Source organism: Taudactylus pleione, unplaced genomic scaffold, assembly GCF_031769625.1.
Source record: "Taudactylus pleione unplaced genomic scaffold, aTauple2 ptg001950l, whole genome shotgun sequence".
Lineage (NCBI taxonomy): Eukaryota > Metazoa > Chordata > Amphibia > Anura > Myobatrachidae > Taudactylus > Taudactylus pleione.
In genome coordinates this window covers 412-72,500 of record NW_028286346.1, presented here as the reverse complement: position 1 = coordinate 72,500, position 72,089 = coordinate 412, and positions in this window count along the sequence as shown.

Genomic DNA, 72,089 nt, shown 5'->3' with positions numbered 1-72,089 from the left:
TGTACTCGGATGATGTACTGAGTACACACACTGTCACTCCAGATGCAGAACTGGTACAGGAGGATGACACTTAGGAGATTGTACTCGGATGACGTACTGAGTACACACACTGTCGCTCCAGACGCAGAACTGGTACAGGAGGATGACACTTAGGAGATAGTACTCGTATGATGTACTGAGTACACACACTGTCACTCCAGATGCAGAACTGGTACAGGAGGATGACACTTAGGAGATAGTACTCGGATGACATACTGAGTACACACACTGTCACTCCAGATGCAGAACTGGTACAGGAGGATGACACTTAGGAGATAGTTCTCGGATGATGTACTGAGTACACACACTGTCACTCCAGATGCAGAACTGGTACAGGAGGATGACACTTAGGAGATAGTACTCGGATGACATACTGAGTACACACACTGTCACTCCAGATGCAGAACTGGTACAGGAGGATGACACTTAGGAGATTGTACTCGGATGATGTACTGAGTACACACACTGTCACTCCAGATGCAGAGCTGGCACAGGAGGATGACACTTAGGAGATTGTACTCGGATGACGTACTGAGTACACACACTGTCACTCCAGATGCAGAACTGGTACAGGAGGATGACACTTAGGAGATTGTACTCGGATGATGTACTGAGTACACACACTGTCACTCCAGATGCAGAACTGGTACAGGAGGATGACACTTAGGAGATAGTATTCGGATGACGTACTGAGTACACACACTGTCGCTCCAGACGCAGAACTGGTACAGGAGGATGACACTTAGGAGATTGTACTCAGATGATGTACTGAGTACACACACTGTCACTCCAGATGCAGAACTGGTACAGGAGGATGACACTTAGGAGATTGTACTCGGATGATGTACTGAGTACACACACTGTCACTCCAGATGCAGAACTGGTACAGGAGGATGACACTTAGGAGATTGTATTTGGATGATGTACTGAGTACACACACTGTCACTCCAGATGCAGAACTGGTACAGGAGGATGACACTTAGGAGATAGTACTCGGATGACGTACTGAGTACACACACTGTCGCTCCAGACGCAGAACTGGTACAGGAGGATGACACTTAGGAGATAGTACTCGTATGATGTACTGAGTACACACACTGTCACTCCAGATGCAGAACTGGTACAGGAGGATGACACTTAGGAGATTGTACTCGGATGATGTACTGAGTACACACACTGTCACTCCAGATGCAGAGCTGGTACAGGAGGATGACACTTAGGAGATAGTACTCGGATGACGTACTGAGTACACACACTGTCGCTCCAGATGCAGATCTGGTACAGGAGGATGACACTTAGGAGATTGTATTTGGATGAAGTACTGAGTACACACACTGTCACTCCAGATGCAGAACTGGTACAGGAGGATGACACTTTGGAGATTGTACTCGGATGATGTACTGAGTACACACACTGTTGCTCCAGACGCAGAACTGGTACAGGTGGATGACACTTTGGAGATAGTACTCGTATGATGTACTGAGTACACACACTGTCACTCCAGATGCAGAACTGGTACAGGAGGATGACACTTAGGAGATAGTACTCGGATGACGTACTGAGTACACACACTGTCACTCCAGATGCAGAACTGGTACAGGAGGATGACACTTAGGAGATAGTACTCGGATGACGTACTGAGTACACACACTGTCACTCCAGATGCAGAACTGGTACAGGAGGATGACACTTAGGAGATTGTACTCGGATGATGTACTGAGTACACACACTGTCACTCCAGATGCAGAGCTGGCACAGGAGGATGACACTTAGGAGATTGTACTCGGATGACGTACTGAGTACACACACTGTCACTCCAGATGCAGAACTGGTACAGGAGGATGACACTTAGGAGATTGTACTCGGATGATGTACTGAGTACACACACTGTCACTCCAGATGCAGAACTGGTACAGGAGGATGACACTTAGGAGATAGTACTCGGATGACGTACTGAGTACACACACTGTCGCTCCAGATGCAGAACTGGTACAGGAGGATGACACTTAGGAGATTGTATTTGGATGATGTACTGAGTACACACACTGTCACTCCAGATGCAGAACTGGTACAGGAGGATGACACTTAGGAGATAGTACTCGGATGATGTACTGAGTACACACACTGTCACTCCAGATGCAGAACTGGTACAGGAGGATGACACTTAGGATATTGTACTCGGATGACGTACTGAGTACACACACTGTCACTCCAGATGCAGAACTGGTACAGGAGGATGACACTTAGGAGATTGTACTCGGATGACGTACTGAGTACACACACTGTCACTCCAGATGCAGAACTGGTACAGGAGGATGACACTTAGGAGATAGATGGGCAACATCTCCAATTACTAAAAACTCTCACTTTAGTAAATATACGCCCATGAGAGAAGCACTTTGCCAATGCAGCATACACAGGTGTCTCATGGTAATGGGTTCTGCTTCTAATGACATAAATACCCGTCTATGCTCCTCTGACATGAAAGTGTTGTACAGATTACATGGTGACTACATGTATGAGTGTAAATATCCTCCTAGAACATGTGGAAATACAGGTGACTCTGCTCAATCTCACATAGAAGCCAGGGCATCAGCGTCACCTCAGCTACACAGTTACCTGTACAGCCTCCAGACGCTGTACTGTGATGTCATCGGCTGAGGGCGCTTCCTATAACTGCTGACCAGAACTCGCTGGTTCTGTCACCACAAAACAGAGACAGGGCAAATAACTATTCCCCGGGCCTGGTGCATCTGCAACCACTCCTACCCCTATTGCAGCTTCACTATCACATGCCCCCACAAACCTCTGACCTCCTTCAAGCTGCCCCTTATTTGGGAGATAATTACTGACCACAGTCATGGTGAAATGCCAACAATATGGACATGTAAATGTGTTAATGGATGTGATCATTAACAGAGAAATCACTGTCACCTGCGGACAGCAGTCAGTAGCCCGGGACGGTAATCGCTGTAATCAGGAAGATAAATATGGATCTGGAGCATCTGCTGGTTGCTGCATTAACCCATTGCTGACATGATTTGCGCTGCGCCGTCCGGCAGGACTCTGGCAGGAAGCAATCAGGCTGTGGAGCAGTACTGAGCTCTCTGCTGAGCGTCAGTGCAGATTGAGCTGGAGTAGATGTCACATCCAATTAACTTTCTCATTAGAGGTCTCTGAGTGGAATAATTTCATCATAGGAGCAATCGGGAGGAGGAAGAGGGAGATATTCTGTGGCCCGGGGAGAGGTTGGGATATTATACTTTTTCACCAACTAAGGGAAATCAGAAATAGACATTTAACCACACAAAAAGTCAAACTTTTGATGCCTACAAGAATTAGAGTCAATGGGCCTGATTCAGAGCCGCTCGTAAGAGGCCGCTCGTTCGTTCCGAGCGATGTTTGCCCAACTGCGCATGCGTACGGATCGTAATACGCATGGGCAAACCAGTCAGTGCGGCTGAAAATCGTTTGTTCGCTAAATAGCGAGTGCCTGCTATTTTGAGTGACAGAATGAGGCGTATGTGGGTGGTAACAGGGGAAGGTGCTTGAAAACGGGGAGTGGAGATCAGAACGCAGGCGTGCTAAAAGGTCAAAACGGGCGTTTTATGGGTGTGCATAATTAATACAGCAGCGTCATTAACCACGTCACTGGGTTATTTTATAGTCAGAACTGCTCGCAAGATTGTGGTAGGAAAAAGCAACCACAAGAATAGCGAGCAGTTCATACGCTGGTCGATGTACTCGATTAATCTAATAAATAGCGGACATGACGTAGGATGCGAGCGGCCAGGGGGCGTAGTTATCCAAAAAACGACCACAAGTTTTGTTCGCTCGTTCAGACATAGAGGCGTCAACAGACCGCAAAGAGCGAATGGTTCATTTGAATAGCCACCCCTATTTTCTGAACGAACGACCGCAAATAGCGTCCGGCTCTGAATGAGGTCCTATATGCGTCCTTATTATTCAACCCTGAGACAGCCCCTCCATCGTTACTGCACTATGGGCCTGATTCAGACCTGTTCGCTAGGCAGCATTCGCAAGTAGTCTGCCGATGTTTGCAATCTGCGCATGCATATAAGACGCAGTGCGCGTGCCCTGTGCATAGACGCCTCACTAGAATGAGTGACAGGACGAGCCTTTTGTGGGTGGTGACGGGGTGGTTGATGGTAACGGGGTGTGGTAGTGCGAATGCATGTGTGTCTGTGCGTCTGAACGCCGTTTCAGGGGCGTGCATAATGAAGACGCAGCATCAGCGAACACATCACATGGCTGATGCACGCGCAGTGCTTGTGGTACGGTATGGTCAGCCACGAGCTGTGTATGGGTCCGATGGTATCGATGTTACAGATTGTTACATACACTTCCTGGAGATAATGTGTGTTATGAAGGGAAAGTGGGCGTCTTGTGTCAGGCTTGTGGGCGCCTACATACATACTGCGATCGCAAGACATAATGGGCGTGCTAATGTCTTGCTAGCGATTGCGAGATTTGCATACTCATGCTGCTGACGCCTGCGTGCGAAAGCATCTAGCGAGCGGGTCTGAATCAGACCCTTAGACCGCAGGAAGCTTATGAGTGACTGAAACGAGCTAACACCCACCTCACTGCGCAGTTATCATACAGTCACGTTGCTGCCCGGCCGTCGTTACCCCCTATCATACTACACCTGCTTCCTTCCATTGATTTGAGGCATTTATACCCATCCATGTCTGAAATACCCTACCTCCTGATTGCCTACCTCATTACCCTACCTACCTCCTGAATGCCTACCTCTTTACCTTACCTACCTCCTGATTGCCTACCTCATTACCCTACATACCTCCTGAATGCCTACCTCATTACCCTACCTACCTCCTGAATGCCTACCTCTTTACCTTACCTACCTCCTGAATGCCTACCTCATTACCCTACCTACCTACTGATTGCCTACCTCATTACCCTACCTATCTCCTGATTGCCTACCTCATTACCCTACATACCTTTTGAATGCCTACCTCATTACTTTATCTACTGTACCTCCTGATTGCCTACCTCATAACCCTACCTACTGTACCTCCTTAATGCCTATCTCATTACCCTACCTACCTCCTGATTGCCTACCTCATTACCCTACCTACCTCCTGAATGCCTACCTCTTTACCTTACCTACCTCCTGATTGCCTACCTCATTACCCTACATACCTCCTGAATGCCTACCTCATTACCCTACCTACCTCCTGAATGCCTACCTCTTTACCTTACCTACCTCCTGATTGCCTATCTCATTACCCTACATACCCTCCTGATTGCCTACCTCATTACCCTTTCTACCTCCTGAATGCCTACCTCATTACCCTACATACCTCCTGAATGCCTACCTCATTACTTTATCTACTGTACCTCCTGATTGCCTACCTCATAACCCTACCTACTGTACCTCCTTAATGCCTATCTCATTACCCTACCTACCTCCTGATTGCCTACCTCATTACCCTACATTCCTCTTGAATGCCTACCTCATTACCCTACCCACCGGTGAGGTCCTCTGGGGCTCCTGCCCTGTGACCCTGGTCAGCTGCTCTATGCTGTACAGTGAGATGGTCGTACAGTATAGTATAGAGCAACTGGCCAGGGTCACAGTGCAGGAGCCCGGAGACCAGCTGACCAAAGCCCCAGAGGACCTCACTGGAGCAGCGATCACCGGTCCCTGGATGCAGGTAAGTGTTTGTTTGTTGTTTTAACTATTTTTTTTTAAGTGATCAGCTTGTTGGTCAATTCAGATCACAGGGACAGGGATCCGGGGGAAAGCCCAGATAATGCCATCTGAAGGTGGCGTTATTATCACAGGGTTTCCCCCGATATTGTTTTCACAGTATATTTTTTGTAAATCTGAGCAGATCACATTTCCCATTACAAGTATAGGAAATCTGCTTACTAGAAATATGCGAATTGAAGGGCTTGGGGTAGTTTATCATGAAAAGCCCTTTAATACATTAATGTGATACTAAAATAATGTGGAAAGGAAAACACACTTAGTAATAATAATATTGATAAATAGGGCCCTAGGCTCTTACGCCACCAGCTGCTGTGTCTATGAGAGGAGTCTATTCATTATGTTAATTATCAGGGTCCGAAAGGACTCCCCGCGAGCGCGGGAGCGACAGCTGATTTGAAAATCAGCTGTCTCTGCGAGAGGCTTCACTTCCTTTCAGAGCAAAGAGACAGGTGCACAAAAGCACCGATGTATGGCGGAAGGAGCCGGACAGGGGTGGAGAGGGAAGGAGCGGGTTGCGAGCCGGTAGCGGGAGCACTCACCTTCTGAAGATGGCGAATGCTCCCACAGTCAAGCTCCGAAAATATTGTATTTGTGGAGCTTGATTAATTCTGTTCCCATAGTAGTGTATGGGGGGAGCGGGCCATTCCGGAAAGCAGGAGATATCTGTTTGATTACTTTGGTGATTTCTAGGTCCTGTCTATGTAGAGTTTATATGTCCTTATCGTGTTTGCATAAATAAATACGTTTTCTCGCCTTTACTCTATCTGGGTTCTCTGAAATAAACAGACACAGAATGAAGCCGTCTGTAAATAACTATTTTATTACAGTCTAACTCTATACACAGACACAACAAGTTCTATAATTACACACACACACAGCCATTTCTATAATTACACACAGACACAGCCATTTCTATAATTACACACACACACAGCCATTTCTATAATTACACACAGACACAGCCATTTCTATAATTACCCACAGACACAGCCATTTCTATAATTACACACAGACACAGTCATTTCTATAATTACACACAGACACAGCCATTTCTATAATTACACACAGACACAGCCATTTCTGTAATTAAACACAGACACAACCATTTCTGTAATTACACACAGACACAGCCATTTCTGTAATCACACACAGACACAACAATTTCTATAATTACACACACACACAGCCATTTCTATAATTACACACAGACACAGTCATTTCTATAATTACACACACACACAACCATTTCTATAATTACACACAGACACAACCATTTCTATAATTACACACAGACACAGCCATTTCTATAATTACACACAGACACAGCCATTTCTATAATTACACACAGACACAGCCATTTCTATAATTACACACACACACAGCCATTTCTGTAATCACACACAGACACAACAATTTCTATAATTACACACACACACAGCCATTTCTATAATTACACACAGACACAGTCATTTCTATAATTACACACACACACAACCATTTCTATAATTACACACAGACACAACCATTTCTATAATTACACACAGACACAGCCATTTCTGTAATTACACACAGACACAGCCATTTCTATAAGTACACAGAGACACAACCATTTCTATAATTACACACACACACAGCCATTTCTATAATTACACACAGACACAGCCATTTCTATAATTACACACACACACACAGCCATTTCTGTAATTACACACAGACACAGCCATTTCTATAATTACACACAGACACAGCCATTTCTATAATTACACACAGACACAGTCATTTCTATAATTACACACAAACACAACAATTTCTATAATTACACAGAGACACAGCCATTTCTATAATTACACACAGACACAGCCATTTTTATAATTACACACACACACAACCATTTCTATAATTACACACAGACACAGTCATTTCTATAATTACACACAGACACAACAATTTCTATAATTACACACAGACACAACCATTTCTATAATTACACACAGACACAGCCATTTCTATAATTACACACAGACACAACCATTTCTATAAGTACACACACACACAACCATTTCTGTAATTACACACACACACAGCCATTTCTGTAATTACACACAGACACAACCATTTCTATAATTACACACACACACAGCCATTTCTAGAATTACACACACACACAGCCATTTCTGTAATTACACACAGACACAGCCATTTCTATAATTACACACACACACAGCCATTTCTATAATTACACAGAGACACAGCCATTTCTTTAATTACACACACACACACAAACACAACCATTTCTATAATTACACACAGACACAGCCATTTCTATAATTACAAACAGACACAACCATTTCTATAATTACACACAGACACAACCATTTCTGTAATTACACACAGACACAACCATTTCTATAATTACACACACACACAGCCATTTCCATAATTACACACACACACAGCCATTTCTATAATTACACACAGACACAGCCATTTTTATAATTACACACACACACAACCATTTCTATAATTACACACAGACACAGTCATTTCTATAATTACACACAGACACAACAATTTCTATAATTACACACAGACACAACCATTTCTATAATTACACACAGACACAGCCATTTCTATAATTACACAAAGACACAACCATTTCTATAAGTACACACACACACAACCATTTCTGTAATTACACACACACACAGCCATTTCTGTAATTACACACAGACACAACCATTTCTATAATTACACACACACACAGCCATTTCTATAATTACACAGAGACACAGCCATTTCTATAATTACACACACACACAGCCATTTCTATAATTACACAGAGACACAGCCATTTCTATAATTACACACACACACAACCATTTCTATAATTACACACACACACAACCATTTCTGTAATTACACACACACACAGCCATTTCTATAATTACACACACACACAGCCATTTCTATAATCACACACAGACACAGTCATTTCTGTAATTACACACAGACACAGCCATTTCTATAATCACACACAGACACAGTCATTTCTATAATCACACACAGACACAACAATTTCTATAATCACACACAGACACAGTCATTTCTATAATCACACACAGACACAACAATTTCTATAATCACACACAGACACAGCCATTTCTGTAATTACACACAGACACAACCATTTCTATAATCACACACAGACACAGCCATTTCTGTAATTACACACAGACACAACCATTTCTGTAATTACACACACACACAGCCATTTCTATAATTACACACACACAGCCATTTCTATAATTACACACAGACACAACCATTTCTATAATTACACACAGACACAACCATTTCTATAATTACACACACACACAACCATTTCTGTAATTACACAAACATACAGCCATTTCTATAATTACACACACACACAGTCATTTCTATAATTACACACACACACAACCATTTCTATAATTACACACAGACACAACCATTTCTATAATTACACACAGACACAGTCATTTCTATAAGTGCACACAGACACAGCCATTTCTATAATTACACACAGACACAGTCATTTCTATAATCACACACACACACAACCATTTCTATAATCACACACACACACAACCATTTCTATAAGTACACACACACAGCCATTTCTATAATTACACACAGACACAACCATTTCTGTAATTACACACACACACAGCCATTTCTATAATTACACACACACAGCCATTTCTGTAATTACACACAGACACAGCCATTTCTATAATTACACACAGACACAACCATTTCTGTAATTACACACAGACACAACCATTTATATAATTACACACAGACACAGTCATTTCTATAATTACACAGAGACACAGTCATTTCTATAATTACACAGAGACACAGCCCTTTCTGTAATTACACACAGACACAGCCATTTCTATAATTACACACAGACACAACCATTTCTATAATTACACACAGACACAACCATTTCTGTAATTACACACAGACACAACCATTTCTGTAATTACACACAGACACAACCATTTCTATAATTACACACAGACACAGTCATTTCTGTAATTACACACAGACACAACCATTTCTATAATTACACACAGACACAACCATTTCTATAATTACACAAAGACACAGCCATTTCTATAATTACACACACACAGTCATTTCTGTAATTACACACACACAGTCATTTCTATAATTACACACAGACAGCCATTTCTATAAGTACACACACACACAGCCATTTCTATAATTACACACACACAACCATTTCTGTAATTACACACAGACACAGCCATTTCTATAATTACACACAGACACAACCATTTCTGTAATTACACACAGACACAGTCTTTTCTGTAATTACACACAGACACAACCATTTCTTTAATTACACACAGACACAGTCATTTCAATAATTACACACACACAACCATTTCTAGAATTACACACAGACACAACCATTTCTGTAATTACACACAGACACAGCCATTTCTATAATTACACACACACACAACCATTTCTATAATTACATACAGACACAGTCATTTCTATAATTACACACAGACACAGCCATTTCTATAATTACACACAGACACAGCCATTTCTATAATTACACACAGACACAGTCATTTCTATAATTACACACACACACAACCATTTCTATAATTACATACAGACACAGCCATTTCTATAATTACACACAGACACAGTCATTTCTATAATTACACACAGACACAGCCATTTCTATAATTACACACACACACAGCCATTTCTATAATTACACATAGACGCAGCCATTTCTATAATTACACACAGACACAGCCATTTCTATAATTACACACAGACACAGCCATTTCTATATTTACACACAGACACAATTTCTATAATTACACACAGACACAACAATTTCTATAATAAGACACAGCCATTTCTATAATTACACACAGACACAACAATTTCTATAATAAGACACAGCCATTTCTATAATCACACACACACAACCATTTCTGTAATTACACACAGACACAGCCATTTCTGTAATTACACACAGACACAACCATTTCTATAATTACACACAGACACAGCCATTTCTATAATTACACACAGACACAGCCATTTCTATAAGTACACAGAGACACAACCATTTCTATAATTACACACAGACACAGTCATTTCTGTAATTACACACAGACACAACCATTTCTATTATTACACACAGCCACAGCCATTTCTATAATTACACACAGACACAGTCATTTCTATAATTACACACAGACACAATTTCTATAATTACACACAGACACAGCCATTTCTATAATTACACACACACACAATCATTTCTGTAAGTACACACAGACACAACCATTTCTATAATTACACACAGACACAGTCATTTCTATAAGTACACACAGACACAACCATTTCTATAATTACACACAGACACAACAATTTCTATAATTACACACATACACAACGATTTCTATAATTACACACAGACACAGTCATTTCTATAAGTACACACAGACACAACCATTTCTATAATCACACACAGACACAGTCATTTCTGTAATTACACACAGACACAACAATTTCTATAATTACACACAGACACAACCATTTCTATAATTACCCACAGACACAGCCATTTCTATAATTACACACAGACACAGCCATTTCTATAATTACACACACACACAACAATTTCTATAATTACACACAGACACAGCCATTTCTATAATTACACACAGACACAGCCATTTCCATAATTACACACAGACACAACCATTTCTATAAGTACACACAGACACAGCCATTTCTATAATTACACACACACACAGCCATTTCTATAATTACACACAGACACAACCATTTCTATAATTACACACAGAAACAACCATTTCTGTAATTACACACACACACAACCATTTCTATAATCACACACAGACACAGTCATTTCTGTAATTACACACAGACACACCAATTTCTATAATTACACACAGACACAACCATTTCTATAATTACACACAGACACAACCATTTCTATAACTACACACAGACACAGCCATTTCTATAATTACACACACACACACAGCCATTTCTATAATTACACACAGAAACAACCATTTCTGTAATTACACACAGACACAACCATTACACACAGACACAGTCATTTCTGTAATTACACATACACACAGCCATTTCTATAATTACACACAGACACAACCATTTCTATAATTACACACACACACACAGCCATTTCTATAATTACACACACACAGCCGTTTCTATAAGTACACAGAGACACAGCCATTTCTATAATTACACACAGACACAACCATTTCTATAATCACACACAGACACAACCATTTCTATAATCACACACAGACACAACCATTTCTATAATTACACACAGACACAGCCATTTCTATAAGTACACAGAGACACAGCCATTTCTATAATTACACACAGACGCAACCATTTCTATAATTACACACAGACGCAACCATTTGTATAATTAAACACAGACGCAACAATTCTATAAGTACACAGAGACACAACCATTTCTATAATTACACACACACACACACACAACCATTTCTATAATTACACACAGACACAACCATTTCTATAATTACACACACACAGCCATTTCTATAAGCATACACAGACATTGACTGACTAAGCATATAGGGGGTCATTCAGACCCGGTCGACTGGGTCGGTGGCCCCCCACAGAGCATGCGCACTAGTGATGTCAGTGGAGCCGAAAGCTCTCCGGGGCTTACGAGAAGGGAGACCCTACCCATTACACACAGACACAGTCATTTCTGTAATTACACATACACACAGCCATTTCTATAATTACACACAGACACAACCATTTCTATAATTACACACACACACACAGCCATTTCTATAATTACACACACACAGCCGTTTCTATAAGTACACAGAGACACAGCCATTTCTATAATTACACACAGACACAGCCATTTCTATAATTACACACACACACAGCCATTTCTATAATTACACACAGACACAGCCATTTCTATAATTACACACAGACACAACAATTTCTATAATTACACACACACACAGCCATTTCTATAATTACACACAGACACAGTCATTTCTATAATTACACACACACACAACCATTTCTATAATTACACACAGACACAACCATTTCTATAATAACACACAGACACAGCCATTTCTGTAATTACACACAGACACAGCCATTTCTATAATTACACACAGACACAGCCATTTCTATAATTACACACACACACACAGCCATTTCTGTAATTACACACAGACACAGCCATTTCTATAATTACACACAGACACAGCCATTTCTATAATTACACACAGACACAGTCATTTCTATAATTACACACAGACACAACAATTTCTATAATTGCACAGAGACACAGCCATTTCTATAATTACACACAGACACAGCCATTTTTATAATTACACACACACACAACCATTTCTATAATTACACACAGACACAGTCATTTCTATAATTACACACAGACACAACAATTTCTATAATTACACACAGACACAACAATTTCTATAATTACACACAGACACAACCATTTCTATAATTACACTCAGACACAGCCATTTCTATAATTACACACAGACACAACCATTTCTATAAGTACACACACACACAACCATTTCTGTAATTACACACACACACAGCCATTTCTGTAATTACACACAGACACAACCATTTCTATAATTACACACACACACAGCCATTTCTAGAATTACACACACACACAGCCATTTCTGTAATTACACACAGACACAGCCATTTCTATAATTACACACACACACAGCCATTTCTATAATTACACAGAGACACAGCCATTTCTTTAATTACACACACACACAACCATTTCTATAATTACACACAGACACAGCCATTTCTATAATTACACACAGACACAGCCATTTCTATAATTACACACACACACAGCCATTTCTATAATTACACAGAGACACAGCCATTTCTTTAATTACACACACACACAACCATTTCTATAATTACACACAGACACAACCATTTCTGTAATTACACACACACACAGCCATTTCTATAATTACACACACACAGCCATTTCCATAATTACACACACACACAAGCATTTCTATAATTACACACAGACACAGCCATTTTTATAATTACACACACACACAACCATTTCTATAATTACACACAGACACAGTCATTTCTATAATTACACACAGACACAACAATTTCTATAATTACACACAGACACAACCATTTCTATAATTACACACAGACACAGCCATTTCTATAATTACACACAGACACAACCATTTCTATAAGTACACACACACACACACAACCATTTCTGTAATTACACACACACACAGCCATTTCTGTAATTACACACAGACACAACCATTTCTATAATTACACACACACACAGCCATTTCTATAATTACACAGAGACACAGCCATTTCTATAATTACACACACACACAGCCATTTCTATAATTACACAGAGACACAGCCATTTCTATAATTACACACACACACACAACCATTTCTATAATTACACACACACACAACCATTTCTGTAATTACACACACACACAGCCATTTCTATAATTACACACACACACAGCCATTTCTATAATCACACACAGACACAGTCATTTCTGTAATTACACACAGACACAGCCATTTCTATAATCACACACAGACACAGTCATTTCTATAATCACACACAGACACAACAATTTCTATAATCACACACAGACACAGTCATTTCTATAATCACACACAGACACAACAATTTCTATAATCAAACACAGACACAGCCATTTCTGTAATTACACACAGACACAACCATTTCTGTAATTACACACACACACAGCCATTTCTCTAATTACACACACACAGCCATTTCTATAATTACACACAGACACAACCATTTCTATAATTACACACAGACACAACCATTTCTATAATTACACACACAACCATTTCTGTAATTACACACACACACAGCCATTTCTATAATTACACACACACACAGTCATTTCTATAATTACACACACACACAACCATTTCTATAATTACACACAGACACAACCATTTCTATAATTACACACAGACACAGTCATTTCTATAAGTATACACAGACACAGCCATTTCTATAATTACACACAGACACAGTCATTTCTATAATCACACACACACATAACCTTTTCTATAATCACACACACACACAACCATTTCTATAAGTACACACACACACAGCCATTTCTATAATTACACACAGACACAACCATTTCTGTAATTTCACACACACACAGCCATTTCTATAATTACACACACACAGCCATTTCTGTAATTACACACAGACACAGCCATTTCTATAATTACACACAGACACAACCATTTCTGTAATTACACACAGACACAACCATTTCTATAATTACACACAGACACAGTCATTTCTATAATTACACAGAGACACAGTCATTTCTATAATTACACAGAGACACAGCCCTTTCTGTAATTACACACAGACACAGCCAGTTCTATAATTACACACAGACACAACCATTTCTATAATTACACACAGACACAACCATTTCTGTAATTACACACAGACACAACCATTTCTGTAATTACACACAGAGACAACCATTTCTATAATTACACACAGACACAGTCAATTCTGTAATTACACACAGACACAACCATTTCTATAATTACACACAGACACAACCATTTCTATAATTACACACAGACACAGCCATTTCTATAATTACACACACACAGTCATTTCTGTAATTACACACACACAGTCATTTCTATAATTACACACTGACAGCCATTTCTATAAGTACACACACACACAGCCATTTCTATAATTACACACACACAACCATTTCTGTAATTACACACAGACACAGCCATTTCTATAATTACACACAGACACAACCATTTCTGTAATTACACACACACACAACCATTTCTATAATTACACACAGACACAACCATTTCTATAATTACACACAGACACAGCCATTTCTGTAATTACACACAGACACAGCCATTTCTATAAGTACACAGAGACACAACCATTTCTATAATTACACACACACACAGCCATTTCTATAATTACACACAGACACAGCCATTTCTATAATTACACACACACACACAGCCATTTCTGTAATTACACACAGACACAGCCATTTCTATAATTACACACAGACACAGCCATTTCTATAATTACACACAGACACAGTCATTTCTATAATTACACACAAACACAACAATTTCTATAATTACACAGAGACACAGCCATTTCTATAATTACACACAGACACAGCCATTTTTATAATTACACACACACACAACCATTTCTATAATTACACACAGACACAGTCATTTCTATAATTACACACAGACACAACAATTTCTATAATTACACACAGACACAACCATTTCTATAATTACACACAGACACAGCCATTTCTATAATTACACACAGACACAACCATTTCTATAAGTACACACACACACAACCATTTCTGTAATTACACACACACACAGCCATTTCTGTAATTACACACAGACACAACCATTTCTATAATTACACACACACACACAGCCATTTCTAGAATTACACACACACACAGCCATTTCTGTAATTACACACAGACACAGCCATTTCTATAATTACACACACACACAGCCATTTCTATAATTACACAGAGACACAGCCATTTCTTTAATTACACACACACACACAAACACAACCATTTCTATAATTACACACAGACACAGCCATTTCTATAATTACAAACAGACACAACCATTTCTATAATTACACACAGACACAACCATTTCTGTAATTACACACAGACACAACCATTTCTATAATTACACACACACACAGCCATTTCCATAATTACACACACACACAGCCATTTCTATAATTACACACAGACACAGCCATTTTTATAATTACACACACACACAACCATTTCTATAATTACACACAGACACAGTCATTTCTATAATTACACACAGACACAACAATTTCTATAATTACACACAGACACAACCATTTCTATAATTACACACAGACACAGCCATTTCTATAATTACACACAGACACAACCATTTCTATAAGTACACACACACACAACCATTTCTGTAATTACACACACACACAGCCATTTCTGTAATTACACACAGACACAACCATTTCTATAATTACACACACACACAGCCATTTCTATAATTACACAGAGACACAGCCATTTCTATAATTACACACACACACAGCCATTTCTATAATTACACAGAGACACAGCCATTTCTATAATTACACACACACACAACCATTTCTATAATTACACACACACACAACCATTTCTGTAATTACACACACACACAGCCATTTCTATAATTACACACACACACAGCCATTTCTATAATCACACACAGACACAGTCATTTCTGTAATTACACACAGACACAGCCATTTCTATAATCACACACAGACACAGTCATTTCTATAATCACACACGGACACAACAATTTCTATAATCACACACAGACACAGTCATTTCTATAATCACACACAGACACAACAATTTCTATAATCACACACAGACACAGCCATTTCTGTAATTACACACAGACACAACCATTTCTATAATCACACACAGACACAGCCATTTCTGTAATTACACACAGACACAACCATTTCTGTAATTACACACACACACAGCCATTTCTATAATTAAACACACACAGCCATTTCTATAATTACACACAGACACAACCATTTCTATAATTACACACAGACACAACCATTTCTATAATTACACACACACACAACCATTTCTGTAATTACACAAACATACAGCCATTTCTATAATTACACACACACACAGTCATTTCTATAATTACACACACACACAACCATTTCTATAATTACACACAGACACAACCATTTCTATAATAACACACAGACACAGTCTTTTCTATAAGTACACACAGACACAGCCATTTCTATAATTACACACAGACACAGTCATTTCTATAATCACACACACACACAACCATTTCTATAATCACACACACACACAACCATTTCTATAAGTACACACACACACAGCCATTTCTATAATTACACACAGACACAACCATTTCTGTAATTACACACACACACAGCCATTTCTATAATTACACACACACAGCCATTTCTGTAATTACACACAGACACAGCCATTTCTATAATTACACACAGACACAACCATTTCTGTAATTACACACAGACACAACCATTTATATAATTACACACAGACACAGTCATTTCTATAATTACACAGAGACACAGTCATTTCTATAATTACACAGAGACACAGCCCTTTCTGTAATTACACACAGACACAGCCATTTCTATAATTACACACAGACACAACCATTTCTATAATTACACACAGACACAACCATTTCTGTAATTACACACAGACACAACCATTTCTGTAATTACACACAGACACAACCATTTCTATAATTACACACAGACACAGTCATTTCTGTAATTACACACAGACACAACCATTTCTATAATTACACACAGACACAACCATTTCTATAATTACACAAAGACACAGCCATTTCTATAATTACACACACACAGTCATTTCTGTAATTACACACACACAGTCATTTCTATAATTACACACAGACAGCCATTTCTATAAGTACACACACACACAGCCATTTCTATAATTACACACACACAACCATTTCTGTAATTACACACAGACACAGCCATTTCTATAATTACACACAGACACAACCATTTCTGTAATTACACACAGACACAGTCTTTTCTGTAATTACACACAGACACAACCATTTCTTTAATTACACACAGACACAGTCATTTCAATAATTACACACACACAACCATTTCTAGAATTACACACAGACACAACCATTTCTGTAATTACACACAGACACAGCCATTTCTATAATTACACACACACACAACCATTTCTATAATTACATACAGACAGTCATTTCTATAATTACACACAGACACAGCCATTTCTATAATTACACACAGACACAGCCATTTCTATAATTACACACAGACACAGTCATTTCTATAATTACACACACACACAACCATTTCTATAATTACATACAGACACAGCCATTTCTATAATTACACACAGACACAGTCATTTCTATAATTACACACAGACACAGCCATTTCTATAATTACACACACACACAGCCATTTCTATAATTACACATAGACGCAGCCATTTCTATAATTACACACAGACACAGCCATTTCTATAATTACACACAGACACAGCCATTTCTATATTTACACACAGACACAATTTCTATAATTACACACAGACACAACAATTTCTATAATAAGACACAGCCATTTCTATAATTACACACAGACACAACAATTTCTATAATAAGACACAGCCATTTCTATAATCACACACACACAACCATTTCTGTAATTACACACAGACACAGCCATTTCTGTAATTACACACAGACACAACCATTTCTATAATTACACACAGACACAGCCATTTCTATAATTACACACAGACACAGCCATTTCTATAAGTACACAGAGACACAACCATTTCTATAATTACACACAGACACAGTCATTTCTGTAATTACACACAGACACAACCATTTCTATTATTACACACAGCCACAGCCATTTCTATAATTACACACAGACACAGTCATTTCTATAATTACACACAGACACAATTTCTATAATTACACACAGACACAGCCATTTCTATAATTACACACACACACAATCATTTCTGTAAGTACACACAGACACAACCATTTCTATAATTACACACAGACACAGTCATTTCTATAAGTACACACAGACACAACCATTTCTATAATTACACACAGACACAACAATTTCTATAATTACACACATACACAACGATTTCTATAATTACACACAGACACAGTCATTTCTATAAGTACACACAGACACAACCATTTCTATAATCACACACAGACACAGTCATTTCTGTAATTACACACAGACACAACAATTTCTATAATTACACACAGACACAACCATTTCTATAATTACCCACAGACACAGCCATTTCTATAATTACACACAGACACAGCCATTTCTATAATTACACACACACACAACAATTTCTATAATTACACACAGACACAGCCATTTCTATAATTACACACAGACACAGCCATTTCCATAATTACACACAGACACAACCATTTCTATAAGTACACACAGACACAGCCATTTCTATAATTACACACACACACACACAGCCATTTCTATAATTACACACAGACACAACCATTTCTATAATTACACACAGAAACAACCATTTCTGTAATTACACACACACACAACCATTTCTATAATCACACACAGACACAGTCATTTCTGTAATTACACACAGACACACCAATTTCTATAATTACACACAGACACAACCATTTCTATAATTACACACAGACACAACCATTTCTATAACTACACACAGACACAGCCATTTCTATAATTACACACACACACACAGCCATTTCTATAATTACACACAGAAACAACCATTTCTGTAATTACACACAGACACAACCATTACACACAGACACAGTCATTTCTGTAATTACACATACACACAGCCATTTCTATAATTACACACAGACACAACCATTTCTATAATTACACACACACACAATCATTTCTGTAAGTACACACAGACACAACCATTTCTATAATTACACACAGACACAGTCATTTCTATAAGTACACACAGACACAACCATTTCTATAATTACACACAGACACAACAATTTCTATAATTACACACATACACAACGATTTCTATAATTACACACAGACACAGTCATTTCTATAAGTACACACAGACACAACCATTTCTATAATCACACACAGACACAGTCATTTCTGTAATTACACACAGACACAACAATTTCTATAATTACACACAGACACAACCATTTCTATAATTACCCACAGACACAGCCATTTCTATAATTACACACAGACACAGCCATTTCTATAATTACACACACACACAACAATTTCTATAATTACACACAGACACAGCCATTTCTATAATTACACACAGACACAGCCATTTCCATAATTACACACAGACACAACCATTTCTATAAGTACACACAGACACAGCCATTTCTATAATTACACACACACACACACAGCCATTTCTATAATTACACACAGACACAACCATTTCTATAATTACACACAGAAACAACCATTTCTGTAATTACACACACACACAACCATTTCTATAATCACACACAGACACAGTCATTTCTGTAATTACACACAGACACACCAATTTCTATAATTACACACAGACACAACCATTTCTATAATTACACACAGACACAACCATTTCTATAACTACACACAGACACAGCCATTTCTATAATTACACACACACACACAGCCATTTCTATAATTACACACAGAAACAACCATTTCTGTAATTACACACAGACACAACCATTACACACAGACACAGTCATTTCTGTAATTACACATACACACAGCCATTTCTATAATTACACACAGACACAACCATTTCTATAATTACACACACACACACAGCCATTTCTATAATTACACACACACAGCCGTTTCTATAAGTACACAGAGACACAGCCATTTCTATAATTACACACAGACACAACCATTTCTATAATCACACACAGACACAACCATTTCTATAATCACACACAGACACAACCATTTCTATAATTACACACAGACACAGCCATTTCTATAAGTACACAGAGACACAGCCATTTCTATAATTACACACAGACGCAACCATTTCTATAATTACACACAGACGCAACCATTTGTATAATTAAACACAGACGCAACAATTCTATAAGTACACAGAGACACAACCATTTCTATAATTACACACACACACACACACAACCATTTCTATAATTACACACAGACACAACCATTTCTATAATTACACACACACAGCCATTTCTATAAGCATACACAGACATTGACTGACTAAGCATATAGGGGGTCATTCAGACCCGGTCGACTGGGTCGGTGGCCCCCCACAGAGCATGCGCACTAGTGATGTCAGTGGAGCCGAAAGCTCTCCGGGGCTTACGAGAAGGGAGACCCTACCCATTACACACAGACACAGTCATTTCTGTAATTACACATACACACAGCCATTTCTATAATTACACACAGACACAACCATTTCTATAATTACACACACACACACACAGCCATTTCTATAATTACACACACACAGCCGTTTCTATAAGTACACAGAGACACAGCCATTTCTATAATTACACACAGACACAGCCATTTCTATAATTACACACACACACAGCCATTTCTATAATTACACACAGACACAGCCATTTCTATAATTACACACAGACACAACAATTTCTATAATTACACACACACACAGCCATTTCTATAATTACACACAGACACAGTCATTTCTATAATTACACACACACACAACCATTTCTATAATTACACACAGACACAACCATTTCTATAATAACACACAGACACAGCCATTTCTGTAATTACACACAGACACAGCCATTTCTATAATTACACACAGACACAGCCATTTCTATAATTACACACACACACACAGCCATTTCTGTAATTACACACAGACACAGCCATTTCTATAATTACACACAGACACAGCCATTTCTATAATTACACACAGACACAGTCATTTCTATAATTACACACAGACACAACAATTTCTATAATTGCACAGAGACACAGCCATTTCTATAATTACACACAGACACAGCCATTTTTATAATTACACACACACACAACCATTTCTATAATTACACACAGACACAGTCATTTCTATAATTACACACAGACACAACCATTTCTATAATTACACACACAACCATTTCTGTAATTACACACACACACAGCCATTTCTATAATTACACACACACACAGTCATTTCTATAATTACACACACACACAACCATTTCTATAATTACACACAGACACAACCATTTCTATAATTACACACAGACACAGTCATTTCTATAAGTATACACAGACACAGCCATTTCTATAATTACACACAGACACAGTCATTTCTATAATCACACACACACATAACCTTTTCTATAATCACACACACACACAACCATTTCTATAAGTACACACACACACAGCCATTTCTATAATTACACACAGACACAACCATTTCTGTAATTTCACACACACACAGCCATTTCTATAATTACACACACACAGCCATTTCTGTAATTACACACAGACACAGCCATTTCTATAATTACACACAGACACAACCATTTCTGTAATTACACACAGACACAACCATTTCTATAATTACACACAGACACAGTCATTTCTATAATTACACAGAGACACAGTCATTTCTATAATTACACAGAGACACAGCCCTTTCTGTAATTACACACAGACACAGCCAGTTCTATAATTACACACAGACACAACCATTTCTATAATTACACACAGACACAACCATTTCTGTAATTACACACAGACACAACCATTTCTGTAATTACACACAGACACAACCATTTCTATAATTACACACAGACACAGTCAATTCTGTAATTACACACAGACACAACCATTTCTATAATTACACACAGACACAACCATTTCTATAATTACACACAGACACAGCCATTTCTATAATTACACACACACAGTCATTTCTGTAATTACACACACACAGTCATTTCTATAATTACACACTGACAGCCATTTCTATAAGTACACACACACACAGCCATTTCTATAATTACACACACACAACCATTTCTGTAATTACACACAGACACAGCCATTTCTATAATTACACACAGACACAACCATTTCTGTAATTACACACACACACAACCATTTCTATAATTACACACAGACACAACCATTTCTATAATTACACACAGACACAGCCATTTCTGTAATTACACACAGACACAGCCATTTCTATAAGTACACAGAGACACAACCATTTCTATAATTACACACACACACAGCCATTTCTATAATTACACACAGACACAGCCATTTCTATAATTACACACACACACACAGCCATTTCTGTAATTACACACAGACACAGCCATTTCTATAATTACACACAGACACAGCCATTTCTATAATTACACACAGACACAGTCATTTCTATAATTACACACAAACACAACAATTTCTATAATTACACAGAGACACAGCCATTTCTATAATTACACACAGACACAGCCATTTTTATAATTACACACACACACAACCATTTCTATAATTACACACAGACACAGTCATTTCTATAATTACACACAGACACAACAATTTCTATAATTACACACAGACACAACCATTTCTATAATTACACACAGACACAGCCATTTCTATAATTACACACAGACACAACCATTTCTATAAGTACACACACACACAACCATTTCTGTAATTACACACACACACAGCCATTTCTGTAATTACACACAGACACAACCATTTCTATAATTACACACACACACAGCCATTTCTAGAATTACACACACACACAGCCATTTCTGTAATTACACACAGACACAGCCATTTCTATAATTACACACACACACAGCCATTTCTATAATTACACAGAGACACAGCCATTTCTTTAATTACACACACACACACAAACACAACCATTTCTATAATTACACACAGACACAGCCATTTCTATAATTACAAACAGACACAACCATTTCTATAATTACACACAGACACAACCATTTCTGTAATTACACACAGACACAACCATTTCTATAATTACACACACACACAGCCATTTCCATAATTACACACACACACAGCCATTTCTATAATTACACACAGACACAGCCATTTTTATAATTACACACACACACAACCATTTCTATAATTACACACAGACACAGTCATTTCTATAATTACACACAGACACAACAATTTCTATAATTACACACAGACACAACCATTTCTATAATTACACACAGACACAGCCATTTCTATAATTACACACAGACACAACCATTTCTATAAGTACACACACACACAACCATTTCTGTAATTACACACACACACAGCCATTTCTGTAATTACACACAGACACAACCATTTCTATAATTACACACACACACAGCCATTTCTATAATTACACAGAGACACAGCCATTTCTATAATTACACACACACACAGCCATTTCTATAATTACACAGAGACACAGCCATTTCTATAATTACACACACACACAACCATTTCTATAATTACACACACACACAACCATTTCTGTAATTACACACACACACAGCCATTTCTATAATTACACACACACACAGCCATTTCTATAATCACACACAGACACAGTCATTTCTGTAATTACACACAGACACAGCCATTTCTATAATCACACACAGACACAGTCATTTCTATAATCACACACAGACACAACAATTTCTATAATCACACACAGACACAGTCATTTCTATAATCACACACAGACACAACAATTTCTATAATCACACACAGACACAGCCATTTCTGTAATTACACACAGACACAACCATTTCTATAATCACACACAGACACAGCCATTTCTGTAATTACACACAGACACAACCATTTCTGTAATTACACACACACACAGCCATTTCTATAATTACACACACACAGCCATTTCTATAATTACACACAGACACAACCATTTCTATAATTACACACAGACACAACCATTTCTATAATTACACACACACACAACCATTTCTGTAATTACACAAACATACAGCCATTTCTATAATTACACACACACACAGTCATTTCTATAATTACACACACACACAACCATTTCTATAATTACACACAGACACAACCATTTCTATAATTACACACAGACACAGTCTTTTCTATAAGTACACACAGACACAGCCATTTCTATAATTACACACAGACACAGTCATTTCTATAATCACACACACACACAACCATTTCTATAATCACACACACACACAACCATTTCTATAAGTACACACACACACAGCCATTTCTATAATTACACACAGACACAACCATTTCTGTAATTACACACACACACAGCCATTTCTATAATTACACACACACAGCCATTTCTGTAATTACACACAGACACAGCCATTTCTATAATTACACACAGACACAACCATTTCTGTAATTACACACAGACACAACCATTTATATAATTACACACAGACACAGTCATTTCTATAATTACACAGAGACACAGTCATTTCTATAATTACACAGAGACACAGCCCTTTCTGTAATTACACACAGACACAGCCATTTCTATAATTACACACAGACACAACCATTTCTATAATTACACACAGACACAACCATTTCTGTAATTACACACAGACACAACCATTTCTGTAATTACACACAGACACAACCATTTCTATAATTACACACAGACACAGTCATTTCTGTAATTACACACAGACACAACCATTTCTATAATTACACACAGACACAACCATTTCTATAATTACACAAAGACACAGCCATTTCTATAATTACACACACACAGTCATTTCTGTAATTACACACACACAGTCATTTCTATAATTACACACAGACAGCCATTTCTATAAGTACACACACACACAGCCATTTCTATAATTACACACACACAACCATTTCTGTAATTACACACAGACACAGCCATTTCTATAATTACACACAGACACAACCATTTCTGTAATTACACACAGACACAGTCTTTTCTGTAATTACACACAGACACAACCATTTCTTTAATTACACACAGACACAGTCATTTCAATAATTACACACACACAACCATTTCTAGAATTACACACAGACACAACCATTTCTGTAATTACACACAGACACAGCCATTTCTATAATTACACACACACACAACCATTTCTATAATTACATACAGACAGTCATTTCTATAATTACACACAGACACAGCCATTTCTATAATTACACACAGACACAGCCATTTCTATAATTACACACAGACACAGTCATTTCTATAATTACACACACACACAACCATTTCTATAATTACATACAGACACAGCCATTTCTATAATTACACACAGACACAGTCATTTCTATAATTACACACAGACACAGCCATTTCTATAATTACACACACACACAGCCATTTCTATAATTACACATAGACGCAGCCATTTCTATAATTACACACAGACACAGCCATTTCTATAATTACACACAGACACAGCCATTTCTATATTTACACACAGACACAATTTCTATAATTACACACAGACACAACAATTTCTATAATAAGACACAGCCATTTCTATAATTACACACAGACACAACAATTTCTATAATAAGACACAGCCATTTCTATAATCACACACACACAACCATTTCTGTAATTACACACAGACACAGCCATTTCTGTAATTACACACAGACACAACCATTTCTATAATTACACACAGACACAGCCATTTCTATAATTACACACAGACACAGCCATTTCTATAAGTACACAGAGACACAACCATTTCTATAATTACACACAGACACAGTCATTTCTGTAATTACACACAGACACAACCATTTCTATTATTACACACAGCCACAGCCATTTCTATAATTACACACAGACACAGTCATTTCTATAATTACACACAGACACAATTTCTATAATTACACACAGACACAGCCATTTCTATAATTACACACACACACAATCATTTCTGTAAGTACACACAGACACAACCATTTCTATAATTACACACAGACACAGTCATTTCTATAAGTACACACAGACACAACCATTTCTATAATTACACACAGACACAACAATTTCTATAATTACACACATACACAACGATTTCTATAATTACACACAGACACAGTCATTTCTATAAGTACACACAGACACAACCATTTCTATAATCACACACAGACACAGTCATTTCTGTAATTACACACAGACACAACAATTTCTATAATTACACACAGACACAACCATTTCTATAATTACCCACAGACACAGCCATTTCTATAATTACACACAGACACAGCCATTTCTATAATTACACACACACACAACAATTTCTATAATTACACACAGACACAGCCATTTCTATAATTACACACAGACACAGCCATTTCCATAATTACACACAGACACAACCATTTCTATAAGTACACACAGACACAGCCATTTCTATAATTACACACACACACAGCCATTTCTATAATTACACACAGACACAACCATTTCTATAATTACACACAGAAACAACCATTTCTGTAATTACACACACACACAACCATTTCTATAATCACACACAGACACAGTCATTTCTGTAATTACACACAGACACACCAATTTCTATAATTACACACAGACACAACCATTTCTATAATTACACACAGACACAACCATTTCTATAACTACACACAGACACAGCCATTTCTATAATTACACACACACACACAGCCATTTCTATAATTACACACAGAAACAACCATTTCTGTAATTACACACAGACACAACCATTACACACAGACACAGTCATTTCTGTAATTACACATACACACAGCCATTTCTATAATTACACACAGACACAACCATTTCTATAATTACACACACACACACAGCCATTTCTATAATTACACACACACAGCCGTTTCTATAAGTACACAGAGACACAGCCATTTCTATAATTACACACAGACACAACCATTTCTATAATCACACACAGATACAACCATTTCTATAATCACACACAGACACAACCATTTCTATAATTACACACAGACACAGCCATTTCTATAAGTACACAGAGACACAGCCATTTCTATAATTACACACAGACGCAACCATTTCTATAATTACACACAGACGCAACCATTTGTATAATTAAACACAGACGCAACAATTCTATAAGTACACAGAGACACAACCATTTCTATAATTACACACACACACACACACAACCATTTCTATAATTACACACAGACACAACCATTTCTATAATTACACACACACAGCCATTTCTATAAGCATACACAGACATTGACTGACTAAGCATATAGGGGGTCATTCAGACCCGGTCGACTGGGTCGGTGGCCCCCCACAGAGCATGCGCACTAGTGATGTCAGTGGAGCCGAAAGCTCTCCGGGGCTTAAGAGAAGGGAGACCCTACCCATTACACACAGACACAGTCATTTCTGTAATTACACATACACACAGCCATTTCTATAATTACACACAGACACAACCATTTCTATAATTACACACACACACACACAGCCATTTCTATAATTACACACACACAGCCGTTTCTATAAGTACACAGAGACACAGCCATTTCTATAATTACACACAGACACAGCCATTTCTATAATTACACACACACACAGCCATTTCTATAATTACACACAGACACAGCCATTTCTATAATTACACACAGACACAACAATTTCTATAATTACACACACACACAGCCATTTCTATAATTACACACAGACACAGTCATTTCTATAATTACACACACACACAACCATTTCTATAATTACACACAGACACAACCATTTCTATAATAACACACAGACACAGCCATTTCTGTAATTACACACAGACACAGCCATTTCTATAATTACACACAGACACAGCCATTTCTATAATTACACACACACACACAGCCATTTCTGTAATTACACACAGACACAGCCATTTCTATAATTACACACAGACACAGCCATTTCTATAATTACACACAGACACAGTCATTTCTATAATTACACACAGACACAACAATTTCTATAATTGCACAGAGACACAGCCATTTCTATAATTACACACAGACACAGCCATTTTTATAATTACACACACACACAACCATTTCTATAATTACACACAGACACAGTCATTTCTATAATTACACACAGACACAACAATTTCTATAATTACACACAGACACAACAATTTCTATAATTACACACAGACACAACCATTTCTATAATTACACTCAGACACAGCCATTTCTATAATTACACACAGACACAACCATTTCTATAAGTACACACACACACAACCATTTCTGTAATTACACACACACACAGCCATTTCTGTAATTACACACAGACACAACCATTTCTATAATTACACACACACACAGCCATTTCTAGAATTACACACACACACAGCCATTTCTGTAATTACACACAGACACAGCCATTTCTATAATTACACACACACACAGCCATTTCTATAATTACACAGAGACACAGCCATTTCTTTAATTACACACACACACAACCATTTCTATAATTACACACAGACACAGCCATTTCTATAATTACACACAGACACAGCCATTTCTATAATTACACACACACACAGCCATTTCTATAATTACACAGAGACACAGCCATTTCTTTAATTACACACACACACAACCATTTCTATAATTACACACAGACACAACCATTTCTGTAATTACACACACACACAGCCATTTCTATAATTACACACACACAGCCATTTCCATAATTACACACACACACAGCCATTTCTATAATTACACACAGACACAGCCATTTTTATAATTACACACACACACAACCATTTCTATAATTACACACAGACACAGTCATTTCTATAATTACACACAGACACAACAATTTCTATAATTACACACAGACACAACCATTTCTATAATTACACACAGACACAGCCATTTCTATAATTACACACAGACACAACCATTTCTATAAGTACACACACACACACACAACCATTTCTGTAATTACACACACACACAGCCATTTCTGTAATTACACACAGACACAACCATTTCTATAATTACACACACACACAGCCATTTCTATAATTACACAGAGACACAGCCATTTCTATAATTACACACACACACAGCCATTTCTATAATTACACACAGACACAGCCATTTCTATAATTACACACACACACAACCATTTCTATAATTACACACACACACAACCATTTCTGTAATTACACACACACACAGCCATTTCTATAATTACACACACACACAGCCATTTCTATAATCACACACAGACACAGTCATTTCTGTAATTACACACAGACACAGCCATTTCTATAATCACACACAGACACAGTCATTTCTATAATCACACACAGACACAACAATTTCTATAATCACACACAGACACAGTCATTTCTATAATCACACACAGACACAACAATTTCTATAATCAAACACAGACACAGCCATTTCTGTAATTACACACAGACACAACCATTTCTGTAATTACACACACACACAGCCATTTCTCTAATTACACACACACAGCCATTTCTATAATTACACACAGACACAACCATTTCTATAATTACACACAGACACAACCATTTCTATAATTACACACACACAACCATTTCTGTAATTACACACACACACAGCCATTTCTATAATTACACACACACACAGTCATTTCTATAATTACACACACACACAACCATTTCTATAATTACACACAGACACAACCATTTCTATAATTACACACAGACACAGTCATTTCTATAAGTATACACAGACACAGCCATTTCTATAATTACACACAGACACAGTCATTTCTATAATCACACACACACATAACCTTTTCTATAATCACACACACACACAACCATTTCTATAAGTACACACACACACAGCCATTTCTATAATTACACACAGACACAACCATTTCTGTAATTTCACACACACACAGCCATTTCTATAATTACACACACACAGCCATTTCTGTAATTACACACAGACACAGCCATTTCTATAATTACACACAGACACAACCATTTCTGTAATTACACACAGACACAACCATTTCTATAATTACACACAGACACAGTCATTTCTATAATTACACAGAGACACAGTCATTTCTATAATTACACAGAGACACAGCCCTTTCTGTAATTACACACAGACACAGCCAGTTCTATAATTACACACAGACACAACCATTTCTATAATTACACACAGACACAACCATTTCTGTAATTACACACAGACACAACCATTTCTGTAATTACACACAGACACAACCATTTCTATAATTACACACAGACACAGTCAATTCTGTAATTACACACAGACACAACCATTTCTATAATTACACACAGACACAACCATTTCTATAATTACACACAGACACAGCCATTTCTATAATTACACACACACAGTCATTTCTGTAATTACACACACACAGTCATTTCTATAATTACACACTGACAGCCATTTCTATAAGTACACACACACACAGCCATTTCTATAATTACACACACACAACCATTTCTGTAATTACACACAGACACAGCCATTTCTATAATTACACACAGACACAACCATTTCTGTAATTACACACAGACACAGTCTTTTCTGTAATTACACACAGACACAACCATTTCTATAATTACACACAGACACAGTCATTTCTATAATTACACACACACAACCATTTCTAGAATTACACACAGACACAACCATTTCTGTAATTACACACAGACACAGCCATTTCTATAATTACACACACACACAACCATTTCTATAATTACATACAGACACAGTCATTTCAATAATTACACACAGACACAGCCATTTCTATAATTACACACAGACACAGCCATTTCTATAATTACACACAGACACAGTCATTTCTATAATTACACACAAACACAACCATTTCTATAATTACATACAGACACAGCCATTTCTATAATTACACACAGACACAGTCATTTCTATAATTACACACAGACACAGCCATTTCTATAAGTACACACACACACAACCATTTCTGTAATTACACACACACACAGCCATTTCTGTAATTACACACAGACACAACCATTTCTATAATTACACACACACACAGCCATTTCTAGAATTACACACACACACAGCCATTTCTGTAATTACACACAGACACAGCCATTTCTATAATTACACACACACACAGCCATTTCTATAATTACACAGAGACACAGCCATTTCTTTAATTACACACACACACAACCATTTCTATAATTACACACAGACACAGCCATTTCTATAATTACAAACAGACACAACCATTTCTATAATTACACACAGACACAACCATTTCTGTAATTACACACACACACAGCCATTTCTATAATTACACACACACACAGCCATTTCTGTAATTACACACACACACAACCATTTCTATAATTACACACAGACACAGTCATTTCTATAATTACACACAGACACAACAATTTCTATAATTACACACAGACACAACCATTTCTATAATTACACACAGACACATCCATTTCTATAATTACACACAGACACAACCATTTATATAAGTACACACACACACACACAACCATTTCTGTAATTACACACACACACAGCCATTTCTGTAATTACACACAGACACAACCATTTCTATAATTACACACACACACAGCCATTTCTATAATTACACAGAGACACAGCCATTTCTATAATTACACACACACACAGCCATTTCTATAATTACACAGAGACACAGCCATTTCTATAATTACACACACACACAACCATTTCTATAATTACACACACACACAACCATTTCTGTAATTACACACACACACAGCCATTTCTATAATTACACACACACACAGTCATTTCTATAATTACACACACACACAACCATTTCTATAATTACACACAGACACAACCATTTCTATAATTACACACAGACACAGTCATTTCTATAAGTATACACAGACACAGCCATTTCTATAATTACACACAGACACAGTCATTTCTATAATCACACACACACACAACCATTTCTATAATCACACACACACACAACCATTTCTATAAGTACACACACACAGCCATTTCTATAATCATACACACACACAACCATTTCTATAAGTACACACACACACAGCCATTTCTATAATTACACACAGACACAACCATTTCTGTAATTACACACACACACAGCCATTTCTATAATTACACACACACAGCCATTTCTATAATTACACACACACAGCCATTTCTGTAATTACACACAGACACAGCCATTTCTATAATTACACACAGACACAACCATTTCTGTAATTACACACAGACACAACCATTTATATAATTACACACAGACACAGTCATTTCTATAATTACACAGAGACACAGTCATTTCTATAATTACACAGAGACACAGCCCTTTCTGTAATTACACACAGACACAGCCATTTCTATAATTACACACAGACACAACCATTTCTATAATTACACACAGACACAACCATTTCTGTAATTACACACAGACACAACCATTTCTGTAATTACACACAGACACAACCATTTCTATAATTACACACAGACACAGTCATTTCTGTAATTACACACAGACACAACCATTTCTATAATTACACACAGACACAACCATTTCTATAATTACACACAGACACAGCCATTTCTATAATTACACACACACAGTCATTTCTGTAATTACACACACACAGTCATTTCTATAATTACACACAGACAGCCATTTCTATAAGTACACACACACACAGCCATTTCTATAATTACACACACAACCATTTCTGTAATTACACACAGACACAGCCATTTCTATAATTACACACAGACACAACCATTTCTGTAATTACACACAGACACAGTCTTTTCTGTAATTACACACAGACACAACCATTTCTATAATTACACACAGACACAGTCATTTCTATAATTACACACACACAACCATTTCTAGAATTACACACAGACACAACCATTTCTGTAATTACACACAGACACAGCCATTTCTATAATTACACACACACACAACCATTTCTATAATTACATACAGACACAGTCATTTCTATAATTACACACAGACACAGCCATTTCTATAATTACACACAGACACAGCCATTTCTATAATTACACACAGACACAGTCATTTCTATAATTACACACACACACAACCATTTCTATAATTACATACAGACACAGCCATTTCTATAATTACACACAGACACAGTCATTTCTATAATTACACACAGACACAGCCATTTCTATAATTACACACACACACAGCCATTTCTATAATTACACATAGACGCAGCCATTTCTATAATTACACACAGACACAGCCATTTCTATAATTACACACAGACACAGCCATTTCTATATTTACACACAGACACAATTTCTATAATTACACACAGACACAACAATTTCTATAATAAGACACAGCCATTTCTATAATTACACACAGACACAACAATTTCTATAATAAGACACAGCCATTTCTATAATCACACACACACAACCATTTCTGTAATTACACACAGACACAGCCATTTCTGTAATTACACACAGACACAACCATTTCTATAATTACACACAGACACAGCCATTTCTATAATTACACACAGACACAGCCATTTCTATAAGTACACAGAGACACAACCATTTCTATAATTACACACAGACACAGTCATTTCTGTAATTACACACAGACACAACCATTTCTATTATTACACACAGCCACAGCCATTTCTATAATTACACACAGACACAGTCATTTCTATAATTACACACAGACACAATTTCTATAATTACACACAGACACAGCCATTTCTATAATTACACACACACACAACCATTTCTGTAAGTACACACAGACACAACCATTTCTATAATTACACACAGACACAGTCATTTCTATAAGTACACACAGACACAACAATTTCTATAATTACACACATACACAATGATTTCTATAATTACACACAGACACAGTCATTTCTATAAGTACACACAGACACAACCATTTCTATAATCACACACAGACACAGTCATTTCTGTAATTACACACAGACACAACAATTTCTATAATTACACACAGACACAGCCATTTCTATAATTACACACACACACACAGCCATTTCTGTAATTACACACAGACACAGCCATTTCTATAATTACACACAGACACAGCCATTTCTATAATTACACACAGACACAGTCATTTCTATAATTACACACAGACACAACAATTTCTATAATTGCACAGAGACACAGCCATTTCTATAATTACACACAGACACAGCCATTTTTATAATTACACACACACACAACCATTTCTATAATTACACACAGACACAGTCATTTCTATAATTACACACAGACACAGTCATTTCTATAATTACACACAGACACAACAATTTCTATAATTACACACAGACACAACAATTTCTATAATTACACACAGACACAACCATTTCTATAATTACACTCAGACACAGCCATTTCTATAATTACACACAGACACAACCATTTCTATAAGTACACACAGACACAGCCATTTCTATAATTACACACACACACAGCCATTTCTATAATTACACACAGACACAACCATTTTTATAATTACACACAGAAACAACCATTTCTGTAATTACACACACACACAACCATTTCTATAATCACACACAGACACAGTCATTTCTGTAATTACACACAGACACACCAATTTCTATAATTACACACAGACACAACCATTTCTATAATTACACACAGACACAACCATTTCTATAAGTACACACAGACACAGCCATTTCTATAATTACACACACACACAGCCATTTCTATAATTACACACAGAAACAACCATTTCTGTAATTACACACAGACACAACCATTACACACAGACACAGTCATTTCTGTAATTACACATACACACAGCCATTTCTATAATTACACACAGACACAACCATTTCTATAATTACACACACACACACACAGCCATTTCTATAATTACACACACACAGCCGTTTCTATAAGTACACAGAGACACAGCCATTTTTATAATTACACACAGACACAACCATTTCTATAATCACACACAGACACAACCATTTCTATAATCACACACAGACACAACCATTTCTATAATTACACACAGACACAGCCATTTCTATAAGTACACAGAGACACAGCCATTTCTATAATTACACACAGACGCAACCATTTCTATAATTACACACAGACGCAACCATTTGTATAATTAAACACAGACGCAACAATTCTATAAGTACACAGAGACACAACCATTTCTATAATTACACACACACACACACAACCATTTCTATAATTACACACAGACACAACTATTTCTATAATTACACACACACAGCCATTTCTATAAGCATACACAGACATTGACTGACTAAGCATATAGGGGGTCATTCAGACCCGGTCGACTGGGTCGGTGGCCCCCCACAGAGCATGCGCACTAGTGATGTCAGTGGAGCCGAAAGCTCTCCGGGGCTTACGAGAAGGGAGACCCTACCCTAGGGTCTCGTCGTAAGCCCCGATGGTTGCGATGGTCTTGACCATCACGACCATCACCTTAGGTGGTCGTAAGGCTTACCACCGCAAAGGAGGACGTCTTGAAAATTCAAGACGTCCTCCCCTCATTCAGACCGACCGCACGCTCTGTGTGACCGGCTCTGAATGAGGTCCATAATCCCTGAGGATATAATCACTGAGGATATAATCACAGAGGGTGTAGTCACTGAGGGTGTAGTCATTGAGGGTTTAGTCACTAAGGGTGTAGTCACTGAAAATATAGTCACTGAGGATGGAGTCAGTGAGGCTATAGTCACTGAGGGTGTAGTCACTGAGGAAGGAGTCACTGAGGAAAGAGTCACTGAGGGTGTAGTCACTGAGGGTATAGTTACTAAGGGTATAGTTACTGAGGGTATAGTCACTGAAGCTGTAGTCACTGAGGCTGTAGTCACTGAGGGTGTAGTCACTGAGGATGGAGTCACTGAGGCTGGAGTCACTGAGGCTGTAGTCACTGAGGGCATAGTCACAGAGAATGGAGTCACTGAGGCTTTAGGCCCTCATTCAGAGCCGTACACTCTGAGCAGAGCGCACGCTCTGAATGAGGGCCGGCCTCCATGAAAATGGAGCATCCTTCTGGACGCTCGTATAGCTGTGGGTCAGAGCCAAAATCACTCCCACTGACATCACTAGTGATGTCAATGGGCCGGCTTCTGACGGGAGGCGTTCCCGTGGGAACGCCCCCGTCAGGGAGGCACGCCCCCGGCACGCCTACCAAAGGGGGCGTGCTGTCAATCAACATCGACAGCACGCCCCCTTTGATCAGACACAACGAGCGAAGGACTTTCCTTCGCTCGTCGCGTCTGGCGCATGCGCACGACGGAGCTCCCTCCGTCGTGCGCATGCTCAGTCCAGAACATCGACCCACTTGCGAGCGGACAGCCACTCGCGAGTGGGTCTGAATCAGGCCCTTAGTCACTGAGGCTGTAGTCACTGAGGGTATAGTCACTGGGGGTGTAGTCACTGAGGATATAGGGCCTCATTCAGTGGCGGTCGGAGGATGCAAGCGGTCGCTCAGAAACTGGGCGGCCGCTTGCATCCTGACCGCCCGCCTCTGTTAACACCCACAGCTCTAACGACCGCTCCGGTGATGGTGATGGTTGCGATGGTCAGAGACCATCGCGACCATCGGGGCTTATGACGAGACCCTAGGGGAGGGTCTCCCTTGTCGTAAGCCCCGGAGAGCTTCTGGCTCTGTCTGAGCCGGAAGCTCTCCACTGACATCACTAGTGATGTCAGTGGGGCTGCCCCCAAACGGTAGGCATTCCCATGAGAACGCCTCCGTTTGGGCTGCCCCCCCCCCCCGGCCCGCCTTCCAAACGGGGCGAGCTGTCAATCAACATCGACAGCTCGCCCCCTTTGGATCGAGACCTGCTATGACCAGCGCTGTCGGTCATAGGGGGTCTCATGCATGCGCACGACAGCGCCGGCGCCATCGTGCGCATGCTCTGTGGGGGGCCATCGTCCCGGTCCGAGCGCATCGGCGCTAACGACCGGGTCTGAATGACCCCCATAGTCACTGAGGAAGGAGTCACTGAGGATATAGTCACTGAGGGTATAGTTACTAAGGGTATAGTTACTGAGCGTATAGTCACTGAAGCTGTAGTCACTGAGGCTGTAGTCACTGAGGGTGTAGTCACTGAGGATGGAGTCACTGAGGCTGTAGTCACTGAGGCTGTAGTCACTGAGGGCATAGTCACAGAGGATGGAGTCACTGAGGCTGTAGTCACTGAGGGCATAGTCACTGAGGATATAGTCACGGAGGATGGAGTCACTGAGGGTGGAGTCACTGAGGATATAGTCACTGAGGATGTAGTCATTGAGGGTGTAGTCACTGAGGATGGAGTCACTGAGGGCATAGTCACTGAGGATATAGTCATGGAGGATGGAGTCACTGAGGGTTTAGTCACTGAATATATAGTCACTAAGGATATAGGCCCTCATTCAGACTCGCTCTCAAGCGCTATGCGCTCACAAGCGGGTCAATGGTGAGGGCCTGCGCATGTGCAGCGCTAGCAATGTGTGACAAATTCACTCGCTCCGGGGCTCACTACAAACGGGGCGGCTGTCGATGTTGACCGACAGCTGTTTTGTAGGCGGGGTGGGGGGGTGGCTGGACAAACGGAACACCAGCCATTTGTAGGCGGCCCTATTGACATCACCAGTGATGTCAGTAGGGAGCTTCCTGCTCTGTTAGAGAAGGAAGCTACCTGTGGCTTGCGGTAGACGAGACCCTACCGCAAGGGTCTCGTCGCAAGCCCCGATGGTCACATTGGTCTCGACCATCGCAACCATCACCTGGTCACTCGCTAAGCTGTGGGTGGTCACCCACAGCTTAGCAAGCGACCAGGAGGCTGGCTTTTTTTTAAAAAAGCGGCCGCCCTCATTCAGAGCGAGCACTCGCATTTTGCGAGCAGCTCTGAATGAGGGCCATAATCACTGAGGTTGGAGTCACTGTGGGTGTAGTCAGAGGATGGAGTCACTGAAGGTGTAGTCACTGAGGGTGTAGTCACTGAAGGTGTAGTCACTCAGGGTATAGTCACTTAGCGTGTAGTCACTAAGGGTGTAGTCACTGAAGGTATAATCACTGGGGATGGAGTTACTGAGGGTATAATCACTGAAGGTATATTCACTGAGGGTGTAGTCACTGAGGGTATAGTCACTGAGGGTATAGTCACTGAGGGTGTAGTCACTAAGGGTGTAGTCACTGAAGGTATAATCACTGGGGATGGAGTCACTGAGGGTATAATCACTGAGGGTATATTCACTGAGGGTGTAGTCACTGAGGGTATAGTCACTGAGGGTATAGTCACTGAGGGTGTGGTCACTGAGGGTATAGTCACTGAGGGTATAGTCACTAAGGATGGGGTCACTGAGGGTATAGTCACTGAGGGTATAGTCAGGGTCGAAAGTCTTTGGGATTTTCCATTTTCCAACAGTTTTGGAAAGGGTAGTGTGGCTGGAGGCCAGGCCCACATGTTATTGATGGTAGCTACAGCACTGAAAGGGTCAATCCAAACTTATTTTTTTCCTCCCTGGGAGAAGCGGCTCAAGGTGCCATGTAGGAGCCTGGTGGTGGCAGCGAGTTACCCACCCACTATGCAGTGGGAGGAGTCAGCAACAGGTGGTTAATAACGTTCTGAGGAAATCCCTAGGAGTGTTGAAGTAAGCCCACTCAGGTTATAGAGACAAGTAACCATTCTCTATTCCATGTCAGTGATCGCCTGGCGGAGCGAGGTCATCTGGTCACAGGCGGTTTTCCCCAAAAATGGTTGATGTTTGGCTGAATCTGGCGTAGTGTGGATGGCTCAAAGGTAGCGGCTGAATGTATCTCTTTTTCCAGCTGACATGATAACAGGTTGGGAATGTGGCCGGTGTGTTTGGTGCATGATTACTTGGTGTGAATGGGCCATATGTCATCGCTCGTTTGTGTAGATTGCACAGGAAAAGAAAATGGCGGAAACAGGACAGTAGAGCCACATGAAAGAGCCAGAACCGGCCATAGGAATTCTCAATGATCCTTCTTCTCTGCTGGAAATCAGACTCCGAGCAGGCGACATGAAGTTATGGTAATGATTATAGGACATTTCCACCAGTTGAAAAACACTTCATGGCTAGATGGCAATGAGATGATAATGAATCCAAGTGACGATGGACGCGCCCAGCAGCAAAGATTTGTTCTAGGAAATGTCAATGACAAAATAATCAATGTCAGTGTAATTGCACATTATCAGCGACTATGAGCACTGAGATTGGCCACTGTGGCCTCGGCCTGTGCGCTGAGAGGGGAAAGCCACCGCTTGGGACGATTATTGTCTTGAGCTGTTTTTTCTCCATGTCAGTTGCATTATTTATGGCTTCTCAGCTTCTGACCTATTTCCAAGTCTCTGAGAAGCCAATAAACCATCGCAGAACCCAAAGCTGCTGATTGTGATGGCTTCTTCCCCTTTGACTTAAATGGATGTAATAAATATCCGATGAATCTGCCATGAGTTTTGTCAAATAATTTATATATGGTGGGTTTTCGACAGGAACCTTGCAGTACTTCACTAAGCCGAACCTCACTCTTCCCTGCCAGATATATGATCACATGCTCATTAGTATCTGCTCGGAATTATCTACATACATACAGTATATATAGTACATATGCCAGGAGACTGGACGGATCTTTCTGTCGTGTACAAAACACACAAATGTATAGATAAATATTGTGGCAGTATCACCAGAGGTGGTGCTGTGAGCAGCAGATTCTGTGTGGGGCAGGACAGATCTGCCCACACAGAGTAGAAAAGCATTGTGGGAAGATGCCTAATGGCTGCCTTGTGGAGAAAGCTCAGGTGTGGGCTGATGAGGAGGCAGACCAGTCAGGCTGCTCTTGGAGACAGTCTATGTGGGACTGTGGCAGCCAGAGAGCCCAGTGAAGCTAAGCATGCCATTGGGGGCTAGGGGGCCTGGGTCTGTACCTGCAGGATGCAGGGGGGACCACAAGACTCTCAGACTGTGTGACATTGAAGCAGCTGGGCTGCAGGCTGAGGAAGCCAGGGCCTACTGTATACCTGGAGGATACAGGGAAGGCACAGAGACTGACTGTGTTTGTATAGCTGTGGCAGCCAAGCCAGGCTGGAGCCAGCGATAGACCTGCAGAGAAGCAGGCTGAGACTTTATTGGCAGATTAGCTGCAACCTTATAGATAGGGTTCAAGAAGTGAGTTAGACGCCCCAATATAGTGGCTAGGTTGTTTATTATTTTCTGTTTGACTTTCCATGCTGGAAAGTAAAGCATCACTTATTTACTTGAAAGCTGTGTGTGGACCCTCATTAAGCACCTAAACACTGCATCAATCCACCCTCTGCCGAGCTAATTACCCCAAGATATCACTATATATATATATATATATGTATATATATATATATATATATATATATATAAAAACACGCAGCTTTTGTGATTTTATACAAATACAGATATTGCTAGAGATGTGCGCTGACCACTGTGTTTTGGTTTTGGATCTGTATCTCCACTGGTTTTGGATCTGGATTTTTTCATAAAAACATCTAAATTCACATAAAATGGGCCTGTTTTTGTTCCTACCATATTATTAACCTCAATAACATTTATTTCCACTCGTTTCCAGTAAATTTTGACCACCTCACAGCTCACTATATTGTTTTCATCCAGTTTAGGCCCAAAATTTGCACCAAACTAGCTGGCTGACTAAGCTAAGAGGCAGCAGTGGGCGGCACAAACACGTGGCATTCAACTTCCAACATTTCACATTAGGAAACAAATGTTTTTAGAATTCAAGAGAGGCCTGAGGGAGTTGGAGTATGTATGTAGTTTAAGGCAGGGACAGGAAGAGTTGATTGGTAGTAAATTTCATTTAATTTTTTGACTCCAAAGCAAATTTATGAGGGAGGAGGGGAGGGAAGGAGGGGAGGCATATACAAAAAATATTTAAATCATTCACATCAGTCCTTGCCCCAGAAGAATCCTTGAGCACTATGCCTGTTGCTGCTGCTGGGAGTGGATTTTCATCCCAGAAGGGGACCAGGAAGACTACTAGGAGTACCTTAAAAAAACAATTGACTGTTAAATAATCCTTTGCAAAGCATCCACATGAAAAGCATTTCCCAACCTGTACAGGGACATTAAAAAAAACATAGTTAGTTAGTGGCCTCACTTAACCAGCACAGATATGTGGACAAGCGCAAGATTTAAGATTTAAGGTCTTACGTTGTGTCTTTCTTGAGAATCCTGCACCAACTTCTGCTGCTAGGAGTTGATTTTCATCCCAGAAGGGGACCGGGAAGACTGCTTTCCAAAACAATTGACTGTATAATAATCCTTTGCAAATTTTCCACATGAACATTTCCCAACCTTTGCAGGGACATTAAAAACAATATAGATAGTGGCCTTCAAACTGGCGTTGTACCCACTGTCCACTTAACCAGAGCAGATATGTGGACAAGCGAAACAGAGCAAATGCAACATTTCAGATTTAAGGTTTAAGTCTTATGGTGGGTACACACTAGACGATATGCTCCCTGAGCGATATCGTGTTGTGTGTCCCCGGCAGGCTGTGCTCAATGTCGTTCATGACATTGAGCACAGCCGCTGAACGATTTCATTAACGATATCGTTCAGCGCCGGGCTCTATCCCCCATTCCCTGACATGCAGCAACCTGACGAGATCGTCAGGTTGGCCTGCATGTCAGCCCTATGAACGATGATGACGAACGACCCGAGGGAACGCGCGTCGTCATCATTGTTCATCTTTTTGGGCTTAAAAATGGACGATAAAGTGGATGACTGAACGATAACGATATCGTTATCATTCAGTGGTCCACTTTATCGCCCAGTGTGTACGCACCATTACATTGTGTCTTTCTTGAGAATTCTTGAGCGCCATGCCTGCTGCTGGAAGTAAATTATCTTCCCAGAAGGGATGAAGACGTTGTTTCTTCTTCCCAACGGACACAGGGCCTGATTCAGAGCCGGACGCTATTTGCGCTCGCTCGTTCAGAAAAAGGGGCCGGCTATTTAAATTGAGCGCTCGCTGTTTGCAGTCTGTTGACGCCTCTATGTCTGAGCGAGTGAATGAAACATGCGCTCGCTATTTTGTAAAGACGCCCCCTGGCCGCTCGCATTCTATGTCATCTACGCTATTTATTAGATTAATCGAGTACATCGAAAGGCATCTGAACTGCTCGCAGTGCTTGTGGTAGGATTTTCCTACCGCAATCATGCGAACAGTTCAGGCTAAGAAACAACCAAGTGATCGATGATGCTGCTTTGTTAATTATGCACACCCTTAAAACGCCCGTTTTGACCGTTTGGCACGCCTACGTTCGGATCACCACTCCCCGTTTTCAAGCACCTTCCCCTGTTACCACCCACAAACGCCTCATTCTGTCACTGAAATTAGCAGGCCCTCGCTATTTTGCGAGCACTCGATTTTCGACCGCAATGACTGGTTGGCGCATGCGTATTACGACCCATACGCATGCGCAGATGTGCGAACATAGCTCAGAGCGAACGAGCGGCACTTATGAGCCAGTTTTTAATCAGGCCCACAGATCTGAAGAGATGTTAATAGTTGTTGATAAACAACTTGTCAGCTCAAGTGGCACGTGATGCAACGATGGCTTCTTCTTCAGTTTCTCCAGCAATTACATCTGCTGAACAAAAACTAAACTTTAAAAACACCCACTGGGGATGCAGATGAGGCAACACAACAAGTTTAGACATCTGGTCGGGATAGACTAAGAATTGCCGACAATTAATGCCACCTCTACCGGTGATACGGTCACCATTCAAAGAATGGTTGAGGACTATTTAAACAATTTTAATGATAGCATCCAAATAGGCATGTCAGACAGTCTGTTTGACTACTGGCAGGAAAAAATGGCAATTAAGAGGCCGTTGCACAAACTGGCTTTGCTGTACTTGAGCTACCCACCCTCCAGTGTGTACTCAGAAAGAGTTTTCATCACAGCCGGGAACCTTGTCAGTGATCGGCCTATGAGGCTACTTCCCCAAAATGTGGAAAAGATTATGTTCATCAAAATTAACTACAAATTCTACGAGAAAGACCTTTACCGTCAATTACGTGCACAAATTACAGAGGTACCTGTAATGGTGCATTCCATTGGGGACAAATTAATATTATGTGAAGAAGATGATGTATACATCACCCCAGATTATACCATCACCCGAGCCTATATCATCATCCCATCCTTTGTTGTGTATAAATTATAGCTACGCTCCCTTTTAGATTGGGGATTCATTGTCCACTTTAGTGGATGTGAGCTCAATTATAGTCCAAAGCATCACCACACCCCCTACACATCTTCTGACCTGGGCTATAGGAGGAGCAGCTGCACTCTAGAATACGGTTGCATGGTGTTGCCCCTCTGACTCACTGAAAGTCAGGTAGAGGGGCCATGGGTAGGGAGTAGGGACACTATAATCAGAGAATGCAGTTTTTATTTTCACCTTTAGACACACACACACACACACACACACACAAAAAAAACACATTGATTGATTGCTTGATTCATTCATTCATTCATTTTTTTTTGCCACTTGGGGGGGAGAGCACCCTTGAATGAGGCAGCAGCCCCTTGATAAATGACACAGGCAGCACCCCTGCACAGCTACATTGCTACTGATAAGTGTGGCTAATGCGCACACACACAAAAAAAACACATTGATTGATTCATTCATTTTTTTTTTTGCACTTGGGTGGGAGAGCACCCCTGAATGAGGCAGCAGCTCCTTGATAAACGACACAGGCAGCACCCCTGCATAGCTACGTTGCTGGTGATAAGTGTGGCTAACACGCACATGCACACTATAAAAACACATTGATTGATTGATTGATTTTTTGGGGGGGCACTTGAGGGTGTAGAGCATCTCTGAACGAGGCAGCAGCCCCTTGATAAACAACACAGGCAGCAGCCCTGCACAGCTACATTGCTGGTGATAAGTGTGGCTAACACGCACATGCACACTATAAAAACACATTGATTGATTGATTGATTTTTTGGGGGGGCACTTGAGGGTGTAGAGCATCTCTGAACGAGGCAGCAGCCCCTTGATAAACAACACAGGCAGCAGCCCTGCACAGATACGATGCTGATAAGTGTGGCTAAAGCGCACACATACAGAAAATAATAATAATAATTTTTCACACTGGGGCTGAAGATGAACAGCACCCCTAATGGACAGAGCAGTGAGCACCCCCTAGAAAATACAGCAGCACAGACAGACAGCCACTATGGACAACAGCCAGCCCCTATGGACATTAAGCAGCCAGCCCCTATGGACATTAAGCAGCCAGCCCCTGACACAAGTGACAACAGTAGCCAGCCCCTAACATCAGTTTTGAGATCGAGTAAGGCGGGAAAACCCGAGCCGACTCGGACCTCGGCCTGCTCATCTCTAGATATAACCGCTCTCATTGTTGCCGCGATGCGTGCGCACAGCGTCACGCATCGCGGCATAGCGGACCTCTCGCCGAGTCGCAACTAGGCACAGCTGGCGTTCTCTCCATTAAATTCTATGGTGTGCACGATAGACGCAGGCACTCTAGTTGCGCCATTCATGCTTCGATGCGCTCGTAATCTCACCAGGATATGACATAAACATCATTTGTTACACCAATACACAATAGATCACTAAATTGCATACTAGCTTGGGATGCAGTCAATATCCCGGCAAGGGGGACACCGGTGCTGAGAATGCCGGTACCGGATTCCCAACACCTGTAAGAATACCGACTGCCGGCATCCCGTACCCAACCCACTAACCAGCACCTGATACTGGGAACTAGCTCAAGGTGTGACGGTATATATATATATATATATATATATATATATATATATATATACACACTGACGGGCCAAAAGTCATAGGATATCGGTATGTAAAGGTAATGGTAGGTGGCGCCACTGTACTGTGACATCTTAGAAATACCCAGACCTGCATCAGATCGCGTGAACACTGGCTAGGCTGCTCATGGTAAAATTATGTGAATTATCGGAATTCGAATGGGACATGATAGTGGGTGCAAAACGTATGGGACATTCCGTTTCCAAAGTAATGCGGACATTCAATATTCCTCAATGTATGGAGTCACATGTGTACCAGGAATACCTCATGGAGGGCATTGTGGTCAGCGCAGCATTCTTTAGCTTCCATGAGATATGGGTGTAGAAGACCCACCGGGGTGCCTCCGTTAACATTACAAACACAACGCCTCACCTGGGCACAGACCCCATGAGGCCATGGAACCAAGTTGTCACCAAGGCACCGTGCAGGCTGGTGGTGGTTCCTTAATGGTGTGGGGTGTGTTCACGTGGCATGGGTTGGGTCCGCCTGAAAACATCATTGAACAGTATTCACTACATTGCATTGCTTGAGGACCATTTCCAGCCCTTCATGGATTCACGTACCCCCACATCGATGGAATATTCCAGAAGGATAATGCACCATGTCATCAGTCACAAGTCATCCAGGACTGGTTAGAGGAGCGTTGTGGAGAGTACAGATGAATGGTGTGGCCATCCGTCATGAACCCAATGGAGCATTTATGAGATGTGGTGGAGAGATCCATTTGCACCTACAAGTATCAGGGAGCTGTGGGGAGCTATCAGACGGCATGGGTCACCATCTCTCCAGAGGCCTTCCATCCACTTGTGGAATCGATGCCATGTTGAGTAGCCGCACTTCGCCGGGGTAGAGGGGGTCCTACACAATACTAGGCACCTCATCGATGACTTTGGCACCTCAGTGTACAATATGCCGCCAGCTACACACATAGACAGCACACAAATGAAGCAGTGCAATGCACGTTGTGCCCTTTTGTATGAAATTTGGTATCAGTAAACAGGGTTTACATCAATTTTACTGGAGAAACCAGATAATATATATCAATCTCTACATGGTATAATATAAAGTCCATCATTGTAATAGATCTATAGCGGTTTAGGCAGCGTAAGCCAAGAAACCGCTCGGACGTCCGTTATACAAAGACTGGCTTCATTAAAAGCAAAAGCTGCTTGGCTCCCTCTGGTCAACCATTAATGGGTCATGGAATGGGTATAAATTCCCGGCAGCTGAATAGTTGCTGGTTCATATTCCGATGCCAGCAGTCGGAAGGGAGAAGATCCCGACAGGGCAGGTAAGTACCCTATCTCTACCCCTCTCCCTAACCCTCCCTTAGTGGTGCATAACCCTACCTTCCCCCCTAGTGCCTAACCCTAACCTCCCCCCTAGTGCCTAACCCTACCTTCCCCCCTAGTGCCTAACCCTAACCTCCCCCTGTGGTGCCTAACCCCCCCTTACCATACCCTAAACCTAACCCCCCCAAACAACCTAACCCTAACCCCGCTACACTCCCAAACCTAACCCTCCCCCCGCGGCTAACGCTAAGGGCGCCTGGACTTACCTCATTCAGTCCTTCGGCGTTCTGGCATCGGGATTAAGATAGGAGTTGGTATGTCAACAACTATCTTAAGTCCTGTGTCGGGATTTGGATGTCGGTATTGAGACCAACGGCCGCACTACATCACTGTATCATACACCTAAACCTTCCACCACAAATGCTCTATAGAATAGTGACAACTGCTTCAAAATCCATCTAGCGGGTCTCAAGTTTACTCCGAACACACAGACAGATGCCTACGAGGGACTTTATTTTATGCTATGTATAGATATCTACTGCGGTGTCTTCTTGTTCAATGGTGGGGAACCTTAGATATGGTGGGGAACCTTAGATATTGTGGGGATCCCATGAAAATGATTATTTTCATTGGATTTCCCAGTTTCAGTTTAATAAATATGCCCATTGGTGCAATTACACTGTTACTACTCTATGCTGCCAAGAGGAGTTACTGGTCACACTCAAGTACTGCATGCTGCATACTCAAAGCCAGTGAGCTGTCATGTTTATGGTCTAGCCAATGGGAAATGACATTATATTAACTACCAGTGGCACAGTGTACACCCAGTGGTCATATGATCACTCACAATGGTAAAACATGATTAACGTTATTATTAAAATAAGACATTTTAATTTTTTACTATAATGTCTATTTACACTAGAGACAATTCCACCCATTACCTCTATTATTGTCTATCCTTCTGCACCGTGCTGAGCTTCTGCTGCTGCTGACGTTCTTCATTTCATCAAAAAAATCTGAGAACTAGATAAGACGAGAATCTGTAAAATATTAGATTGATTTCCCTCAGACTGGGATCTGATCAACATGGTTAGTCCCAGGGAAAGTTTTGCCAACAGCTTCAGCAGATTAACATCTATATTCTTTCATGATATTCCGCACCGGGTAGATACATAGAAATATCTAGTTTATACATGATGCAGTTAATGAGGAACAAGATGAATTCGGGGCTGAGGGATCACAGGGAAATGTAACGTGGGACTCTGAGAACTTGGCGCAGCCTCTGAGCCCTGTAAGGAAACAAGGAGAAGAGATCATCAGCAGGCTCTGCAGATGCTTTCACCCCTAAGCACCTTACACAGGGCTCTGCAGCCAGCTAATGGGCTAGCTGGTACCATTTTGAAATGAGTGTCTCTGTTCAGGAGCTAATTATGCAAATGTATTATTTTTTAAGAGCCCTAATCTTGCGGAATAGACTTCATTCGTTGGATGGTCATTAATAATCTCTGTCAAGCATTTTTTTCCATTAACACGTTAAAGTACTGTCATCACCTTGCCCTTGGGAAGACGGTTTAGGTAATAAGGTAAGATGACAAGCTAGAGACATATATTGAAAAATGTACATGGGCCTTAATTATGTGTTGTTGGAAGTAGCGCCATCCTAAGCCTTTATCCTTGAAGAGTAATGGGCCAGGAGGGGGCTTAGTGGGTTATGGGATGAGATGTAGGTCAGAGTGACCATTGCTTTGGCTCAGTATGGTGCAGGAAATGAGAGGTCAGAGGATTCACACAGGACAGATCCTGCTAAAGTGTCATGTACATCATACAGAGAACACAATATAAGGATGGCAGATATCCCGTGCTGCTATTGGTGCCCCCTGCTCACATACTGTGCACTATGGAGCTCTCAACCACAAGATGCAGAGAACTAAGGTGCTGAGATACAGGGCACAGTATTAGGACCAACGTCTGACATCTAGGGATGTGCGCCAACCCCCGTGTTTTGGTTTTGGATCTATATCTCCTCGTGTTTTGGATCTGGATTTGGTTTTACCAAATTGTGTGTTTTGGTTTTGGCTCTGCATTTTTTTTTAAAAATTGATAAAAACTGCTAAAATAACATTTATTTCCACTCATTTCCAGGCAATTTTGACCACCTCACAGCTCACAATATTGTTTTCATCCGGTTTAGGACCAAAATTTGCACCAAACTAGCTGGCTGACTGACTAAACTAAGTGGCAGCAGTGGGCGGAACAAACACATGGCCATCAACTTCCAAGATGGCACATCAGAAAACACATTTTTTTATTCAAGAGGCCTGAGGGAGTTGGAGTATGTATGTAGTTGAAGGCAGGGACAGGAAGGGTTGATTAGTAGTAAATTTAGATAAATTTTTTGATTCCAAAGCAAATTTATGAGGAAGGAGGGGAGAGCATAGGTGAACAATATGTCCCATGTTTTGCCCACAAAATCAACTTGGTGGTTCAGAATATTTTTGTAAAATTAAAGGGGCATGCAGGAGATGCTGTCTGTGGCCATAAACATTTCTGGACATTTTTGGCATTCAGCAACCGCATTTCAAAAGATTGAAGCAGCAGTGGCAGTTCAATTTCCAACATGGCACATCAAGAAACAAATATTTTTATTATTTAAGAGGCCTGAGGGAATTGGAGTATGTATGTAGTTGAAGACAGGGAAAGGAAGTTTTGATTAGTAGTACATTTAATTTAACTTTTTGATTCCGAAGCAAATTTATGAGGGAGGAGGGGAAGGAAGGTATTTACAAATAATATTTAAATCATTCACATCAGTCCTTGCCCCAGAATAATCCTTGAGGGCTATGCCTGCTGCTGCTGGCAGTGGATTTTCATCCAGAAGGGGACCAGGAAGGCAGCTAGTAGTACTTTAAAAACAACTGATTTTTATACAATCCTTTGCAAGGGGGAGCAAGTATGACAGCAGTCACCCACTGATACCATAACATTTATGCTGGTATTCGATGTGCGTCCAATATCCAATAATGCAGAGGGTTTTAGACAGTTAATTGAGGTCCTGTGTCCCCACACCAAATCTCATCAAGATTCCATTTCAGTAAAAAAGCATTTCCCAAAATTTATTTGGAAGTACCAGAAGCCTAGGATGACCCGATCTCGAGCCTATTTACCAAAATACAAAGGAGGTTTGGGTGTTCCAAACATTTCTGCCTTTGCGAAAGCTGATTTATTTCGTTACATAACAGACTGGCTGCTGCACACTGACCACTATACTAACCTCGCTTTGGAGGAAGCTTTATTTTACCCCTATGCCCCAGCAGCTTTGCTACACTCCCTGAAAACAAACATTTCTGTATCATTATGTTCTAATATTCTGTTTTGGGACACCTACATTGCATGGCAGAGAGTCAACATACATTTAAAGAAAAATCCTTCTTCATCCCCATATATCCTCTTATGGGGCAACCCAAGCTTCATTCCCTCTCTTGACAATCCCCTTTTTAAATCATGGAGTCAAAAAGGCATCATGTCCATTAGGAACGTATTCGACCCAGGTGGCTTTATACTTTCTTTTACACAATTACAAGATAAATTTGGTATCTCACGCTCACAATTTTTTATGTTTTTACAAATGTGCCATTTTATACAATCACTAGATAATCCCCTGTGGGTCTCAGATAACGCAGATATCATGTCCCGTATTTTATCTATGTGTCACTCAACCAAATTTAGAATAGCTCACCTTTATAAACATCTGATAGAAGTACCTATACATGCTTGGACAACAATTGCTGAAGCATGACATACAGAAATTCCGGAGATATGAGATTTGGAGTCAATTATCGTGAACTTGGACTGTGACTTACCTGGCCTCAAATCGGCACAATTACAAGAAATTAATTTAAGAATTTTAAATCGCACATACATATTCCCTGCTCAGAGGAAACATTTTGTACCATTGGAGGAAGGAAACTGCGTAAAATGTAATTGCTCTAATGCCACCCTTTCATACAACCTCTGGTATTGTGGAAAAATCCATAGAATTTGGAATAAAATTTTATATTACTTAAATTTCACATTACACCTTAAATTATCAAAAAATGTGGCAGCTTTCATTTTCGCGGATTTCTCAATATGGGAATCAGAATCCTCTTTTGATGTAGACTTATGGAAACCTTCCCTGAGGGTCATGGTTACAGTGGCCAAACAACTTATTCTTAAATATTGGATTCTAAAGTCAGTGCCCACTTTAAATGAATGGAAAACCGCACTGCTGGAGGTTATTTATGGTGAGAGACGTATGGCTATCCTTAACATCGAAAAAGGAGTACAAATTTTTTCCAAAAAATGGGAACCTTATATACTTTGTTTACCAACCCAAACCCAGAACAATATATGGAAAGTTTTTGAACATACAGAATGGTTTATGCTAAGACACATTAACTAAAATAGCCTCTGTCACCATTATACATGCGCTTCTCCTCATGAAAGGTCTTCTGTCAACGTATTTCCCCCCCCGACTTCATTTCTCTTTACCTTCGATTTCACTCCCTCTACATATTTACATGACAACACAAATTATATTGATATGTTGATGATAATATATTAAAATACCAGTTATTGTTTCTACAAATTATATAGGCTGTATAGCATGATTGACTTTGCTTATATATTATATTAGACTTTTTATTTTCCCCCTTTTTTCTTTTCTTTTCTTTTTATAATGTATTATACTAATTTTGCTGCAGTATATGCAAATTTTGTCTATTTTGCATGTTAAATTTAAATCGGGTACTCTCTTCTGTACTCTGAATTGATTTCTATCCAATTTATACTTGTTCTAGATTCAAAATATTTGAAAATTAATAACAGTAATTTTGTATACTATGTGTTTTAAAGAAACAGACCAGTTGTACATTTGATAACTGTATTATACTCAGTTTTTGCATTGTACAATGTATAACTGCCTTTGCTGTTTAATAAAAAGATTGAAAAAAAAAGCATTTCCCAACCTGTATAGGGACATTAAAAAAAACTTAATTAGTGGCCTCCAAAATGCCATTGTACCCACTGTCCACTTAACCACAGATATGTGGACAAGCCAAACAGAGCAAATACAAGATTTAAGTCTTATGTTGTATCTTTCTTGAGAATCCTTGAGCACTATACCTGCTGCTGCTGGGAGTGGATTTTCATCCAAGAAGGGATGAAGATGTTGTGTCTTTCTTCCCAACAGACTCAGATCTAAAGAGATGCAAAGAGCTGTCAGCTCAAGTGTCACGTGATGCAGCGAAGGCTTCTCCTTCAGTTTCTTCAGCAAGTGCATCTGCCAAGAAAGAACTTAACTTTCCCAAAAAACCCACTTATGATGCAGATGAGTCAACACAAAACACAACAACTTTTTGGATGGATGCACTGCAGATGACATAATAGGGAGGAGATTCCTAGATGGTTAAGGTACCTACTTCTACTTTCTCTGGCTTTACAAAGGGTACAGATGACTTGACAATTGTTATCCAGATTTGGGTAGAAATAATTCCACACATAAGAAGTGGATTTTTTATCTTGTGACCACGCATGACAATGGACTTTTCCTTATCATGGGCAATAACTGTTTCTTCCACTCGTTCCTGATTTACACAAGCAACATCCTCATCAACAGCATCCTTATTAGCGTCAGCTACATAAATATCCTGCTCATACTGGTGCACCTCCACAGAAGCATCCTCGATTTCTATGTCAGCTTGTTCACTTGTGCTTACACCATCATAAGCGGCAGAACCACCAGTCATAAATAAAGGCCAACGCCTTATCCTTTCCTTGCCATTTCATGTGGTAAAACTGGCATATTGACAGTTTTATGTCTTTCTGCAGCTATCTTTCCCTTTGATGTTTTTTTCTTTACCACTGTAAAAGATTGGTTCTTGATTTTAGATGCCCTGATTTAAGTCCTGCATGTCCTTGAGTATCGGCTTTAGTAGATGATGTAGATGGACTAGTATCGTCATGACTGATGGCACTGGCAGCAGCTCCAGCACTAGTATGTGGTTCCTGCCCTCCTCTTAACTGATCGTTCTCCATATCAACAAACACAAATTCAGTAGGGTACAGCACACACATCAATTTGTACCAATTTTCAATATTACACTGCGGTATCAATGACCTACAGTGTCGCAAGATTTTTTTATGAATAAGAAAAGAATAACACACTGCGTTGCCACTTACAGTGTCACAAGATTATTTATGAATAACATACTGCGCTGCCACTTAGAGTGTCAAAAGATTATTTATGAATTGAGAAAACACTGCGCTACAACTTACAGTGTCACAAGATTATTTATGAATAAGAATAACACACTGCGCTATCACTTAGTGTCACAAGATTTTTTTATGAATAAGAAAAGAATAACACACTGCGCTACCACTTACTGTGTCACAAGATTATTTATGAATAAGAATGACACACTGCACTACCACTTACAATGTCACAAGATTTTTTTACGAATAAGGAAAGAATAACACACTGCGCTGTCACTTACAGTGTCACAAGATTATTTATGAATAAGAATAACACACTGACTGACTCCTCTCGTATCCGTGGAAGGATCCTTGAGTGCTACGCCTGTTGCTGCTGCTGGAGGTGGATCTTCATCCCAGAAAGGGACCAAGAAGACTACTACTAGTAGTAATTAAAAAAAACAATTGACTATTAAACAGTCCTTTGATAGAGGAAGTAAGTATAACAGCTGTCGCCCAGTTTCACAGCGGATCACTGACGCCATGACGGCTGTACTAGTATTAGATGGTGAAATAATAGAAAATGAGGCTGATAGTGTGGAGGAAGTGCAAAAGGAGGATGAGGGGGACATTTGTGTCCTATCTGACGCTAATGAGGATGTTGATGATGAGGTCGTTGTTTATGTAAATCAGCCACCAGTGGCAGCAGTTCTTGCTCATGATAAAAAGAAAGCCAGAAAAGCCACGTCTTGGGTGTGGAATTGAAGGCATCTGTTCCATTTGTAAAGCCAACGTTAGCAGACGAAGGGACATTAACCATCTAGGCACCTCCTCCCTGTTACGTCATTTGCAGCGAGTTCATGCAATTTGTTTAACAAAATTATATTAATGTGTAAATTAATAACAAACAGTCCAGTATCAGCTACCAGCAGTTTGGACCAGCACATGTAATCTCCACCACCAACACCCTCATCATCAACCTCCTCCTTAATAATTGAAGGTAGTCCTTCCAAAAAATGTTTTGTGGGGCCCAAATAAACCAAGGAGTTCAGCCACGAAAGTGTCAGTCCTAGTGGCTAAAGTGCTTTGTTTGCTAAACTGTGCATGTCCTTTTTATTATCCCACATAAGAGTGGGTGGGAGGGACAAATCCATCTTGCGCCTCTTTCCTTTACATTTGGCACAATTTGGGGCATTGCTGACTGACATTATTATAGTTTATCAAACTGCGATCCTGTCTGCCACTGCTGTGTGTAATGTTTCATAGATGTCCGATATTATTTTCTTAAACTGCCGTGCATTTGTGACGCTGCTCTGTCGCTTACTTTAGCCGGCCAGCTCGCTGCAGCTTTTGGCCTTTATTGGTGAAAAATAGTGAAATCAATATTGTGAGCTGTGAGGTGATTACAAATGCCTGATAAAAATACAGATCCAAAAACAAAACCTAAACCAAAACACGCAAGTGTGGTTTTGTAAAACCAAATCTAGATCCAAAACCTTGAAAGAAATACAGATACTAAACCAAAACATGGGGGTCGGCGCACATCCCTAGTTAAAATAGTCAAAGAAATAAGTTTCCTCTTCGGCAACTGACGATATTATATTTGTTGTGTAAAGTCTGAAATTTTTCTTGACAGTTGTATTCATTTAAGCAGATGGGAAACTCGGCACTCAAAAGATCCGGCAAGCGTGGTCCATTTAATTAGGCTCCAGTCAGCTTGTTCATAACCTGGTTACAGGTAGATATTCGCCATAGGCCCCAAAGACGGATCGAGAACAAGTCATCAGTTATTATATCATCAGAAATAATAATCCTTAATGAAAGCAACAACCATTACAGAAATCAGAATATCCTCAGCAGACGACTGGAAAATGGGTCACGTTCATTCCCTTCCATTTCTTTTAAAATGAACTTGTAACCTTCACATACATCGGAGGCAGCCATTTTGCAGGCTGCTCTAATATCCTAGTGACATCAATGAGGCTGCTCACAAAATGGCTGCCCCCACAGTATGTAACGGAGGACAGGTAGCCCTTGTGGGCAGTCTATAGTCTGTATTTCTAGATGTCACTAGAAGCAGAGAAAATAAAAAAGTTCATTGCCGCTGCGTGTTTTACATTCGTCACTGACCAGCAAAGTCCTTTTTTTCACTTTGGTCAGAGGATCCGAATAAAGGAAACATTTGGGAGAAGGGAGATCGCTGCATAGAAGGTTGTGTAGGGTTGTGGGAACTAATGTAGGGATTTCATCTTCTGATCCCTACTCCCCCCTATGGCAAGGACTCTGAAGGTCCAATGACTTATAAAAGCCTCTCCCTCTAGATGGAATTTGGGGTCCTCCATGTACCAGGTGTCGAAGCTGGATAATTGGCTGAGACAAGATCAGTTTAAAATGAGATCGCAAGATGCCATTTTGTGAATGGCCACCCAAGCTCCATTTTAAATAAACTCACACTTTAGTACATGTGGCGATATTACTATTAGCATCATGCGATTGCATCTTACACCATTTCTCATACACACATTAATACGCACAATTGCGCTGTTAACTAGTCACATATTAGCGAATGCATAAGATTCTCTATGAAAACGCCGATTATTAGCTTCATGCACACGCATCTGCCCCAAGTTAACTAGCGTCTTTACATCAAACCCCACATACTTACACATTACATATTCACATACAAGGTTCCATAAGCTTTAAGGTATAAGATTCAGGTATGCACATTTACTATAATTGCTAGGAAATAAAGATTATTTTGTAACTAAGGTTTTATATGTGATAAGTAAGCCATGTTTGGTATTGTACTGATGTGCACTCTCTCAACAGTATTTCCGGTAACATCGATGTAGAGATCGCAACAGGCATTCTCAACTTATGGACCGCAGAGACTTCAAGCAACAAAATGTACATTATATGACCAACTGTTAGGATTTGCATGAGGCGGGAAACCAGAGACCACCAGTTGTTAGAGGCTGGACTGTGTCTATTTGAACCAACCTGTTAGATGCCTTGTAACATATGCCCTCTCCTTTAGGACCAATGGTATTAGCAACAAACTTCTCTATTGTGTTGTCTATTTCTGGGGGGTATAAATATGCTCTGACCCTGGGTTTCTAGTCTTCGTGCTGAATGCTGATTGACGAGGGGTTTCTTGCTGATGCCTACATCTGGACCAGAAAGTGCTACGTATGTATAACTGTACTTGGGTCTGTATAATTCCTTTGCGCTAAAATTGTATTTAAGATCATAGCGTGTAACTGCTGTACTTTTACTTGAATAATACTTTGTGCTTTGGAACCACAGGTTCTAGGTCTGGAGTCTTTATTTACTGTATAACTGCGTACGCAAAATAGCGTCATCCTGAGAGGTTTATAGGCAGGATATCAGAAGGTATAGGTAGGGGTATATAGAGGTTCAAAGGCAGTATCGTTACAGGGATAACAATGATGCATCTGATCCACATCCTCTATAAGGATCCTCCAGGGTACATTATAAAGGTCTGGAGGCAGCAGAGAAACCACAAATCTATCCCCCTGGACGGTTCCGTCTCATTGTTTTTGGTTACCTGATATTTTTATAGGAGCAACTTGCAGCCATATCATATCCAGCGTCTCACCTCCTCCCATCGCTCCGGGGCAGCAACTCGCTCCGTAATACAGAGCCGCGTGTATAGTGACTTCGCCATAAACCTCTATTGCGATGACGAGGGCTCCGGGTCAGCTTCAGTGAAGGGTCTGTAGAAAGGACCTGCTGGAATGGTGTATAATACTAATCAATAAGCCCCAAATGTAGGCTTGCATGTAGCAGGAGCAGGGAGGTGAGTCACAGAGTATAACAGCTCTCATTGGTCCTGTTCCCATCATATGGGCGAGCGTATGTGTATAGGAGACACTGAGGGAGACAAGGAGCACTGGTGACAGGGATTATTATTATCCTTTATTTATATGGCGCCATAAGGGCTCTGCAGCACCTTACATAGTACAGAAACAAGAAACAAGAAAAAAGGTGACATACGGTACAGGACATTGCAGGACATGGGCAAGGGTTATAAACTTTGCTGCATCAGCCGTCATAGTACTCAAATAAGCAGACAGCGGCCGATCCCAAGTGTTACGTGTTGTTCTGGGCAGTGAGGAGGAGATGATGATATAAGTGAGGGAGGGAAAAACACATGAGGGGAGAGGGCCCTGCTCGTGCTCGTGAGAGCTTACAGTCTAAAGGGGAGGGGCAGACGGGTGACACAGAGGGGAGAGACAAAGAGCATGGAGCAGCAGGTTAGGATGAGAGCTGGAGGTCTTGATGAAGTAGGGGGGGTCTTGAGAGCCTGTTTGAAGTTTTGTAGAGAGGTGGAGAGTCTGATAGAGAGAGGGAGGGCTAGGAAGGAGGTCCCTGCCCGTGAGTGCTGACATACTAAGGGGAAGTGGTGCACAGCTGGAGGGTGAACTGAGAAGATGTTTATCTGTCATATAATATATTTTATTTATATAGGGCCAGAAATGAGAGAAGAGAATATACTAGCAGAAGGCGAGAATGAGGGAAGAAGACCCCGGGCATGAAGGCTTATTACAGTATAACGGGAGAGGCGTAACCAGGAGGGTGTACAGGGAAAGAGAGTAGGTGAGAAGTACATAGGGTAGAGTAATGAGAAGGGATATATATAAAAAAAACTAACTGGGGTTGAGCCATAATGTACTAAAAAGATAACATTTATTTTGCAGCTTTAAAAGCAAATTAAGCAATTCCAAATTGTTGAGAAACACAGGCATGTAACACACCATAATCCCTCTGATAGCGCTCTGACACAATGACAGGCATGTAACACACCATAATCCCTCTGATAGCGCTCTGACACAATGACAGGCATGTAACACACCATAATGCCTCTGATAGCGCTCTGACACAATGACAGGCATGTAACACACCATAATCCCTCTGATAGCGCTCTTACACAATGACAGGCATGTAACACACCATAATCCCTCTGATAGCTCTCTGACACAATGACAGGCATGTAACACACCATAATCCCTCTGATAGCGCTCTGACACAATGACAGGCATGTAACACACCATAATCCCTCTGATAGCGCTCTTACACAATGACAGGCATGTAACACACCATAATCCCTCTGATAGCGCTCTGACACAATGACAGGCATGTAACACACCATAATGCCTCTGATAGCGCTCTGACACAATGACAGGCATGTAACACACCATAATGCCTCCGACATCGCTCTGACACAATGATAGGCATGTAATACACCATAATGCCTCTGATAGCGCTCTGACACACTGACAGGCATGTAACACACCATAATCCCTCTGATAGCGCTCTGACACAATGACAGGCATGTAACACACCATAATGCCTCTGATAGCCCTCTGACACAATTACAGGCATGTAACACACCATAATGCCTCTGATAGCGCTCTGACACAATGACAGGCATGTAACACACCATAATCCCTCTGATAGTGCTCTGACACAATGACAGGCATGTAACACACCATAATCCCTCTGATAGTGCTCTGACACAATGACAGGCATGTAACACACCATAATCCCTCTGATAGCGCTCTGACACAATGACAGGCATGTAACACACCATAATCCCTCTGATAGCGCTCTGACACAATGACAGGCATGTAACATACCATAATCCCTCTGATAGCGCTCTGACACAATGACAAGCATGTAACACACCATAATCCCTCTGATAGCGCCCTGACACAATGACAGGTATGTAACGCACCATAATGCCTCTGATAGCGTTCTGACACAATGACAGGCATGTAACACACCATAATCCCTCTGATAGCGCTCTGACACAATGACAGGCATGTAACACACCATAATCGCTCTGATTGCGCTCTGACACAATGACAGGCATGTAACACACCATAATGCCTCTGATAGCACCCTGACACATTGACAGGCATGTAACACACCATAATGCATCCGACATCGCTCTGACACAATGACAGGCATGTAACACACCATAATGCCTCTGACAGCACTCTGACACAATGACAGGCATGTTACACACCATAATGCCTCTGATAGCACTCTGACACAATCACAGGCATGTAACACACCATAATGCCTCTGATAGCGCTCTGACACAATGACAGGCATGTAACACACCATAATGTTTCTGATAGCGCTCTGACACAATGACAGGCATGTAACATACCATAATGCCTCTGATAGCACTCTGACACAATGACAGGCAGGTAACACACCATAATGCCTCTGATAGCGCTGTGACACAATGACAGGCATGTAACACACCATAATCCCTCTGATAGTGCCCTGACACAATGACAGGCATGTAACACACCATAATGCCTCTGATAGCGCTCTGACACACTGACAGGCATGTAACACACCATAATCCCTCTGATAGCGCTCTGACACAATGACAGGCATGTAACACACCATAATGCCTCTGATAGCCCTCTGACACAATTACAGGCATGTAACACACCATAATGCCTCTGATAGCGCTCTGACACAATGACAGGCATGTAACACACCATAATCCCTCTGATAGTGCTCTGACACAATGACAGGCATGTAACACACCATAATCCCTCTGATAGCGCTCTGACACAATGACAGGCATGTAACACACCATAATCCCTCTGATAGTGCTCTGACACAATGACAGGCATGTAACACACCATAATCCCTCTGATAGCGCTCTGACACAATGACAGGCATGTAACATACCATAATCCCTCTGATAGCGCTCTGACACTATGACAGGCATGTAACACACCATAATCCCTCTGATAGCGCCCTAACACAATGACAGGCATGTAACGCACCATAATGCCTCTGATAGCGTTCTGACACAATGACAGGCATGTAACACACCATAATCCCTCTGATAGCGCTCTGACACACTGACAGGCATGTAACACACCATAATCGCTCTGATTGCGCTCTGACACAATGACAGGCATGTAACACACCATAATGCCTCTGATAGCGCCCTGACACATTGACAGGCATGTAACACACCATAATGCGTCCGACATCGCTCTGACACAATGACAGGCATGTAACACACCATAATGCCTCTGACAGCACTCTGACACAATGACAGGCATGTTACACACCATAGTGCCTCTGATAGCACTCTGACACAATCACAGGCATGTAACACACCATAATGCCTCTGATAGCGCTCTGACACAATGACAGGCATGTAACACACCATAGTGTTTCTGATAGCGCTCTGACACAATGACAGGCATGTAACATACCATAATGCCTCTGATAGCACTCTGACACAATGACAGGCATGTAACACACCATAATGCCTCTGATAGCGCTGTGACACAATGACAGGCATGTAACACACCATAATCCCTCTGATAGTGCCCTGACACAATGACAGGCATGTAACACACCATAATGCCTCTAATAGCGCTCTGACACACTGACAGGCATGTAACACACCATAATCTCTCTGATAGTGCCCTGACACAATGACAGGCATGTAACACACCATAATGCCTCCGACATCGCTCTGACACAATGACAGGCATGTAACACACCATAATCACTCTGATAGCGCTCTGACACAATGACAGGCATGTAACACACCATAATGCCTCTGATAGCGCCCTGACACAATGACAGGCATGTAACACACCATAATGCCTCTGACATCGCTCTGACACAATGACAGGCATGTAACACACCATAATGCCTCTGATAGCGCTCTGTCACAATTACAGGCACTTGTGATGAAACGCATTGGGTCATAACCTGAAAGAAACCAGAGACATTATATACACCTTTCACCGCACTCACATCTATGAGGCAGTGTTTCTAATTGTATCCTGCTCCAACAGCCGCCAATGGAACAAGTGCATCCAGCGCCAGCAGCTGTAGAACGGAACACCACAGTCACGGCAAAGTGCATCCTGGGACGGGCACCCGCCAGACGGAGCACAGAACAGTGGCAACAAGACTACTACTTTCTCCTAGCTACTGACATCAGAGCCCGCCCCTCGAGGACCTGTCGTGCAGCAGCAATCCTCACCCAATCCCCTCATTAACATCTGCAAGAGTACCAGGCAGGGGAGTCTTAAGAGAGGAGGGGGCCCATGTGCACTCCCTGTGCAAGGCCCCCTCCTCTCTCCCCCGAAGGCCGGCAGCTGACTGATGCGGCTGGCCAGCCACCGGAGCATCAGTAAACTCTGGGCACTACAGTGCGCCCGTAGTTTATTGCGCAAGCGCAGAACATGGCGGACATTTTTCCAAGCAGCGCTGAGAGACGCCACGGGACCATGGACAAGTACGTTTCTTTAAAATAATATGGGTGCAGGGTGTGCGGTGCGGGGCTCCCCTGGACCTGGGGGCCCATGTGCCCCGTACACACTGCACCCATTATAGATACGCCACTGGTACCAGGACAAGGAGAACCAGCAGGAGCAACACATTATATGGGGTAAGTACAAACCATTTCTTACCTACCTGCATTATAGTGTTCACCAAGATCCCTGATACTGTGCTAATGTATTACATTTGAGGTGCAGAGGCGAGCAAGGAGGTCCATGACAACATCACGCACGCTATAAGAACACCCATCCCAAAGATATTCACTGGGACTATATAAAGACTTTGTGTCCATAAGAGACAGCAGGATTTGTGGTCAGATATACTCCCGGGCAGGGATAAAACAACGCACATTATTGTGTCAGAACACCCTACCTACAGATTGAAAGCTGGGAATCTATGTTTATTTGTAACAGGACATTGTGTAAGTAATGAGCAAACAAAATACGTTTCTATTACATATTCATCTCAAATTCACTAATTTACATATTATTATTGCCCCAGAGCACACCACTATTATTCCATCAACCATTCACTTAGAGAGGTGGGGATACCTCTACTGGTGGAGCAGCTAGGGACAATCCTCAGATAAGACTAAGGCCCTGATCCAGAGCCGGACGCTCTGACAGAGCGCTCGCTCTGAATCAGGGCCGTCCTTCTTGATTTTTAGAGCGACCTCCTGGCCACTCGTATATAGCTGTGGGTGACCACCCACAGCTATAGCGAGCGGCCAGGAAGATGGTCGCGATGGTCAAGACCATCACGACCATCGGGCTTGCAACGAGACCCTTGTGGTAGGGTCTCGTTGCCGCAAGCCCTGGAGTGCTTTTGGTTCTATCAGAGCCGAGAGCACTCCCACTGACATCACTTATGATGTCAGTGGGGGCGGCCCCACTGTCAGTGTCAGTGGGAACGCCTCCGTCTGGGCAGCCACGCCCCCGGCACGCCCACCAACATCGACAGCACGACCCCTTTGGTACGAGACCCGGAGCGACGGTTTGCCCGACGCTATCCGGGTCTCGCGCATGCGCACGACGGAGCCGGCTCCATCGTGCGCATGTGCTCCAGGCCACCATCAACCCGGTTGCGAGCGTATAGCGCTCACGAGCGGGTCTGAATCAGGCCTTAAGAGCGCTGTAAACCCCTACTCATATATACAAATATATATTAAGAATACCGGAATTCAACCTATATACGCACCTACCTATACCTTCTAAACCCTACCTATACCTTCTGATATCCTGCCTATAAACCTCTAAAAGTGACGCTATTTGCGTACGCAGTCATACAGTAAATAAAGACTCCAGACCTTGAACCTGCGGTTCCAAATCACAAAGTATTATTCAAGTAAAAGTACAGTCAGTTACACGCTAGTTATAAGTACAATTTTGCGCAAAGGAATTATACAGACCCAAGTACAGTTATACATACGCAGCGCTCTGGGCCAGATGTAGGCATCAGCAAGAAACCCCTGTCAATCAGCATTCAGCAAGAAGACTCCCGACTGGGGTCACAACACACACGTTTATACCCTCACAGAAACAGACAACACAATAGAGAGGCTTGTCGCTGATGCCATTGGTTCCCAGGAGGATGCATCTGTTACAGAGCATTTAACATGTTGATTCAAATAGACACAGTCCAGCCTCTAACAACTGGTGGTCTCTGGTTTCCCTCCTCATGCAACATCCTAAGTTGGTCATATAATGTACATTTCAGTGCTTTAAGTTTTTGCGGTCCATAAGTTGAGAATGCATGTTGCGATCTTCACACCGATGATACCGGGAAGCTGTTGAGAGGGTGCAGATCAGTATAATACCAAACACGGCTTACTTATCATGTATAAAACCTTAGCTACCAAATAACATTTATTTCACAGCAATTATAGTAAATGTGCATACTTGAATCTTATATAAAGCTTATGGAACCTTTTATGTAAATATGTAATGTGTAAGTATGTGGGGTTTGATAGAAAGACGCTAGTTAACTTGGGGCAGAAGCGTGCGCATGACAGCATTTTCATATAGGATCTTATTCATTTGCTAATATGCGACTAGTTAACAGCGCAGTTGTGCGTATTAATGTGTGTATGAGAAATGGTGAAAGATGCAATCTCATGATGCTAATAGTAACATCGCCACATGTACTTAAGTGTGAGTTTAGCTAAAATGGCGCTGGGCAGCCATTCGCAAAATGGCGTCTTGCGATCTCATTTTCAAGATGGCGTTGTTATGATCTAATTCTATGCTGATCTTGTCTCAGCCAATTATCCAGCTTCAACAATATATATAAACTTAGGCCGCACACAAAACTTATTATCCACAATAGCGGGTGCCAGGATGCTGTATTATATAGAGTTGAGTCCAACCAAGGACAAAAAATCCAGCACACCATTTATAGTCAAAAAAGATTTTTTAAATAGTACCAACAGGGTAATAAACAATCTATGGCCCTGATTCAGACCCACTCGCGAGCGGCTGTCCGCTCGCAAGTGGGTCGATGTTCTGCACTGAGCATGCGCACGACGGAGGGAGCTCCGTTGTGCGCATGCGCCAGACGCGACGAGCAAAGGAAAGTCCTTCGCTCGCTGTGTCTGATCAAAGGGGGCGTGCTGCCGATGTTGATTGACAGCACGCCCCCTTTGGTGGGCGTGCCGGGGGCGTGCCTCCCTGACGGGGGTGTTCCCACGGGAACGCCTCCCGTCAGAAGCCGGCCCACTGACATCACTAGTGATGTCAGTGGGAGTGATTTTGGCTCTGATAGAGCCAAAATCACTCCGGGGCTTGCGGTTGAAAACCTCAACCGCAGGCTCCGGCTCGCAGTTTCGATGGTCGCGATGGTCACGACCATCGCGGCCATCAAACTGTACGCTCGTATAGGCTGTGGGTGGTGACCCACAGCTATACGAGCGTCCAGGAGGACGCTCCATTTTTATGGAGGGCGGCCCTCATTCAGAGCGTGGCTCCCCAGATTATGACCCACTGAATATGTGCTGAGTATAACTTTATATACTATCGCAAATAGATTGTTTATTACCCTGTTGGTACTATTTAAAAAATCTTTTTTGACTATAAATGGTGTGCTGGATTTTTTGTCCTTGGTTGGACTCAACGCTATATATATATATATATCTGAGTAGCCTGAGGATATAGGTGGGAGACAAGCATTGCCTCATTTTCCTTACCCTCCCCAGGGAGCAGATGAGCTCATGTCTCCGTTCCCCGGCCCTGACCACATAGGAGGTGATAAATCTTAATTTCATGGCTTCAGGTATTTACGTCCACCTGGCCTGTAAGTGATATCATTAGTAGTATCCTCAGGCGCAGTCACTCACCAGCTCTCCTGCTCCACATTCCCATGTACAGGCTGAGAACTGGTTCCTCTCATTCCCTCTCTCTCACCCACATCTCCATCCATTTATTTTTCCCTCCATCACTTTCCCTCCCCCTCCATCTCTCTCTCTCTCTTTCCCTCCCCCTCCATCTCTCTCTCTCTCTTTCCCTCCCTCCATCTCTCTCTCTTTCCCTCCCCCTCTCTCTCTCTTTCCCTCCCCCTCCATCTCTCTCTTTGTCTCTCTCTCTCTCTCTTTCCCTCCCCCTCCATCTCTCTCTCTCTCTTTCCCTCCCCCTCCATCTCTCTCTCTCTCTCTCTTTCAAACCCCCTTTATCTCTTTCTTTGTGTCACAAGCGTGGAATTTAGGAGCTGTGTTCCCGGACTGGGCCTTGGATCTGTATTACTTGGCGCAGACGCTCGCTGGAGGAGACTTGGCTTAATGAAGTTTCTCCGCATGAGAGGGTGCAGCGAACTGACAGGAGTTTGAGGAATGCGGCAGTAACGAGGTAGCTAGGAAGCTACGTGGAGCGGCTGGATAGCCGAGGGTAGACGTTGGTAGCTGAGCGGCTACGTGGAGCGGCTGTTTAGCCATGGGTAGACGTTGGTAGCTGAGCGGCTACGTGGAGCGGCTGGTTAGCCGTGGGTAGACGTTGGTAGCTGAGCGGCTACGTGGAGCAGCTGGTTAGCCGTGGGTAGACGTTGGTAGCTGAGCGGCTACGTGGAGCGGCTGGATAGCCGTGGGTAGACGTTGGTAGCTGAGTGGCTACATGGAGCGGCTGGATAGCCGTGGGTAGACGTTGGTAGCTGAGCGGCTACGTGGAGCGGCTGGAGCGCAGTGGGTAGGCTTGCTTAGCTAAACTAAGAAACTAGTTGCACTGGCAACTTGTGTGAGCATTGGGGATCCTTTTATAGTGGACACTGGAGTTTGAGGAATGCGGCAGTAACAAGGTAGCTAGGAAGCTACGTGGAGCGGCTGGATAGCCGAGGGTAGACGTTGGTAGCTGAGTGGCTACGTGGAGCGGCTGGATAGCCGTGGGTAGACGTTGGTAGCTGAGTGGCTACGTGGAGCGGCTGGATAGCCGTGGGTAGACGTTGGTAGCTGAGTGGCTACGTGGAGCGGCTGGATAGCCGTGGGTAGACGTTGGTAGCTGAGTGGCTACGTGGAGCGGCTGGATAGCCGTGGGTAGACGTTGGTAGCTGAGTGGCTACATGGAGCGGCTGGATAGCCATGGGTAGACGTTGGTAGCTGAGTGGCTACGTGGAGGGGCTGGTTAGCCGTGGGTAGACGTTGGTAGCTGAGCGGCTACGTGGAGCGGCTGGTTAGCCGTGGGTAGACGTTGGTAGCTGAGCGGCTACGTGGAGCGGCTGGTTAGCCGTGGGTAGACGTTGGTAGCTGAGTGGCTACGTGGAGCGGCTGGATAGCTGTGGGTAGACGTTGGTAGCTGAGCGGCTACGTGGAGCGGCTGGAGCGCAGTGGGAAGGCTTGCTTAGCTAAACTAAGAAACTAGTTGCACTGGCAACTTGTGTGAGCATTGGGGATCCTTTTATAGTGGACACTGGGAGCTGACAGGCTGAGAGAGAAGGAGAAGGCTCCTCATTGGTGGTAGTGGGGTCACATGGGCAATCCAAGATGGCCGTGCCCATGGACCGGAGGACAGCGCTTCCTGGAGGTAGTCAGCGGGGACCAGCGGTCAGCAGGAGCTGGCGTGGGAGAAGAGGAAGGAGCGTACAGCGCGGGAGCCGGAAGACAGCGCGGGTCAGCGCCCACACAGGTAAGCGACGGGGTCTGATTCTGGGGTCTCCAGGCCGGCGTGTGACAGTACCCCCTTCTTCAAGAGTGGCCACCGGACACTTCCTTGGTTTATGAGGAAATTTCACATGGAACGCTTTGACCAGACGGGGTGCATGGACATCGGAGGCATTTATCTAGATTAGTTCCTCCGGACCATAATTCTTCCAGTCGATGAGGTATTGAAGACGGTTGTATCGACAACGGGAATCTAAGATTCTGTCAACTTCGAACTCCTCTCCCTGCTGTGTTTGAACACTAGAAGCTTTAGGCAGGACCTTCTGAAATCGGTTTAAGACTAGTGGTTTTAAAAGAGAAATATGGAAAGAACTTGGAATGCGAAGAAATGGAGGAAGCTTTAACTTGTAAGCCACAGGATTCAAGACTTTGATGATTGGGAATGGACCAATGAATCGCGGAGCAAATTTCATCGAGGGTACTCAGAGTCTTAGGTTTCGGGTAGAGAGCCAGACCATATCCCCAGGTCGGAAATTTGGAACCGCTCGTCTTTGGCGGTCAGCAAATCTCTTGTACCGGGCTGACGTTTTAGTCAGAGAGGAACGAACCTTTTCCCAGATGTTGGAGAACCGTTGAAGGGACATTTTGGCTGCAGGCACATCTAATGTGGGAAGAAGAGGGAAATCTGGCACTCGAGGATGTTGACCAAAAACTGTAAAAAAAGGAGTTGAGCTGGTGGACGTGTGATAATGATTATTGTGGGCAAATTCGGCCCAAGGAAGAAGTTCAATCCAGTCATCTTGGGAGGAGGAGACAAAAGTGCGCAGGAACTGTTCCAGGTCTTGATTGACCCTTTCGGTCTGACCGTTGGTCTGGGGATGATAAGCGGTAGAAAATTTGAGTTTTACCTGAAGGGCTGAGCAGAGTGACCTCCAGAACTTCGCTACGAACTGTACCCTGTCGGAGATGATCTCTTGAGGAAGGCCGTGGAGCTTGAAGATCTCTTTTATAAAGCTCTGGGCGAGTTGAGGTGCAGACGGAAGCCCAGTAAGTGGTACGAAATGAGCCATTTTAGAAAAACGATCCACAATAACCCAAATTGTGTTGTGGCCCCGAGATGGAGGAAGATCAGAGATGAAATCCATAGATAGGTGAGTCCATGGCTTAGATGGAATTGCAAGAGGTTGGAGTTGACCGTGTGGAACCCACCGAGGTATCTTGTGTTGGGCACATTTGATGCATGAAGACACATAAGACCTGACGTCCTTTTTCATCGAAGACCACCAATAGGACCGCTGGATAAATTCTCGGGTTTTATCCATACCCAGGTGACCAGAGAACCGGGAAGCATGAGACCAATGCAGTAACCTCTTGCGGAGTTCCGGAGCGACGAAAGTCTTCCCAACCGGGGGTAAAGAAGATAATTGGGTAGAGGCGAAGAAAGCTGAATTCAAGATTGGTTGGGGCTGTTCCATGGGTAGATCAGGGTTGCTCGTCATGGAACGGGAGAGTGCGTCGGCTTTGAGGTTTAGTGAACCGGGGGGATAGGAGACTTTGAAGTTAAATCTGGAGAAAAACATTGCCCACCGGGCTTGACGAGGGTTCAAGCAATTTGCAGATTTAAGATAAAGGAGGTTCTTATGGTCAGTAAAAATGGTAATGGGGTAATGAGCTCCTTCTAGAAGATATCGCCATTCTTCGAGGGCTAGTTTCATGGCGAGTAACTCTTGATCTCCAATGGTGTAGTTCTTCTCTGCAGGCAAAAACTTCCGGGAAAAGAAACCACAGGGATGAAGTTTTTCATCTTTAAATCGCTGGGAGAGCACTGCACCGACACCTTCAGAGGATGCGTCCACCTCCAGGATAAAGGGCCGGTGGAGTCTGGTTGCTTTAAGATGGGAGCGGAGATGAAGGCTTGCTTAAGAAGTTGAAATGCAGAGGTAGCTTCGACGGGCCATATAGTTGGATCTGCTCCCTTGCGGGTGAGGGCTGTAATCGGAGCTACCAGAGTCGAGAAACCTTTTACAAACTTGCGATAGTAATTGGCAAATCCTAGGAATCTTTGTATGGATTTTAAGGAAGAAGGAAGAGACCAATCAAGAATGGCTTGTAGTTTTGACGAATCCATTTGAAGGCCTGTTCCGGAGATAATGTATCCCAGGAATGGTACACTTGAGACCTCAAACAGACACTTCTCTAATTTGCAAAACAGTTGATTGGACCACAACCTCAGAAGGACTTGTTTGACCTGGTCTCGATGAGTTTGGAGGTCTTGAGAAAAAATCTAAATGTCGTCTAAGTAAACGACCACACACTTGTACAAGAGGTCCCGGAAGATTTCATTGACGAAAAACTGGAAGACGGCCGGAGCATTACAGAGGCCGAAGGGCATAACGAGATACTCGTAGTGCCCATCCCTGGTGTTGAAGGCCGTTTTCCATTCATCGCCTGGACGGATACAAATTAAATTATAGGCTCCTCTTAGGTCGAGTTTGGAAAAAACTGTGGCTCCCTTGACTCTATCAAATAACTCTGTAATGAGAGGAAGAGGGTAGCGATTCTTAATAGTTATTTCATTAAGACCCCGGTAGTCAATACACAGGTGCAAGCCACCATCTTTCTTTTTTACGAAGAAAAATCCAGCCCCTGCTGGAGACGTGGAAGGTCGAATGAAGCCTTTATTTAAGTTTTCCGTAATGTACTCCGACATGGCCTGAGTCTCAGGGAGAGATAGAGGATAGGTTCAGCCTCTAGGAGGATTCTTCCCGGGAATCAGATCTATGGGACAGTCCCAATCACGATGGGGAGGTAACAGGTCTGCGCTCTGTTTGCTAAAGACATCCTGAAACCCATCGTAGGCTTTGGGCAGGTCTGTAGAATACCGTACAATGGAAGATCTGATAGGTATTACCCGCTGAAGGCAACCTTTGAAGCAATTGGAACCCCAGGAGATTATTTGCATGGTGGTCCAATCGATTTGAGGTGAATGTCTCTGTAGCCAGGGTAATCCGAGGACTAAAGAATGAGAGGCTTTGGGAATCACTAGGAAGGATAGTTGTTCGGAATGGAGCAACCCAATGGTAGGTTTAAGTGGTGTTGTACGATGGGTGATGGTTCCACTAGAAATGCGACTACCATCGATGGCGGTTAAAGTGGTGACTCGAGGCAATGCTTCCATGAGGATTTGATGCTTCTGGACAAATTCAGTAGTGACAAAGTTCTCTGCCGCTCCGGAATCCAGGAGAGCTAATACAGCTTTGGAACCTCGAGGACACTTTAAATGAGCCTGGATGGTGGAATCAGACTTCCTTTGTGATTCAATGGCAACTCCTAACTTAACCTCTCTTTCATAAGTTAGGAGAAGGTGTTTCCCGGACGAATGGGACAAGTTTTAACTAAATGTTGAGGAGATCCGCAGTACATACAGAGGTTCTGCCTCTGCCTTTTCTGCCGCTCCTCAGCCGATAAATGAGAGCGGTTGACCTGCATGGGTTCTTCGCCCAGAGGAGGAGAGGGTAAGCGGGAAACTGGATGTGGCCTTCCACGATCAAATCTGCCTCTTTCCAAGGCACGCTCCCTGTGACGGAGATCCACCTTGTTGCAGAGAGAGATTATCCCATCCAAACTGGTTGGAAGGTCACGGGAAGCTAGGTCGTCTTTGAGCCTTTCAGAAAGGCCACTCCAGAAGGCAGCGATGAGGGCATCCTCGTTCCAATTGAGTTCTGAAGCCAGAGTCTGGAACTGGACTACGTATTGGCCGACGGTCCTGCTGCCCTGACGGAAGCGTAGAAGATGGGATAGTACATCCTGCGAGGCTTCTATCCCAGATCCTTGACCACTTGCCGAGTCCATCTGGCCAGTGCAAACTGTCACAAGCGTGGAATTTAGAAGCTGTGTTCCCAGACTGGGCCTTGGATCTGTATTACTTGGCGCAGACGCTCGCTGGAGGAGACTTGGCTTAATGAAGTTTCTCCGCATGAGAGGGTGCAGCGAACTGACAGGAGTTTGAGGAATGCGGCAGTAACGAGGTAGCTAGGAAGCTATGTGGAGCGGCTGGATAGCCGAGGGTAGACGTTGGTAGCTGAGCGGCAACGTGGAGCGGCTGTTTAGCCATGGGTAGACGTTGGTAGCTGAGCGGCTACGTGGAGCGGCTGGTTAGCCGTGGGTAGACGTTGGTAGCTGAGCGGCTACGTGGAGCGGCTGGTTAGCCGTGGGTAGACGTTGGTAGCTGAGCGGCTACGTGGAGCGGCTGGATAGCCGTGGGTA